At 44.5% G+C, this 70832-nt stretch overlaps 5 protein-coding genes, 1 non-coding gene and 2 pseudogenes across 7 annotated transcripts; 3 read left to right on the top strand and 5 right to left on the bottom strand.

Moving 5' to 3' along the window:
• Positions 1 to 19995: 19995 nt before the first annotated feature.
• On the bottom strand, positions 19996 to 25721 carry LOC133924231 (F-box protein 7-like; annotated as a pseudogene).
• A 412-nt stretch (positions 25722 to 26133) lies between these two features.
• LOC133924232 (uncharacterized) lies at positions 26134 to 28460 on the top strand (annotated as a pseudogene).
• A 1506-nt stretch (positions 28461 to 29966) lies between these two features.
• LOC133924230 (uncharacterized protein At4g26450-like) lies at positions 29967 to 34339 on the bottom strand. The gene is made up of 4 exons (XM_062369676.1): positions 32123 to 34339; positions 31301 to 31481; positions 31130 to 31178; positions 29967 to 30403 (listed from the first exon to the last, which is right to left on the bottom strand). Exons 1-4 carry the CDS (start codon positions 34045 to 34047, stop codon positions 30351 to 30353), a joined length of 2208 nt encoding a protein of 735 aa, XP_062225660.1. The 5' UTR covers positions 34048 to 34339; the 3' UTR covers positions 29967 to 30350.
• A 1492-nt stretch (positions 34340 to 35831) lies between these two features.
• LOC133925665 (small nucleolar RNA Z247) lies at positions 35832 to 35970 on the top strand. The gene has a single exon (XR_009910942.1). It is a non-coding gene; the product is annotated as a small nucleolar RNA Z247 (small nucleolar RNA).
• Positions 35971 to 39931: 3961 nt separating this feature from the next.
• Positions 39932 to 43922, bottom strand: LOC133924229 (putative magnesium transporter MRS2-D). Its single transcript, XM_062369675.1, has 6 exons — positions 42193 to 43922; positions 41951 to 42112; positions 41161 to 41289; positions 40900 to 41042; positions 40643 to 40790; positions 39932 to 40546 (listed from the first exon to the last, which is right to left on the bottom strand). Exons 1-6 carry the CDS (start codon positions 42553 to 42555, stop codon positions 40265 to 40267), a joined length of 1227 nt encoding a protein of 408 aa, XP_062225659.1. The 5' UTR covers positions 42556 to 43922; the 3' UTR covers positions 39932 to 40264.
• A 2521-nt stretch (positions 43923 to 46443) lies between these two features.
• On the top strand, positions 46444 to 48481 carry LOC133924228 (thioredoxin M3, chloroplastic-like). Its single transcript, XM_062369674.1, has 2 exons — positions 46444 to 46890; positions 47826 to 48481. Exons 1-2 carry the CDS (start codon positions 46629 to 46631, stop codon positions 48146 to 48148), a joined length of 585 nt encoding a protein of 194 aa, XP_062225658.1. The 5' UTR covers positions 46444 to 46628; the 3' UTR covers positions 48149 to 48481.
• Positions 48482 to 51579: 3098 nt separating this feature from the next.
• LOC133924227 (subtilisin-like protease SBT1.7) lies at positions 51580 to 54257 on the bottom strand. The gene has a single exon (XM_062369672.1). It carries the CDS (start codon positions 54115 to 54117, stop codon positions 51784 to 51786), a length of 2334 nt encoding a protein of 777 aa, XP_062225656.1. The 5' UTR covers positions 54118 to 54257; the 3' UTR covers positions 51580 to 51783.
• An 8188-nt stretch (positions 54258 to 62445) lies between these two features.
• Positions 62446 to 66193, bottom strand: LOC133924226 (uncharacterized). Of its 2 annotated transcripts, XR_009910787.1 has the most exons (3): positions 65287 to 66193; positions 63241 to 63658; positions 62446 to 63135 (listed from the first exon to the last, which is right to left on the bottom strand). XR_009910787.1 is itself a non-coding variant. In XM_062369671.1 (2 exons), the coding sequence occupies exons 1-2, from the start codon at positions 65959 to 65961 to the stop codon at positions 63332 to 63334; spliced, it is 1002 nt and encodes a 333-aa protein (XP_062225655.1). In that variant the 5' UTR covers positions 65962 to 66193; the 3' UTR covers positions 63137 to 63331. The 2 variants fall into 2 exon arrangements, 1 of the variants encoding a protein (XP_062225655.1); XM_062369671.1 differs by lacking the exon at positions 62446 to 63135 and having other exon boundaries at positions 63137 to 63658.
• Between the last annotated feature and the right edge of the window lie 4639 nt (positions 66194 to 70832).

Raw genomic sequence — 70832 nt, 5'->3', positions numbered from 1 at the left:
GGTTTGGTCTATCGCTTCTGCAACACTTGTTATAATATCCCTGGAGCCATGGTCCACTGCATTGAAGTCATCCTCCTCATCCAGAATGTCAAATATAGCCATTGTTGCATGGTCAAGTTTTAGCTCCTCTGCGATTTTCCTCTGCATCGTCCTTCTATTTTCCCACGCTGAGCAATCTATGTAGGTTATTCTATCATAGCGTTGTTCTGGACGAAGATCTTTCCTAGATAGAAGTACTTGTGCTACGGATCCAAGAACCGGGGCCGCCCCAAAGCCCCTCCAACCATCAAAATAGATGATCTTTTTGTCTCTGTAACGCCGAATATAATGAATTATGCCCGCTCTGGCGCCAACAACCGTTGACGCTGAGAAATTCTGAAAGGAATGTGAGACCAGATTAATTTGTTGCAGCACTACTATATAAAAAAATAATCACTGTCATTTTTGAAACCGATAATGAATAAACCACAGTAATACTAGCTGAGTATCACTGTCGGTTTTGGAACTGGTAGTGATAGTTATGAACCGGCAGTGATAATTAGTCTCAAATTTAATAACTTTTTAGGATTTTTTTTGCACTCGATGAATGAACCGTGCGGGTTTTCTGACATGTGACAACTCTCGTGGTTTCTATGGCAGTCAAACCCGTGATCTCACCCCTCGCGCAAAGCTTCCTTACCATCTCACCTTACTGTCTTACTTGATGACTATAGGGTAATTTGTCCTTTGACATTTCCTGCTTAAATTTTTGGACGATTATTTAGGCTTATAGATGGCTTTAAATGAAAAAGTTATCAACTACAAAATTGTACACCTTGTTGAAAGCTGTAATTTTTATATAAAGTTCATCCTCATCTGACTCCGTATGAAAAAGTTTATCTCTAATTCGTGCACTGTCCGGTAAAATAGTCATAACTTTTGTATACGGAGTCCGATTTTGACGTGTGACCTCTTCTTTTGAAGCTAATAAGGAGGCGCATCGGAAAAAAAAATCCATGTTTACACAAGCACCTTTCTTGACCTAAAAAGGCTCAGAAGACTCGACAAGACCTCTAAAATTTTTTATCAAAAATTGATCTTCTCCAATTTATCTGAAATTTTTTGGAGATATAGTGCTACATCTAAAAGACAGTACTGAGCAGCCGTTTTATCGGTTACCAAACTCTCAATAAAAAAATTTAAAGTTGCAGTTTTCAACTTTATGGCCATGTGGGTGTCTTTTTCAACCATTCCTAGAATTACACCAAATCCCGCAATTTACTTTGTAGTCCAGTACATGATTTTCCTTTGACAGTCTTTAGACAATTATTTAGATATCTATACGACTTCAAATAAAAAAGTTGTCAACTAAAGAGTTGTAGATATCGTCGAGTGCTATAATTTTCATATAAATCTTACCTCCATCCGACTGAAAAAGTTATGAATTTTTGAAGATGGGCTATATTTTATTGACACTGCCGGTTAATACAACAAACCGGCAGTGATAGTATTACTGTCAGTTTTTTAATTGAACCGGCTATGATACTTGATTATCACTGTTGGTTTTCATCAGATGGGCTATTGCTATTGGTTAATTCCGAACCGGCAGTAAAAATGAGGCACGAATGATTTTTTCTATAGCAATACACCTTCAATTAATCAGTTAATCTAATACAAATGAATGCTCTGACCGGGTGCATGAATCAATAAGTACTAGCGCATATATAAACCAGCTGCTAGAATTGCGCTGGTGTTTGAAAACTCCTTCGAACAAAAAGTACTCTGCTTACGAGTGAGATGAATTTACAAGTTGTAAGAATAGATAATTAAATGCGGGGTGGTATCTCTTTGGTCCACTCACTGTAAAGCCATTTCTTTTAGCTCATTTGTCCCTTGTATCTTCATTAGTCAAAATAAACAATGACAGCCATCCACAATAGCTCACTGAAAAGGAGGGGATACAAAATTGCTTAACTTCTCATCATTCCTCGCCTTACGAACCACTTGGATTAATTTCCTGGTCTTTTCTGTCCAACTTGCGAAAAAAACCAGCTGACCTCGCTTATTGCCAGTTGAATGGAGGTAGCTAAAAACAGCACCTTCAACATGCATGTGTTCCAAAATCCCACCTTATATACTTGGGCAGAGGTACTTGGCAGGGTTGAAAAATGCGTCGGTTACCGCTCGAAATGCACAGTAACCGACCCTCTCGGTCCGGCTCGGTTTTGTAATGCGACCGGTAACCGAATTTGAATTAAAAAATTCAAATCGATTTTGAAAAAACTCAAAAAATTCATAAAAAATTAGAGGTAGTTCCAAGAGTATCTGTGCAAAGAATTTTCAAAAATCATGTGTTTGCATCACCAAATAGCTGACCAAAGTGTGGTGGTCGGTTAAAAGGGCTGAAAAGCTTAAAAGGCCGAAACAGGCCGAATGCACAGTAAAATCAGCCCGTTTCTGCCCAGCTGAAAGGGATAAGGTTGCTCGGTGTTCTGGTCGGCTCTGTGCACAAAGAACTTTCCCCACGCTCCTCTCCACATCCAAAAGTGTAGAAACATCGCCCGGCCGGCCAAATCCGCGATACTCCGGAGGAAATCCGGCGACTGAGCGGCGATTCTCGAGCGAATAGGGTCGATAACCGACCACATCGCAGCGGTTACCGTCCGACTTTGAAGAGCAGCGCGAACTCCCTGATGCAGAGCGATTATCGAGGAATCCTGTTCGGTAACCGCGCTTTCCCTTGCGATTTCTCGTGTTATTCGATCGGTAATCGTGGTAAGGTGGGCGGTAGTTACATGTGCGGTCGATCCTGACGATGTAGTGCTTGATTCGCTCAGTTATCAACCATTTACTAGCGATTTTTCGTGTAATATGTTCGGTAATCGTTATTAGTAGGGCGACAGTTCATTGTGTGGTCGATTAGAAAGATTTAGTGGTTGATTCGCTCGGTTATCGATCCTATTGCGTCGGTTACCTTATACTGGCAAATGTTGTTAATATTCGTTCAAGTTAATCGACTATTTACTAGTGATTTTTCATGTAATGTGTTCGGTAATCGTTATTAGTAGGGTGGCAGTTTGTTGTGTGGTCAATTAGGATGATTTAGTCGTTGATTCGCTCGGTTATCAACCCTATTGCGTTGGTTACCTTGTACTGGCAAATGTTGTTAATATTCGTTCAAGTTAATTGTTTCTTGAGATATTTATGTATGACTAGCAACATGACAACACATGTTTATCAATTTAACATGCATGGATATAATTATTAGTAGGTTAACCATTGAGTTTTCTTCTTCCAACAGAGACAATACAAACTAATCGATGGCGGATAAAGATGTGGTGTGGCAGCATGGGGATAATTTGGCCTTGGGGTTTAGGTACAATTACTGCAATAAGGAAAAGAAAGGCGATGGTGCCACAAGGTTGAAAGAACATTTGGTAGGCCGCGGATCGAATGTTATACATTGTGATAGGGTGCCTCCAGATGTGTGTGATTATTTCATACGTGAGTTGGATAGGGCAAGAGATAAGAGAAAGGGAAAGGCTGAGGAGAGGTTTCGGAGGCAAGAGTCAGCAAGAGTTCAGGTAGATTTAACAAGTGATAATGAGGACACGGAAGAGGAACAGATGCAGCGTGTCATGGCTCAGTCGAGGGATGAGGAAGAGTTCAGGAGGAGGGCAGGTGAGTCCTACGAGCATGGAGGTGCCAGTGGTAGTGACAGAGGAGGCACTGTGTTAAAGAGGATGCTTAGGAGAGTATCTTCAACAAGAGAGCCACCACCAAGTGTCAGAGATTACAATTTTGCTGTAGAAAAAGCCCATATGCAGCCAAGGATTGACATCGGGTCATGGAGTGAGAAGGGAAAGAAAGTGAAGGAAGCTATTGGTTTGGCATGGTCCAAATTTTTCCACACTTTAGGCATTCCTGGTAGAAGGGCGGATGATGCATTTTTTGTTGCTGCAGTGAAAGAAATATAGAAATGGGGTGAGTGATTAAGTTTGTAATGAATTTATATTTCTTTCTTTTTAACTTATGACCATTTGTTCTGTAACAGGCGAGAGTGTACCATCTCCAACTGGCCGGGATATAGATGGTAAGTATATGGACGAGAACGAGAGTGCATTGAAGAAAATATTTGACAAGTGAAAGCTAGAATGGCCAGAGTATGGTGTGACCATCATGTGTGATTCGTGGACTGGACCGATGCACATGAGTATTATTAATTTCCTCTTATATTGCAATAGTCGTATGTTTTTTCACAAGTCCGTAGATGTGACTGTCTATAGTCAAGATGCAAAGTATTTGAACAAGATACATTATTTTGCTAAGTTGGTAACATAGTATTTCAATTGTTGCATATTTATTTGGTTGATTCTTTTATGCAAGAGATAAGAGCAGTGGTCATTGATTTGGGGTCACAAAATATTTTGCAGATCGTGACTGATAATGGGTCCAACTATAAGAAGGCCTGTCAGATTCTCATAAGGGAATATCCTACTATCGCGTGGCAGCCTTGTGTGGCTCATACGAGAAATTTAATGTTGAAATCAGTTGGTGAATTTAGAGAACACGACATGATCATTTAAAGTGCAAGGTCCATATCGCGATGGTTGTACAATCATTCAAAACTACATGAAATGATGAAGGATGCGATTGGTGGAGAGTTGGTGAGGTGGAATGCCACAAGATTTGGCACAAACTATCTATTTCTTAATAGTTTTCTACACCAAAAAGATAGGTTCATGCAATGGATGGCATTTAGTGAGCTCCAGCAGTCTCGCTACATTAGTTCTGATATTGGGAGATATGCACATAGTTGCCTATCCAGCTTACCATGATGGGACAATATTAAAATAGTTGTCGATTCCATTCAGCCATTGTATTCATTCCTCCGATTTGCTGATCAAGATAAGGTGCCAACATTGAGTGAGATGCTCCTGAGATACACTGTTGTCAAGCAGGAGTACAATTCGTTGTATCGTAATGGTAGGGATTCTTTTGAAAAGTACATGGCAATTATCGATCTTAGAATGCATGATCTAGCGAAGAGTACAATACAACCGAATTTAATCGCCCCCCAAGCTGGTGGTTCTAAAGGTGATGAAAATTTACCTTTTGCAACTACTTTTGTAACACCCTGAGTTTTAGCATTTTAGAAAATAGCAAAATTCACTCCAAATTAAAACTTTTTATAATTATTAAACTAGTATAAAATCAAGGAAATATATATTTGAATATGTATATACTTGTATGTGTGTATTCAAATATATTATTTTGGCTAAGTATTCCAAAGATCACTAAATTAATTTCTAAATTAATCGTTGCAATAAATTGAGCATATGCATTTTGGTTTAATTATTTTTATGGTTCTTTGTGTGGCGATTCGAATTTGAATGTCTCTCAGATTCGAATCCGTTTAAGTTACTTCGGTAACTTCCTTTTCCAAATCAATCCACGAAAATCAATCTTCCAATCCAACTCAAATCTATAAATTGATTATTCAGTTGAATTATCCCCATTTAATTTGTTCTACTCGAATTGAGTCTCTCTCCAATTTGAATCTAAATCTAGTTTCAATTCACCGACATTCTATCGACTTCAAATAATTCTTGTTGAATCAATCTCAAATCCAAATACTCTTAATTGGATTAATGCCAAATCCAAATTCAAATCCGAATTCAAATACTCCTATTTGAATTCAATCCTAAATATCTCAAATCCAGAATCATCAAATCATTGTCGATTTCATACCCGCATGCAATTCGAATCATTCGAATTATATTCCATTCATTTCAATATAATCATTTTGCAATTTCAATTCATTTGATTTGAATCCAAGTCATTCAGTGATTTACACAATTCAATTACATTCAAATCATTCGAATTGAATTGCTATAAATCCATTTCCAATTCAAATCCAGATTGAATTGCATATCCAATTCAATTCAAGTCATTTCAATTTCTAATTCAAACTCATTTGAATTATGCCAATTCGATTCAATTTAACCTATTCAAATTGAATCATTACAAACTCAAATACATCAATTGGTTACACAAATATCTCACAACTCATCTCTCTCTGATCTCTCTCTCTCTCTAGTCACTCTCTCTCTCTCTCATCTGCACCGGCCGTCTGCTTTCTCTTCTCTCTCTCTGATATTTCCTCGGGCAGCAGCAGACCATGCCTCCCACTCTCTGATCATTCCACCGGCCAACACCTCCCCTCCTCCCCATGCCTCCCTCTGATCTTTCACCCGAGCAATAGCCCATGCCCTGCTCCTCTCTCATCACAAACACAAACACACGAGCTCACCAGCAACGGCCAACACACCGCACCCATGCCTCTCCCTGATCTTTTCAACCAAGCAGGCAAAAGCAAATCGCCAAGCTCCCCGCTGATCTCTTCGCCTGCAAGCCATCCTCCACATTGAACAACTACATACATACATACATACCAGCCTACACAACACAGCAACAGCGGTAGCTCTCCTCTGCTTCTCCTCTCCCTGCATGCATACACACAAGCGCACAGCACAAGCACAGCAGCCGCTGCAGCAGCACCGCGCCGTTGCGCCGTCGACCCGCACGTAGCCGCTGGCCTGCACCGTCGCTCGCTAGCGCACCGTGCTCGGCCACGTCGCGCCCCGGCCGAGCTCCACCCGGTCTCGCGGCTCGGCCGTGCCCTGTGCCGTGTCGCCCAGCCGTGCGCTCTGCCGCCAGGCGCGCAGCCGTGCGCGCCACGCCGCCGCCACCGCCGTCGCGCGTTGCTTCTTCCTGGCTACTCGCGCCTCAAGCCGCTGCCGCCGTGCAAGTTGCCATCATGGCGCCGTGGCCGTTTGTCATGGTGAGCACTCCTCCTCCACTCCTTTCTCCCCCTCTCTATTCAGCCCCACGCCCCGAGCCGCAGTGCTGCACTGCTGGCCTGCACTGCCGTGTGCGCTGTTTCACCTCGGCCTCCCGCTGTCCTCGCCTCACGCCGCCAGGCCGAGCTCCCCAACGGTCTCCCATCACCGCCAGCGAGCCCGACTGGAACTCCGCCGCCAGTGAGCTCACCACCGGCGTAGTCTCCTCCCTCCGCCGAGCTCCCTTCTCTCTCCTCCGCTCCGGCCCATGCTGATCATCCCGCCGCTGGCAAACTCTGCCGAATTTGCCCCGACCGGCTCCTCCTTCTCTCCGGCCACCTCCTTCCACTCCGGCCTCCCTCTCATCTCCCCGGCGCCCTCCGGCTCTCACTCCCTCCGGTCCCCCTCTCCCTCTCTCTCTCTCTCTCTCTGTGCCGCACGCACGGGCGAAAAGGCCGGCCGGCCTTATCCTTTGGTGCCCCCCTCCTCACACAGACAGTTGGCCCCACAGGCTGGACCACCGGCATGGTCCATGGTGGACCACCCTCTCCACCGGCCGTGGTCCACGGTGGACTACACATCGAGCCGGCCTCGGTCCACAAAAGCCACAGACCGAGTCCACTAACTTCAGTCCACGGTGAACCCTCCTCACAGTCCTCTCCGGTTCACCAATTCCATGGACCGAATCCACATAACAGTAAACCATTTTCTTTTTCCAGATATTTCCAATTCTGGCAAATCTTCCGACATCCGTAACTCATCCGTTTCAACTCCGATTTCGGTGATTCTTTCGCCAATATTCCTCTAAAATCATAATCTATCTCCATACCAAGTCTTGTAAATTTTGGAGTTCGTTTATTTTCTTGTCCGATATTTATTTTCGTGCCACAACGTTTAAGCAAATAATTAGCTTCGCCTTTAGTATATAAAGTTGAGTTAGATAATTTGATAATTATATTTAGGTTATAATCATAGATTAGTTGCTTGTGTTAATTAATCTAGCTGAAGTGTAGATTAATCATCATGTGAATTAAAGGGTAGTTTTTAGATTAATCTTTTAATTAATATCGCAATATATTGTTTTAATTAAGGTGATAAGATTAACCAGTGTAGCGGTTAAATAAATAAATACCAGTCATTAGAATATGATAGAATAATTTAAACGTTAATAATTAATTAATTGAATACTCTTTTAATAATTAATTAATTAGATACAAATAATAGATTAACCTAATTAATTAATTACATGCATGCTTTTAACATAGCTATAGTATATAACTTAATTAGTATGGAAATTAGACAACACTAAGTAATTAAGATTAGTTGCTAAATAACCATATGTAGTGCTATAGATTAGAATATTTAATCCAACACTTAAACACATATAATCGTTTAGAGTTATACTTACGTATATATGTATACATGCTCACATACGTATAGACGTAAATATTACACATATATTCATGCCTGTACACGTGCACTCACCTACACATAGAATCTCCAGCTGTCGCCTTTCAGTAGTTAAACTAATAAACGCTCACCCAGTTGATCATGTTTGTTTAGGTTTTCCCTTAGGTTAATAAAACAACTAGGTTATCAACTTAATCTAGCTTCACTAGATGATTCCGCTATTCTATGTATATTAGCTTCGCATTGCTTAGAGTTGCCGATCGTCTTCTGCTAGGTTTAGCTTTCGTCTTTTTTCCTTAGTCGTTCTTCTTCCGCTTTGGCATTTCTTGGTTTTATTCTTGTGTTCATTTTCTTAGTCGTTGTGCGTTTTTCGTCGTTAATCTGCGTAGGCTCGAAGTCAAGGTTCTAAGCAAGAACGCGAGGAAGGAACTGAAGGTAAGGTCCAACGATGAAGAAGAACCCCGGATGACTCAAGCGACAAGACCAATCGTGAATTGACCCTTCAGGAAGGCAAGTCCTATTTCCCTGATTATATTGAACCTATGTTTTCAAATAATATACATGATCAACTAAAATCGGACTTATTATCGCATGTGCTATGTATTACGCTTTTACAGACTACTAGTAATAGTTAATTCTATCAAACACATGCCATGTCTTGAATATTATCATCCAGAATACATATCACCCTAGGATTACCTGTCGTTATCTATAATAACATCGGACGACGCCATGATATCTAACATGCTTAGGATTGAATACGTCTTCTCAGAGATCTCGCTTTTAAAACACATCTCCTCAGAGACAAGATTTACTATTATCAATGAATACTCATATACCATGAATCCTTGAAGGTTGTGAATTCCGTGATGGTTGTGAATTCCTTGATGTCATGTGGGATATGGAGGGTGATGTGTAAAAAAGGGTGAAAACTGTTTTGGCACGGGCAGGTAGAATGGTCATCCGGTGAGGATGCTCTTGGGGACTTGAGTTACATGATGGTATTCATTGCCCATGAAGATGTCTGGCTCGGCCATGCCTTAGAGACCCCGCGCAACCATACGTCCTGTATGGGCAGAACTTGACTTTTCCTTCATCGGACTGAGTTGTGCATCATACCAGGAGGCTGAGAACAACGAACAGCCAAGGGTCCATCTGTCCCGCTGTTTAGAGGTTTCAGGGACTGGCTTAGGCTTAAAAAGGGATGCTGACATTCGGAACATGCAGCTCTGGTACTTGGCGTGTCTTGTAGAAAAGCCAGGCAGGAAAGGTGTTTGGAGAGTCTCGGTATGATTCGCTCCTCCGCTTGCAACGATTGGAGGCTGAGCATATCGTGTGGGTAAAGCTATACAACCTCTGCAGAGTGTAAATCTATTCGAATAGCCATGTTCACGGTCATGGACTTGCGAAGGCAGAACCTTTATGACTAGACTCCGGCTGCGTGTGTCTTGATGAGTGAATATGTGGACTAGATGTCCGTGTGATGAGGTTCCTGGATCACTCCGCCAGAAGCTGTGTGGTACTAGAGGTACACTAGATGTGATAAAAGGGACTGCGGAATGAGGTGTAGCCCCTCCCAGGACAAAAAAACCCTCCAGATATAACTTGTTACCCTGATTCTGGTTTTAAAACCGTTTCAACAGCTTTGTTATCAGGTTACCTTCTCATACGTTGGGGATTTGAGGTGATACTCAGTACCAATGGAAGATGTCTGCAATTGTTACTTTTAAAACTATTTTCAAAAGCTTTGTTACATTTATTTAAAAAGGATAACAGTGGAGAATATAACTGGATACTTGCATAAAACCTGCTTTACGCTCAAAACTATGACATAAAGCCTTATCCTTGAAATATCCATTATGCATCTATCAACCCTCTTGAAGTAGTATAGGACTTGTTCAGTAGCTTTCGTACTCAGTCTTGTTGCTTTCAGATTGTTGAGTTGGAGATCAACCTCAACCCAGATGAAGTTAAAAAGAAGAAGTTTAAGGTCGCGTCTGCACCCGAGTTGCCTGTGGCATTGGGTTGCATCGTCGTTTCACTCCGTTGTGCTGTAGGCTCTTCTACCTGGCTGGTCTGCTGTAGATTCTTGTCCACCAGACCATTTTTTTGCTTTTCAGGTATTTATTTTGCTTTGTTTTATTCGAAGTATGTATTTGATATCATTCTGTTGAATTTTGTGCGTATCAGCTACTTGATCCAGGAACTGATATATGAGGCACAGGGGAATCCGGGTTCAGGGTCCTGACAACTTTATTTCCATACCATGATATTATATTTTTTTTTCATCTCGTAGGTTGCATGTGGCGTGTATACTAAGCATCGATCATCACTTTGGTAAGTACTGATGGATATCATGTGATTATGTTTCTAGCTTTAGTACGGACAATTCGACATATATTTATTAATTTGATGTGCTATATATGTAATGTATGTATATATTTAATGAAACAATTATATGTTCATGCTCGTATTGCTATTAGTATCTATTTGTTGCCTTGAAAACTTCCAAAATATAGAAAAGGTCATGCCAAAAAAAATTTGATTAAACAAAACATAGCAAATCTCATGCCATATTTGTTACTATTCTTTTCCTGATTTTTTGGTGATTTTTTGTGTTTTTTTTTATTTTCCTACAAAATCATTGATTACGAGTTCATCCGATCGGTTACCGCTTCAAATCGCTCGGTTTTTGATCAAATTCTCTGGGTAAATTAGTCTTCAGTTATCGTGTAAACCGCTCGATTAGTCGCCCAAACTGCTCGGTAACCGGTCTGATTCGACCGGTTACCGAAAGGCGATTCTGACAAATTTTTGACTAAATTTCAAATTTTAGCAAATGAATTTTGTACAAATTTCAGCCGAATTTTGAGTGGTTATCACGATAACCACGCATTTTCGGTTAACAGTCGGCCTCGGTAACCGAGCCTCAAACGGTAAGTCAAACCTTGGTACTGGGTCTATTACTGATGAAATAGTGGGGACGGTTAACTATGCCACACATATTGCAGCTATTTCATTTGTCACACTATTTTTGGGAGCCACAATTTTCCTAGCTCCGTTGTGGCAAATTTGCTATGAACTAAACAAGCTTAGTACATGACCTAGTGGATTTGTGATAGGATCTTTCTGACATATACACAACTCAAGAGTAACATGTGATTTGAATATGACTGTACAGTGAAATGATGAACGCATTACTATAGAACTAGCCTTATATATCGGCCCATCACTGCCGGTTCTTAATGGGCCGGCAGTGATGGGGCATTACTGTCAGTTCATAAGTCGCGCGGGAAGAATCAACCATCATGGCTTATGAACCGGCAGTGATAAGGGTCATCACTGCCGGTCGATGTATCTGCTGGGTGGTGGAGAACTGCTTCTTGTTCTCGCAATCGACACATGGATAGCACATGTATTGAGACTGTGTATTTGACTTGTGCGTCGCGGCTTGTACCAGGAAACAATCAATGATGTTCTTGTACTCTGCGCTCACACGGCTCGCGTCGTACATCCATCTTCTGTCCATCTACAATTATATCATTATTGTAAATCCAAATTCATAACATCTAGAACATTCTGCGATCACCAACAAATAAATTACCTCGTCATCTCCTACCGGCAATTGGCCCGGGTTGGAGGAGCCGCCTTTTGCATGCTTTCGTGTCCGCTTCCGATGAGTATTTGTTGGTGTCATCCCAAAAAATTTTCTTTATTATTCAACACCTTATCTATGACTCATTAAGGAAACATGAAAAATAAATACTCATACATAAATATAATTGTATCTTGCTACATACCTAAATATCATGACGAAATTTTCTAATTCATTAAAAATTAAAATAAATACGCTCATACCTAAATTTTCCATATTAGAAACATGCTAATTAATTAAAATAGAAAAAAAAAATAATTAGAGCTTTCTACATACCTAAATATTATAGCTAATTTTTCTAATTCACTAAAAATCAACTATAAATATGCTCATACCTAAAATTTCTATATTGGAGCTTGATAATTAATTAAAATATAAAAAATATAATTGGAGTTTTCTATATACCTTAATATCATGGCTAAATTTTCTAATTCATTAAAAACCAAAAATAAATATGCTCATACATATAGCTAATATAAATCAATAATAAAGACACTTTCCACCAGAATTGAAGCTTCCATATCATAAATGAGGTATAATTACATCTACATTGTCTCAAAACATCATGGACATAGGTTCATCTCCATCATTTTAAAATTTAGAGCAATTTAGCAAATAAAATTCAAATAGAAATGGATTGGAGAGGAAGTTACACACCTTGAAACAGCTAGGGCATGAGGATTCCTCAAAATTTTGAAGCCGCCAAGATCCTGGTGAGCAAAAATGGCTACCACCAAGCAAGAACAGAGCTCCTCTCTGTTGTGCTCGAGCTTGCAGAAGGAGAGAGCGACTTTTATATAGCCGAGACATCACTATCGACTCATTTAACCAGCTGACAGTGATGTTATGCTATCACTGCCGGTCGGTGGATTAAGCCGACAGTGATAAGGGAGCAGGGCATCACTGCCAGCTCAATCCATCGACCGGCAGTGATAACCCTTATCACTGCCGGTTCATAAGTCACGATGGCTGATTCTTCCCGCGTGGCTTACGAACGACAATAATGCCCCATCACTGCTTGCCCATTAGGAACCGACAGTGATAGACCGGCATATAAGGCCAGTTCTATAGTAGTGACTGTCAAAAAATAAATAGAAAAATACAAACCCCCAAAAGTCACTTTGATTTTGACTTTCATCCACATAAGTTGTTTTGTTGCAAAAAAAAAAACCCAAAAGGGTCGATTTTGTTGCAAAACCATCCCAAAAATTCAAAAAATAAAAACAAATCACAATTTTTTTAAAAAAAAAAACTAGAGACAATTTTAAGACCTTCTGTGAATTTAAAAAAAAATATCCTTTGCATCATATTTCATGGAGAGGAAGTTTAAAAAAAAAGAAAAACATGCGGCTCATTTATTAATTAGAGTTAAATGCATAGTTAATTATTCACTAATCCAAAAATCATGAAATCAATTTTTTTAGTATTCTTACATGATCCTCTATCTTCTAAAAATACATGAAATCTTGAAATAGTTATTATAACATGCAGGATTGAGTAAATGTGTTGCAGATAGATTAATTCATAACTACTCCATAACACCCAAAAATAGTCAAACCACTTTTATTAGTTTATTTAAATAATGATTTGTGTAGGAAAAATAATGGTAGACATGACAAAGTTAAAATAACATGAGTTAATAAATGAGCAGTACATTCTTTTTTTTCAAACTTCCTCTCGATGAAATATGATACAAAGGATATTATTTTTGAAAAAAAAAATTCGGTCCTACAATTGTCTCTAGTTTTATTTAGAATTATTTTTTATTTTTTTTATTTTGAGGGGTTTTGTAATAAAATCAAATTTTTGGAGGGTTTTTGCAACAAAGTCAAATTTTTTAAGGAGGAAAACTAAAATACAGGTAACTTTTAGAGAGGTTTTTGCATTTTTCCAAAAATAAAAGTGCAGGTTCCAAAGAACCCCCTGCTCGTTGTGTGTAAAACAGTTCATTTTGCCCACACACTAGCTTCTACAATTTCTGGGCCATGGGTCTCGTGCTAGTTGGGCCAAGCCCAGCAGATGCTTTCTTGGTGCGGATTCCTATACGTTGGGCAGGGGCGGGCACACGTGAGATCATGGGTGTACAGATGTACATCTAAATATCCTAAAAATTCATATTTTCAATCTCTTTTTTCTATAAGTTTAGACTTTCTAAAAGGCTCCAAAAAATCTACCAATTTTTGTGTAGGTTGTATAATCTATAAGCAACCCATTTTAACTGGTTGCACTTAAAAAGCTAGAACAGAATCCAAATTAAAATTCATTAAAGTTGATTGTTTTTGCACATTTCATGAATTTTTAGAGCTTTAAAAGAATTCCAAAAATAAGGAAAAAAAATCACCAATATTCATCTTAATTAATGGGCTAATTTCTAAAATTATCCCCCGATCTAAGTTATATAGTGAAATTTCAAGTTTCTTCATATAACCTCACTTTTCATGAATTTAATCAATTCCAATTAAATGCAAATGCATGCAACAATTGTTAAAAAATGATCAAAGATGATGCTCATGTTGTATATGTATGTCAATTGTTGTTACTGAAAAAAAAATATTTCCAGAGAGAATCTAAAACCAAAATATTTTTGAGAGAATCCAAACGCTAAGCGGGGCGCGATGACGGCGCGGGCATGAGCGAGGTGCGGCGCACACGGCTGCACGCGGGCACGATCACGATGAGTATGTACACCCAAATTGAAAATGTTAGGCCCGTCACTGCTTGGGGCCTCAGTCCGGTCAACATTAAGATGCATGCAAAAGGGAACTAAATATCAAGCTTTTTTATTTTTATATTTTTTCAATTAAAAAATTAAATGAATAGACTTCTGATAAAACAAATTAAAAAATAGGCACCTACCGTCCTCTCAATAAGTGGTAAGAGCCTTACCGCCGCTCGGTAAGCATTCCCAAAAGCCACCTACCGCTCTTAGGACATCAACAGTAATTCGCGATGAACAGTGCTGTGAAATTTTTCCTCCTACCTTCTCTATTCAAAACAGTAATGTTCTGTTGCTCCAAAAATTCTAAAAAAATTTGTACATGTTCCATAATTTATGTGCAACCCATTTTAATTGAATTCACCAAAAAATCCTGTTTAGAATTTAAACTAAAATTCTCCAAAAAAGGCTACTTTGCTCAAATAAATTTTTAAAAATCTGGTAAAATTCACTAATATTCTTCTTGGATGATTTGATAATAACTGTTGATGTCCGCTCTTACCGCCCCTCAGAGGGTTGTAAGCCTACCCGCCCCCTGAAAGGGTGGTAAGAGACTTTGGTAATGCTTACTGCCCTCTCAGGGGGCGGTAAGGCCCTTACCGTCCACTGAGAGTGCGGTAGGCGTCTAGTTTTGCAATTTGTTTTATCAGGAGTCTATTTATTTAATTTTTTAATTAAAAAAATATTAAAAAAAACTCCAACTAAATATCTATGATGGCTCCTCTCCTTCTCTTTCCTCAAAATATGTTGTCGCCTCCTGAGCCTTCCCGAGTGCCTCTGGTTACCTCGCCCCTCCCCCGCCGCCCGGTAAAGTTAGGGAAAGGGTTCGGAGCTAGAAATAATCAAATAATAAAATAAATATTGGAAAAAACAAGAAAGAACAACGATAAAAAAATCACCAAGATTTCTTAAGATAGTAGGATGATGGTGTTAAAATTTCTCAATTTTTTTGCAACAATTCAAACTAATTTTGCCAAATTTCACAAATTCTCAAGAACTTTAAGACAAAAATGAGTGAAGGAAACAAGGGAGGAAATGATGTTGCTGGTGTGAAATGGAATGGCAGTGTGGTGCTCTATTTATAGGTGAAAAATGATGATTTTTGAAAAAAAAATCAAATTTTTTGGACCCCAACGGTCACAAAATAGCTACAAAATTTAAAAAAACTGGGTTAACAAGTTAAACGGGTCAGACGTAGCCCATTCAACCCGTTAACCGGGCATGCCCTCACGTGCTTTGTGTGCCGCCCATGCCACCCGTGCTCTGGCCGTGCTAGCCCTACGCCCAACGGCTAGCGCTAGGTCACTGGCGTGCCGCCGTGTGGCACGTCGCCTGTTGGCTGCCGTGCTGGGTCGGGCCAGCCATGCCGCCGCGTGCCTAGTTGGGCTAGCCATGTCGCACGGGCCACTGTCGTGTCAGGCCACGCCGTGCCTAGCCAGGCCGATCGTGCCGCACAGGTCATGCCCGATTGGGCCATGCTGAGCCGACCTGTACTGGCCCAGCGTGCCACGTGTTCAACCCAGGCATGGCCCATTGCACCGTGATGTGTCTAGATCGTGCCTACAGTGACGAGTAGGTACGACCTTTTTGGTCAGGTCTGCTACCGAGTATCACTGTTGCTTAATCACTGCAGCTTCCAAAACCGACGGTGATAACCTTTTATATAGTAGTGTAGAGCGACCTAGTGGCTGGGGCATCTAGGATGGAAAGGTTAGGGGTGGCGGGGAGGAGGCGGCGATGATGACGAAGGATCGTGGGTTTCATTATTTAGAGCCTTCGAAGGTAAAGCGGTCTTCCATGTAATCTGCTTGTGTAATTCAACCAACCGACTCCCTGCATGTTTAGCTCCCTGAGGTTGGTCATGAGACCTATCGTTTCTTCAGTTAAGATCTTATCCTAGTTTGTGTAACATACGTCAAGCATCCATAGACCATTACGTGGTCCAAATGTCCAAACTATTACGTGGTCGCGATACTCAGGACTAAGGCCAAATCCACTCACATCAACCTCATCATCACTTCCATTAAGGGAAATCAGCATACAATTTCTAGACCCCATGCTCTGGGCAATCACTTCTGAAACATTTCGTATCACATCCCTAGAGCTATGGTCCACATCATTCAAGTGATCCTCCTCATCGTGCTTGTAACATGGCCATTGTTTCATGGTCAAGTTATAGCTCTACGATTTTCCTCTAACTTACCCTTCTATTTTTCCACGCTGAGCAATCTATGTAAATTATTTTGTATAATTTTGAAGGGGCTTTCTTAGCTTTGATTGATAGAAGTGCTTGTGCTATGGATCTAAGGACCAGTGCCGCCCCCAAAGACATTCCAAAACCATCAAAATAGATGACCTTTTTGTCTCTGTAACGCCTAATATAATTAAATATCCCCTCTCTCTGGTGCCATCAACATATGTTCCCTCCGTTCCCTGAAGTAGAGTAAGCAGGAACCGAAGTGAGGCCACTTTAATTTGTTGCCGCTTCAGTTAAACCAGTTAGTCCAATACGAATGCATGCTCTGATAGGGTGTACGAATCAACAAATACTGGCGCATACATGAACCAGCTAGTAGTGCTATGGTGTATGAAAACTTCTTTGAATCAAAAGTTCCGATGCTTATTAGGGTCACATGGGTTACACTAATACCTGTTTTTTCATGATGAAATCCCCCTGAAACAAGAGTAAGTAGTATGGAAAGTGAGGAACACCACCTTAATTTGTTGCAGCTTCCATTAATCAGTTAATAAATAAAAACTCCAACCAGTGAATTAACCAATAAACAAGAGGTACCAATGATTATACCTTGAGATGTACTTAAAAAAAATTATACCTCAGGTGCCAAATTTTGTACATCAGGTGCCAAACTCAACTTATAAATTTTGTATCTCTTGATGCCTTTCCAAGGACCATATAAAAAACTCAATAAATATTGGCGCGCATATAAACCAGCCAGTAGAACCCTGGTGTCTGAAAACTTGTTTGAATTAAAAGTACCAACCAATGCTTACGGTCCCTCACATGAATTACAGCAGTATTTGGCTTGGTGCTTTGCTTCTCGCCGAACTTATCTCTTTTCCAAAGCATGAAATTATCAACCTCGCTTTGCTTTTCTTTTTTTCTTTTTTGCCCCAAAGATTGTTAGGAGTAGCTGTGATGGATTTGCGTTAAAGACGATCATGCATGGCCCGGTAAAGAGTAGCAGCTCTTTCTCCTTTGTTTAAAGGGATTGATAATCTTTTTCTTTTTTCTTTGAGTGAGTGAAAGAAATTGGTTATCTGTGGGAAATAATAAAGCAAGAGAAAATTGCAAAACCCACCTGCAAATTTGATTATTTGCCAAAAACACCCACAACTTCATTTCCGTCAGTAATCCACCTATAACTTTTTTTATAGCAAATGCCCCCTATGGCCACACATAGCATAGCCCTTCTGTGGCTTCAAGGGTGGCGTAGTGACTTTTAACATTGTTGCTAACATATCTATGACCATCTAATCCAATTTAACAATCCATTTAACATATCTATGACCATCTAATCCAATTTAAAAATCCATTTAGTGCACTCTCGACTTGTAGGTTTTCGTGGTCATAGAAATGTTGTAAACCATGCCATAAGTCACCATGCCACACCACAAACTACTAAAGCGCTATAACATGCGGTCAATAATATTTAGGAGGGTACTTGACAACCGAGAAGAGTTGTGAGCTTAATACTTGACAACATTTAGCCACGCGTCTCTGCCTTCGCGACTTTGCCCACGTGCGGGGCCACGGCATGCACGTCGTCCCCACATGCTCTAGGTCTCCATACGCGACGCAATCCCCTCTTCATCTCTTCTCAGAGAGGTCAGAGGTCACGGCAATCGATAAGTACAGCCAAAGGGAAAATCGATTCACTATTACAAAACTATGTTAGAGACGGGTGGTAATCCATTTACAGAGGCGTTTAGTCACCCGTCTCTGGTCGAAGGTTCGTGGAAATTGACGATTTTTATAGGCAAAAAAACCACCTGTGCGTACCATATTTTCATAAGTGGTTCCTTAAGCAGAACTCCTCTGATAATCGGTTTCCACAATCGATAATTTTTTCCAAAAAAAAATTATTTTTGCACTCGAGGAACCCCGCTGTGCTTTTTTTTTCAAAGATGGTTAGGAGAAGCTGTGATCCATTTGCGTTAAAGAAAATTATGCATGTCCCCGTAAAGAGTAGCGGCTCTTTCTCCTTTGTTTAAAGGGATTGATAATCTTCTTTTTCTTTTTTCTTTGAGCGAGTCAAAGAGATTGGTAATCTGTGGGAAATAATAAAGCAAGAGAAAATTGCAAAACCCACCTGCAAATTTGGTTGTTTGCCAAAATCACCCCCACAAACTTCATTTTCGTCAGTAATCCACCTATAACTTTTTTTTATGGCAAATGCCCCCTATGGCCACACATAGCATAGTGCGCGTTGCTTCAAGGGTGGTTTAGTGACTTTTAACATGGTTGCTAACATCTAATCCAATTTAACAATCCATTTGGTGCACTCTCGACTTGCAGATTTTAGTGGTACGATCATAGAAAGTCACCATGCCACACCACAAACTATGAAAGCGCTATAGCAAGAGATCAATAATATGTAGGAGGGTACTTGACAACAAAGAAGAGTTGTGAACGTAATACTCGACAACATGGGCGGGGCCGCGGTATGCGCGCATGCTCCTACGTCTCCATACGCTATGCAATCCTCTCTCCAGCTTCTCTCGGATAAGGGAAGATCGATTATTGATGATTCATGTCCTAATGGACTAAATTATCTGGCAAGATGAGATCTCGGTTAACAAATGTTCTTCAACTACTGAGCTTGTGACCTTATCATTAAGCAAATCTAATCATTCTAGATTGAATTTTCGCTCACCAAACCTTTTATTGTACTGTCTCCTGCGCTGCAGGACACGTACCTTCCTCCATGTGGCGTGGAATTACCTCGTGTATAAGGAGGAAGACCCCAAACCCAAACCCAGCAGCATGTAGAAGAAGCACCCACTACACTCAGTCAATCGAAGGTGCCAGCTACCACCAAATAACCAGATATCCAGCTGATCGAAGGGCGTGTGATTCGACGATGCCTCTTGCAAGTCCTCTCGCGCATCTCAGAACCATTTGGTTTCCAGAACGACTTGAAATGCATGCAACTTTTTTGCCAACCAGTGGGTAGCTAACGGTATATGTTAATTAGGTTTACAATGAACTTCTCGAGATTTGATCATTTGCTATCTCTAACCCTTGAGGAAAAATAATTACATATGTGTTTCCCATTCAGCAAACGAATGCATCAGTAGACCACAACATATCTATGACTCGAGCGGTTCATGTATCCAAGATGCAAAGGATTTCCAGCGATTAGAAAGAAATGTACAGAGCAAAGCATATTTCATTAAACATTACCCGTTGATTATTCAGCAATCAAGCAACTAGAAGCAAATGTTTTACTGACCAATCCCAAAATACATGTTCCATTATTCGCCTAGACCACCACACCGTTATCCAGATTCAGGAGTTTACAACGATAGACAATGCTTGCTTATATGGTACAGAACCATGTAGGAGGGCGATTTTCCACTCGTTTCTGAACAAAGCTTATTTTTCTGCTTGCCCCGTTTTCAAGCATCAACAAACATAGCCTATTATTATATTTCATAAACAACAGCATGCAAGCAACCTGAATAAGAAATAACAATCATCACCATCTTAGCCTGCAATAGGGCCATCAATCATCTCCATCTTAGCCTGCAATAGGGCCACCAATCATCTCCATTCTCCGTCGTCTTTGTAATCATGAGGAACTCACCCAGGGACAAAGTAATCCATCTTCTCCACTGGGAGGTTTAGCACCGAAGTATCAGCCTGGACAATTTATGCAAAATGCTCGGTCAATCATACTATGTAGAGAATACTATGCTTGAAGTTAGAAATTAGACTGCAAGCTGCAGTTGGCCCCTTCCTCCAATGGCATTCTTATCACATGAAATAGTACAACATTCACCTAACCGCCATACCTCCTCAAATGGAACAAACAGAAAGGGAGCCAAACCCCTGCTGTGGGAAACAGCAGGCACATCTGGGTCATGCGTCTCACCCTCCTCCCAGCCCTCTACGAGTTCAAGTATGCTGCCTTTCCAGTTTTTCAGTTCACTTGCATTCACTCCGGTAGTTAGAATTTAATACATCCAACCTGTTATTTGCACCAATTGTAGTGCCTCTAAGCCTGCAGAACGTTGGTGCAAATTTCAAAGACTAGGAACTGACGATAATCATCAAAACCTACGCAAAATCTTTTTTTTTTCTCGAACGCGCAGGAGAGCTGCGTGTCATTATATTAAGAAAAGAGAAGGGTCTCAAACAAGTTTAAAGCCGTACCGACGGCCGGGTTAGAGTTAGATTACAGAGTACATACGCACCTGGGAACTAAGAGACGACCGAGAAACCTAAAAGACTCAACCCAATAAGGAGCGCAATGGAGACATTCCTCCGAGGCACCAAAGACGCGCCTCCTCGTTGATCTCACGAAACAGGCCTACGACCGAAGGGCGCTCTCCATCGAACACGCACCGATTGCGATGCTTCCAAATGGACTAACACACCAGGACGACCCAAGAATTCAGCCCCTTACGGATCTCCTTGGAGACTCTACGCTGCGTTCCGCGCCACCACTCTTGGAAGATTGAGTCAGAGGGTCCCGGAGTTAGGGCGTGCAGCCCAACACGAAGGAGTGCCTTAAACCACACCTCCCTCGTGAAGACACAGTCCATAAGGATATGTTGAATCGACTCCTCCGCCTGATCGCATAGCAGGCACTTCTCCGGATGCTGCAAGCCCCGGCGCGCGAGGCGGTCCGCCGTCCAACATCTATTCAACGTGGCCAGCCAAATGAAGAACTTAGCCCGCATCGGAGCCTTTGTCTTCCAGATCCTCTTGTAGGGCTCAAAGCCGATAGAACCCGTGAAGAATCGGCGGTAAGCGGAGCTAGAGGAAAACATGCCCGAGGCCGAAGGAGTCCACACATGCTTAGCAGAGCGCCCAGGGTCCAGAACCATGCCCCCCACCGCGTCCACGACCAGGAGGAACTCCAACGCGAGCACAAAATCTTACACAAAATCTTAATAGAAAATACCTAAGGTGCATCCTAACAAGTGTGTACCGATGCCCCGGATACAGGAGTGCCAATTCCATCTGCATGCCCGAAAAAGTAGCTCGTATTAGGAAGAACATGATGGATAGAGCTGAAAAAAGCATAAACAAGGTCCAAAATTTTCACCTGCCCATCCTCTGACAGTATGTAGTCGCCTGTAAATACACAATCACTTTTTGATGCTCGAAAATGCATGCACTTGACGGCATCTTTAATTTTCTATGGGGAAATCTGCTCTTCACGGGAAAGTAAAACATCAATGTTACAAGTGAGAAACATGCTGTTAGGTGAAAAATGACAACAGAAGGAGTTCTAATAGGGGACCTTATAGAGGAACTTCCTGCTTGGGAAAAATCTCAAATAACGGTAGTAGCAAACCTGAAGATGAAAGGGATGTACTATCATTAATACTAACAACTTGGGAATACTAAGAACATGAAATCAATATGAAAAATAATCATAATATAGCCATAATGATCAGTGTTTGTAAAGGTGAGTATCTTGAAATCTAGAAAGAGTTCTAAAAAATAAACAAATAGTGCCACCATACCACATTGACAGTTTTCTTGAATTGCCACTCTGTAACTCCAGTATGAATGAATATATGTGTTCCTACTGACATAGAGACCTGACGAAGCAACAAGTATCAAAGTCAATGCAAATATAATACACCCACAATACTGAAGGCTCTAACAATTAGACAGCAATAACAACAGAAAAATCAGGAAATTAAATCAACAACTTTCAGCTTGTTTTCAAAGAAAAAAAATCTATCAGAATAGTACCATCTGTGCGAATTGCAATAGGCCGAGTTTGCACCGAAAACCAAAACTAACACTTAACAGCACAATATGCCTTGATTTAAACTCAAAAGTGAATCCAAAGAGCATGGTCACTGCAGGTCATACTAACAGACAACAGATCAATATTGTATAAAAAACAACCATGATGCCTCAGATCTCATGTGCAAACTAAAGTGGGCACACTAGACAAAATGACAGTCGAAGTTATGTATATCTACTTAGCACTCTGTATGAGATTTTGGTTTATGGCACAGATACACTCAGGTATACATCTTAAAGCAACTTCCATTAATCATTTACTAGTTGTCATGGTGACCGCTTCATCGATGAAATCGTAGTAATCAGATAATCCCAGGCAGCACTTGGTCAGGTTGAACTCAAAGCACTCTATCTATTTGGAGAAATATGCTTTAGTAATGCACCATATTATATGATCCACTGCTTCTTGAATATTTACCATCACTTCGGAGTCTTGATCTCTGCAGCCACATGCTCCTCCAAGAAGAATCATACAACGACTGAACCATCCCGTAGTTTGCCTCCATTCCACTCCTCTTAATATTATAAATTTGGATGCTTGTGAAAAATGTAAGAGCATGAAAACCGAATAAAAACGAATAAGTACACTAACCTGCCAAGTTTTCAGGCATGAAGTACGCCACAAAGTAGGATTCCGTGCAGTATATTTCCACTTGCGGCAGACACATGCAGCCCTCCCTAAAGTATATGGGCTCATTCTTGTGAAAATCTGTTGAAAAAAATAGCCATAAAACAGTTTAAGGAAAGTAGTATTGCATTGATTATTGATGTCAATGATGCTTGCTTCTTTTCATGCCAATTCTATGATAGGATGAGGTACATGGAGATACTTATGGTGTGTTTGGTTGCCTGCATATGGCTCAGCCAGGCCCATGGGATGCAGGCAGCAGGTGTTTGGTTGCTTGCATGCCACCCTGAGCCTGGCTATGCAAATGCATGCACTCAGCCTGGCTCTACAGAATTTGGGCGTTTCTACAGAGCATGGCTCGCTGGATGCAGGCTGGTGCCCATCTAATGATGCTATTTGTGTGCATTAAGTGGCATTAATGTATTTCGTAGAATATCAAGGCTTAACAAGGTAAATTAAGGATTATAAGAGTGCAATGACGTAAAATAAATATCATGGTAACACTTGGTTGTCCATTTTTATCTCATGCAACATGTCTTCGTGCGAGCAACCAAACACCATCTCTTCTCAGCCATACCGAACAGATGCAAGCAACCAAACAAATTGCTACCGCATGCACTCAACCTGGCTGAGGTGAGCTTGGCTCACAGATACGGGCCTCAAGCATGCGAGCAACCAAACGCACCCTTATCTACTTAGCAGGAAATAGATTATGGATCAATCAAGTATATTAGCTCCTTCTCATGATGATTCCATGATATAATGAGATATATAGAGATACTTAGCAGGAAATACACATGGAACGGACATAAGTGGAGAACAATTTAGTTAAGTGTTTTCAATTCCTGCATTAAGAGGATGAAAATAAATGCTCCTCAGTTCGTATAATCATCACCTTGAAAAGTAGTTCATCAGGTAAGCAACGATGAATTGAGTGCCGGATCAGGTTTACAGCTCAATCTTGTGAATGGTGGTACAGGCGGAACTCTTATTCCATATAATTCTGTTAAGGAATTAGATGCCAAAAGACAAAAAACTGGCTAATCCCCCATAGCGCTAAAGAAGCTAATGCTCAGCTGTCATCTTGTGAATGGTGGTACAGGCTGAACTCTTATTCCATATAATTCTGTTAAGGAATTAGATGCCAAAAGACAAAAAAACTGGCTAATCCCCCATAGCGCTAAAGAAGCTAATGCTCAGCTGTCATTCTTCAGTTAAAATGAAAAAAGTGGCAGACAACCAGTTCAGCTTCATGTTATACTTACTCAGCCAGGGTCTATCTGTTGCAATGTATCTCATGCTTGGTAAATGATCAAACGCGTTAAAGTCAGGCTGAATATCAACAGAGATACCTGCACAAGAAGACAATATCATATCACGTAAGTGTGTCAAATTGAATGCTAAGAATAGATCCAAAATTCAGCCACAGAAACACAATGTCCTGTAGATATGCTAATTCTTGAATTTTATACAAAACATTCCTAAGCCATAATTAAACAACAAGCGGTAAAGAATTGGTTTTTTTATCTCACCCTGCAGACAAGAAAAAGTTCAATGAGAATACCAATCTTGTTAAACTGCATACCCCACAGCAACACAACACAATCCTAAATGATGAGGTCAAATAACAATTTAACTCCAAAACTCGATAAGTAACAGCACTAAAAAGTAGCCCTAATTAAGTATACTTACACCTTTTCAAACTAATATCCCAGGCAACATGCTTTCCATTGACATTAAGCACCTGATTCAGGTGATTTCCTTATGATTATAATCCTTGTCTCCTTGATACAGGATAACCGCTTCCAACAACTCATGATGACCTCGGTATACCTTATTATATGTACATTGTAATCACAATCCTTTGAATATTTCAATAACGAGCACTACAATATCACATGGACAGTTTGAGGATAAAACATATATCCTAGGCCATTAGCTACCGAGATCATTTTCTCGATTTTACTCGTTTCTCAACAGACCTGATACAAACTTCAAGTGTTTGCTGCCTCTCGTTAATAGATATAAGCATAGATAACTAGGCCCTTGAAAATAGCTGTATTTCCCTTTTTCCATGTGATTTGACAATCAGGACTTATACTTGGTTCAGAAATATCTTCGTAGTTTTTACTTATTTGAACCTATAAGGAACAACAAAGCGTGAACAGAAAAAGATCCTGACAAAATCGCACTATTACTCAATCTCCTAACTCCTAAGCGATTGACGCATCACGCGATACCAATAATTACATCCACAGGTAGACCCGACGACAAATCAATGAGATAGAAAAAAAACGGAGAATTTCTCCGATGAATCCCACAAGTTCGCGTGGAGGAATACCTGAGGAGGCCATCAGGAGCCGGAGATTTGAAGGCTCTGCAACGAATTGAAGCGGGAACGGTACGCGCCTGCGCGCGAGGCGAAGAAGCCCGTGGCCTCTTGAGAGTTAGTTTCCGCTCCGCTTCTCCGACGCTTTCGCGGCCGCCAAATCAAGCGACGCAAATCCGGGCGCACCAACCAAGGCTCGCCGGCACGAATCGAGGCTCGGCGGTCCCGAGTCAACCCCGCGCCCCCGGCACGCCGCGACGAGATAAGCCCAGGCCGCCGCCCGGCCTCGCGCCGCGCCGGTCGGCGCGCTACGGGACCTCCGCCAAAAGCCGCGCGGCGCGGCGGAGCACGTCACGTCACGTCGGGACCGAGACGTGGCTGTGGACTACGCCAGCAGGGCCAGGGCGCGCGCTCGAGATGTGGCTGCGGAGCGACCGAGCGAGCCAAAGCGAGGGAAGGAGGACACGAGATGGTTCGAGGCGGCCGCGACTTGCCGGCGTTGCCTTGCCGTCTTGCCCGCCTCCAGCAAGGGGAGCTTCGTGATCTGACGGCCGAGATGGCGGGCCCACGCCAACGGACGGCATCCAGAGGAGTTCGAGGGGTTAGCGAACGCCATTTCCCATCAGAATTATTTTTTTCCTTTTTTTGGGTACTTTCCGGACAGTAGGTAAGCAAGACGATAGGGCGCTAGCAGGATGGCGGCAAGCTTCTGCGCCGGCCCCGCCGCCTCCGCGGCAACAAACCCTAGCTCCGCCGGGCACGGCCTACAGACCCTAGCTCCGGCCGCCGCGCTGCCTGCTCGATGGAGGCCCAGCCGGCCGAGTTCCGCCTTGCCCTCCCTCCGGCGCCACAATGCCGAGCTGTGGCCGCTCCGCGTCGCCGCCGGCGCTGACCCGAAGGTGAGACATTCGGGACCTCTTTCTTGCCTTTCGTGGTTACAAAGTTTGGGTGTGAGGCACCAGCAGAGTAGTTAGGTCGTGGAAAATTTCGCCCCTTTGGGCCTCTTTGTGGATGGAGGACAAGAGAGATTTGCAACAGGAGTATTACAGTGAGTGAATGGAGAACTAAACTGTTTGTGTTAAGGTTCCATTGATCATTTGCGATAAGTACGCATCTTTAATGTACATTCAGTATGCCCAGGATTAAAAGATCATGCAGTGTTGGTCTATATTTGTTGGATAAATTTAGAAGATAAGCTAAAATTGGAACGCTTTAATATTATTCTGGCAACACTCGTGTATCTGGAGAGCATGGGAGATACTTTTTGGTTCCTATGCTAAATTGAATAGTTTGAACAGTGTGATATACTGAGAAGAGAGCTATAGGATTTAAGGCGTAGTTGTAATATTGTGTTTTAAGCTACTGTTAAAACGTGTAATGAGATAAATTAATGAAATATTTATGTAACTGGGATAAATGTAACCAGACGAGAAACAAAACTATTAAGAAGTGCTCATATTCTTTGTTGGAGCTTCTTCTTCATGTATTTCATTTTGACCAAGTGTGATTCATCGAGTTTAACTAAAATGAGTATTTCTCTGTAGACTGTCAACGGGGAAGATTTGCCTCCTATGAAAGACCTAATTCAACTATACAAGACAGCTTTTCTAGACGGAAACGACGAGGTTCTTGATGTAGTCGAGAAGGCAATCACTGCTGTGGAAAAAGAGAAGAGTAGGGTAGCATCTCAATTTGAAAGTATTACAGCCGAAATAACTTCTGGGAAGGAAAAGTTTCTTCGCTTAAATGCCGATCTGGAGAATTTCCGGAAGCAGACTGAAAAGGAGTATGCAAAGTTTACATCAAATATACAAGTGGAAGTTGTTGAAAGTCTGTTGCCTCTGGTTGATAGTTTTGAGAAGTTTAATTTAGAGATCACCCCAGGGACTGAGAAGGAGCAGACGATTAGCACAAGCTATCAAGGGATATACAAGCAATTAGTTGAAACGTTAAGATATTTGGGTGTTGGAGTTGTCGAAACAGTTGGCAAGCCATTTGATCCTTTGGTAAGTATAATTTACTTTTTCTGTCATCCATTTTATTCACATTGTCAGTGGCTGCCTCCCTAACAGCTTGGATACACAACACTTACAAATCTTGTGAACATGCATAAAAATTTATGTTCTGGTATCAATAAGTGCATAATGATGTCTAGGTTTTCTTATGGCCTGGTTCATAATGGATGTACATCATATATTACCCTACCGAGTTGAACTTAGCTTTCACACAATATCAGTATGCACTTCGGAGAACTTTGGGGTAGTAGGAATAATGCTTACAAGTAACATCCAGACTAAATTGCAGTGTAGTTCTTGATCCATATAATCATATAAAAATGTAATTTTTCAGATACTTACAGTGCTTGCATGTTGCATCTGGAAGTGAAGATATGCATGAGAAATGTTACTTTTCTTTTCGCCATATATGTGTTATTATGAGAGCTCATACCTTGTCTTTTCTTATGAAGGTACATGAGGCCATCGCACGAGAAGAATCTGTGCAATTCAAGGCAGGGATTGTCTCCCATGAAGTCCGCCGAGGGTTCCTTCTGAAGGAGCGGCTGCTAAGGCCTGCCACTGTGAAAGTCTTACTGGTTCTGGCAAACAAAGTGCAAGCTCGGTCAAGGAGGCCAAAGATGCTGCTGTTTGAATCTGGTTGAAACGATCAGCGGCAACTGATAGCAAAGCATCGTTCTTTTTGAGCTGGTTCTTTTTTATTTTAACATGGCGGAGGCATTCGATTTCAAATGAGAGGGTCTCGTATGTATACACTCTGGTGTTACAAACTTACACCAGCTTTAAGTTTTGCTGTTAGAGCAACTTCAATAGAACATTGATAATACATCATCCATATCCTTATATGGGTTGCCATATATAAAGATTTTCTTCCATATTACTTCCTCACTTTAACAACATATTCATATTTCACTCTTTATATTCTCTTTTATTTTTTAATAGTATTCTATAACTAACAATATATTTGTGGATTCACATATAATTCTCTCGTTCTCTCTCGCCCTCTCCTTCCCGTCCTCGCCAGAGCAAGGCAGCAGACGAGTAGCACCGTCGAGCCACCCCGACTCCCCTCCTTGCTGTTTGCCACCGAGATCCCCGATGAGTTGTGCTGTGAGCTCGTCCACCACCTCCTCGACATGCCTCACCAATCGAGCTCTACCACCCGCGTCCCCTTTCTTCTTCCTCGCTAGCCACCGACCTTCACTCATAGGCCTCCACGCTGACCCGTCTCCTCGAGCTACTTCCGCCTGAATCGAGCCCACGGTGAGCTTCACCGTAGCCCCAGGAACCTCTCACCGGCCCATTCCCCTTCCCACTTCCTCTGGATCAAGTCGCTGCCGCCGACCTACCTCGCCAGCGTGCATGTCTTCGCCACCACCCAAAACGGGTTCCCCTCAACGCGCTGGTCACGATGGTACCACTCCCCGGCTGGACCTCACCATCGTTCGCTGCCGATGAGCGGTCAAAATCCAACCAAATCCGATCAAAATCCAATAAAATCCAACCAACAGAGCCAAAATTCAAGAAGAGGAGGGACACTTGGGTGCGGCACGGCTCGATGCGAACGCGGCTGGGGCGATGCACTCGGGTGGCTTCGGGACAAGGAGCAGAGCACAACCGAGTGGGAGAGGAGGGGTGGCCCTGCCTATAGCGGTGCAGCTTAGAGATGTGCTCAGGGAGAAGAAAGATGAACAGAGGCGATGCTCCTCCCTTGGGCTGGCCGCGGGGACAGGAGCAGTAGCACGAGGGTGACCAGACATTAGAGGATGGTGTGGGAGAGAGACACATGTACCGGAGGAGGCGGATGACGAAGCCGTCAAAATGGCGTGCCCATTGGAGGCTCCCTTGGAGATGGAAAATGGCTCGTTTTGGCAATCGGCACGGATGGAGGGTGGGATAGCTACTCGTTGGAGATACTCTTACTTGGTGTAATTTGCTGGAATTTTTCCCACAAAAACAGTGGACCAATGGACACAACCATATGACACCTTACTGACTTCTTGCCTTCGCCATTTACGTGTCGTAAAGCACTTCAGGCAACAAGCTTTGCCATCTGGATTAGATTTTGCTTAAACTCAGCATACCATTCCACGAATTCCATCAATCTCCCTAGCTCTTCTCCCTTCTTGCTACGACACCTTTCACACATTCACATCTTGATGGAAAGGCCTCAACCCATTGCAGGACCACCAAGCTTGTTTGCATAGGTAGGTAGGGCTTGCTCTACAAGCAGAATACAAGCCAAATGCAAAATCCCCTCAAATTAACGAGGAAATTAGTTCATATCCTCTGCCCGATTGAAGAGATTTGGCTTAATTTTGATACCTATCCAAACAAACCACAAATAACACACAAGTTACAGCACTACAGGAACACAGACATAACTGATAAACAATTATTTTGCAAAATATCAAACTGTTTACAAACGAAGAATTCTTTCGGATGAGTACTCTATCGGCCTGGGGTCAATCCCTCGAATTATATGACAGACAGCTATATGATAACTATTAACACTAGTGTGTTGGGCAAGGCAGGGAGAGTGAACAATTCTACTCTACTATTTGAGCTAACAGATGCAGACCCTGGTCCCACGAAAGCGCCAATATGGCCTGGAACATGCAAGTGTGTGAGATGCTGCTGCCGTACAAGCATATGGGATTCTATGTGTGAGGCACAATCTACTGCTTTATTTCCGCCAATACTATATAGCTCGTATTTATCTGTCAGACTCCTGAACAGTTTCGGCAACACGAGTTGGTACCAGATCAGAAGAACTTTTCATAGTCTTGAGGTGGCTGGTCCCAGACCTCCATAAAACCTGAAACCATAAGAGTAAAATGTTACATCTCAGTGTTGGGGAAATAGGGCAAAACTGCAAAATGCCTCGCAAGGATCTTAGGACAGGATGCATTCCAACAAAATAAGAGTTCCAGACTTTCAGTGAACTAGACAGAAAAGGCTTTGGTGCTGATGAATTGTGCAAAAATGTCAGCCACGTTTCTGGCAAATGACAACGCTTTGCAACTTCACTGTTGTGCAAAAGACACAACTCAAAGTATGAGCACATCATACAATAAGATGACCCTTTTTCAGATTTCCCGTTTGACATATAGCACAGGAAGTTATGCAGGCTATAGACTGCTATACTTTTCCTAATAACGATGGCAAAAGCCACCTATATATTGCATTTCCGGAACTATCTGTCTGCATTGGACAAAAAAATATGCTGCTAAACTTGAGCAATTTCAATATATCTATATTGCATGGATTTGTGGAGACTGAAGAATGTTACAACCACATATACATCTCCTGTGCTTGTCATCCTTGTTTTCTCAATTCGAAAATTCAGAAATTAAAGCTTAGGCATATCTTTTGTGGTCTTTTAAGTTTTCAACAGCTTTTGAAAGTAAAAAAGGAAAATGAGAGAATGTCAGCAAAGCCACATATTGAGGCATACAAATATGCACTACACAGGTATCAACAAAACGACAATATAAAGCACATAGTCATAGAAAGACTAAAAGTGAAGAAGCAGAAAAGTTACCAATGTCGCTAAGAGAACTATATATTGTATCATCCATGACAGTTGTGCCCTGCAAGAGCAAAAAAAAAATGTAAGTACTCCATTACAGATGAAAGAAATGAGGCAAGATCTGACTCTGAAATTTTTATCATAAGCATCTATTTGATGACTAAAAATAGCAGGAAACCTCACCTCTGAACCGTTTAGGCCCATCCCAGCTTGAAGGTCTGTTTGTATTGATTGGTAGCATGGCATATCAGCACCAAGGTAATCGGAAATGGCAAGACTATAACCATCTTGGATACCATGAAGAACGTCAGTGTTCACGGGTGGGTTCATCATGTTCTCCATGCTAGAATATACCATCTCACTTCTGATTAACAGTAGATTGTATTAGTAGACAAAAATGCAACAGAGTTCAAGTAGGTGGCCAGCAGCCAGAGTCTATAAATAAACATATCCAGTAAAATTAGTAAACAGCAGTTGACTGAAGCATAGACTGACATGGCCAGAGATGGCTGCCCCATGTTACCAGTGATGGGCCCTATATAATTAGATTGAAAGATGGTGACCAAAATACAAGCTAACCAGAAATCTGTAACAAGTCTGATCAATGTTCTTAGGGGTTAAAAATTGATTGCACTATAGCCCAAATTAATTCATGTTCCAGCAGTTATGCATGGGTTCCATGTTTTTCTTGACTGGAAATAAATGTGAAAATGGATATCTTGCTGTTGACTATTTGACATAATGGCAAGAATTACAAGGAATCAGCCATGAACAGCAGGACAGCTGCCGGCCTTGTTTACCAACAGCAGTGTATTTAGCAATAACTACCACTAATAATTGTCTGCAAAAAGATGGTCACCTAAAGGTAACTAGTCAGGGACAAGTTTCTTAAAGGGCTCTGATTCCCTGTATCATCAACCCATAATATCGGAAATAAAAACGAGACATTTGCTCTATGACTATGTATCTTTCACCAGAATGAAACAGCAGAAAAGAATAACTCACTTTGCTTTTGAAGTGTCACAAGCATCAGCTTCAATTGGTGAGTCATCTTCGATATCAATAACTTGAACTGCCTTATTTCCTAATAGAAATGGGCCATATGTGTCAGCATTACTTGGATTGTTACCAACAGTTTTTCCAAAGTCAACTTGTTGCTTATCTTGTATCTCCATTGAACATCCAGCAGTGGAGCATTGGCCTAAACGAGTATCAGTTCGCATCTCAGCAACCTCTGGACTACCAACCAGGTTGAGGTCACGTATTTTAAATGAGCTAGACTGACCCAGCTTTTCCTCTTCCATTGTGACAACAGCTTCTGCTCTGATATTAGGTGATAACTCCGCACCAACTGTTTTCCCTTTATCCGATGAATCAATCAGCTCTTCATCTTGTGGTGGTGTATCTATATTATAAATTTGTATTCCATTCTCAACTTGCAACCTCAAGTTCTGACGAGAAGCCAATGCAGGAGACAGCTCATTGTGCTCCTTATTATCCTGAACTCCGTAATGTTGAGGGATATTATTACGTTCTTCCATTTCTTCAGTTTTGCCTTGTGTTTCCTTTTCATGGAATGTCACTGATTCTACCACTTGATTGCAAGCAGTGCTTAGGTCAGCATGTTCTTGGCAGACCAGATCATCTTTACTGTCTGCCTGGATGCTACTTAAGGAGTTGGCATTTGTTCCCCCATCAAGTGCCATCTGTGAAACATCTTCAGAGGAAACTGGATCAACCTGCTCAGCTACAGCAATTTCTCTTTGGGCTGGTCCTGCATTCCTGTGTGCAAGCACTGATCGTGGTCTTGTTGGAATTCTTGCAAAACTACAGCAGTTCAGCAAATGTCTAGAATCATTACAGGAAGTGGTATCCATAATCAAGACCTCATCATCTTCTTCAGCCTTCTCATCCAAAGTCTTATCATCTTCAGTCTTCTCATTCAATACACTACTATCTTCAGGCCTCCCATCTGAAACCTTTTCATCTGAGGACACTGGCAAATGTTTTGTCTCTGCCTCTTGGACAACACCAGAAGAAGCATTGTTACTATTACCCTCACCATTCAATTCTTGCTCCACTACCTCTGAATTAGACACCAGACTATCCTCCTGCATTTTATTTGCCTCACTCTCATCTTCCACCTCTTGCAGAGCATCAGCGTTATGCCGGATATTGTTGTTAGAACTAACCTTTGACCCAGTATCCTCCAGCTCCGACTCCCCCATCGCCTCCACCTTCGATGCTGGCCCCTCCCCAGCCACCCCTGACACACTACTCCCAGCCTCATCAATCGCAGCTCTGCCTCGCAGCTCCCTCCTAAAGCCAGGAGCCCCATCCTCATCCTCCTCATCATAACTCCGGTTATCCGAATACCCCCTGCTCCTCCCCCGATCCCTCCCCCAATCCGAATACCTATTGTCAGCCCCAAACTTCCTCTTCCCCCTTCCATTGTAGTTACTACTGTTGCTGCTATTGTAATCACCACCACGGTTCCGCCGCGAGCGGGCGTTAGGATTACTATACTCGTCATCAACCCGCCGCCGGCCACTCCTGGCGTCGAAGTGAACGGGGGCTTCCTGCGCCGCCGGCAGCGGTGGCGGAGGCGGCAGCTGGCCCCATCCCCCAGCGCCGACTGCGCCGCCGCGCTGCAGGGAGGCCGGCGGGAGCACGCCCTTCGCCACCAGGTACTCGGCGGCGAGGCGGCCGGCCTCCATGAGCACCTCGTACTTGTTCTGCGGCGGTGGAGGCAGCGAGGCCACCGGAAGCGGAGGCGGCGGCGGGTAGAACTGCTTCTGGCCGCGGCTGTAGGCGCCGCCGCGCGCGAACGGCGGCATGCGGCTGCGGCTGCCGCCGTGCTGGTACTGCATCCGGGCGTGGTCGGATCGCGGCGGCGGCAAGCTCACGCCTTGCTGCTGCGCCCAATCCATCCGCAGGGACAGAAGCAACGAGCAAATCGCACGAACGAATGTAGAGACGAGAAGGAAAAAGAAATAGAGGGTGGAAGAAAACTTTTGCGTGGAACCCTAGGCCGGGCGGGGACTCACGGGTGGACTGCGGTGGCGGCAGCGACGGCGGCGGCGGCGACCATCGGAGCCGCGTCAAATCGAGTCAGGGCTGGCGTCTCCGAATTATAAATTCCGTTCTTTTGTGACGAAATGCAAAAAATGGAGGAAAATATGAAAGTGATTTGTGAATTGTGAGATACTAGTTTGATATTTCGTAGCAAAGAAGTTTGTTTCCTTTTTGCTTTTCTGGTCGGTTGGAGAGGCGTGCACACGTGGTTTCTCATCTCCGTGCTGGAGGGCTGGTTGTTGAGTGACAGACAGGTGGGCCAGGAAATCGTTTGGGTCGGTATGTCAGTGAGAGATGAGGTCATTCATGTGCAGATTGTGCTACGGATCAGGGTTAGGTTGGACGCGTTTAGACTGGCCTGGTGAGTCACGTTCTATTTGGACGAGTTGATTGCTCCAGAAACTTTTGAATTTTATTCAAATTTAAATTGAGCTCTAGAAATTTGGAGGACTCTTCCTATTGAAACAAGCTCTTGGAGTGCTGATACGTTGGGCTAGACGGTGTTTTGGTCGGTGTTAGGCTTAGGGTCGGGTTGTTTGAGTTTTTTAAGTTGTTGTTTCTCTAAAATCTTGGAGTTAGTAGAAATCAATAAAAGTCTGCTTTTAATTTCTGTACTTTTGTAGTAGTAAATAATATTTTTGTTTCTCAGAAACCGCAGTCACATGATACGAACAGTTGGGTGGTGTTGAAAGAAGGAGGCATAACGACAACCCGACGAAATCAGGTCAGCTTTGCAATGGGCAGCGAGCACGGATCTAGCGCACGTCAAGAAATGGGAGGAGGCATGTTAGAAAGTATAGGCTAGTGCGTGCGTATATTGTGGTGATCATGTCCACGTTCTGTGGCGTGCGTATCTGAACTAAATGAGAGGGTCAGAGGGTGAGTGAATCTTCAGGAAACGAGATCGTCATCCCGCAGAGCTAGGCATGCCATGTAAATCGGATCACGATGTGATGTAATCCAGCTATATAAGGAATTGATCAACCGCCTCTGTGAGGCGCGAGTTCTGCCATACATTCTTCAAAACTACCTTAATTTTTTCATGGTACCAGAGCCACGATCCAACTCTGATCAATTCCTGCCATGGGAACTCCCCGGTCTTCCATCTCTACAACTTCCATCAATTCCACTGCTTCCGCCCACGACCAATTTGGTCCAATGCCCACACCATCCTTTAGCCATATGATCAGTGTAAAACTGAATCAAGACAACTACCTGCTGTGGAAGACGCAGGTCATCCCCTATCTAAGGAGCCAAGATCTCCTGGGGTATGTTGATGGATCAACAGCGCACCCAAGCCAGACCATCGCCGTGCCGCAAGAAGAAGACGGCAACAACGGCAACCGCACTCGACGGGTGATGGTCAACCCGGAGTTTGTCACCTGGTACCAACAGGACCAGCTTATCCTCAGCTCCATCCTCTCCTCAGTGACGGAGGGGGTACTGAGCCTTCTCGTCGGCGCATCAACGTCGCGGGAGGCGTGGTGCATCCTCGAGAATCAGTTTGCGTCAAGCTCGCATGCGCACATCATGCAGATACGCATGCAACTCGTCACGATCCAGAAGGGAGACTCCAGCATTGCTGACTACTTTTCGCAAGGTGAAGAATCTCAGCGACACCCTCGCAGCCATCGGTAAACCTCTAGCTGATGAAGAACTGATCTCTTATCTCCTTCGAGGCCTAGGATCTGATTTTGATCCATTGGTGACAAGCATCACCACTCGCACTGATGCGTACACTGTCAATGATGTCTATGCACATATGCTTGATTTTGAGAGCCGCCAAGAGCACAACAGTACTCTTGTGCAAATTTCGTCCGCTAATCATGTCAGCAGGAACTTCCATCGCGGCAACGGCAATGGAGGCCGTTGTGGTCGTGGTGGAGGGCGGCCCCCTGCAAATCGCAACCCTCGTCAGAATCAAAGGGGGGCGTCAAGTAACAGAGGAGATCGCAATGATCTGCCCTGTCAGGTGTGTGGCAAGATTGGCCATGATGCGCTCAGGTGCTGGCACAGGTTCGACTACAACTATCAGGCCGACGACACCAACAAGGTTGCAGCAGCAGTGACCAACAGCTACGCAGTTGATTCAAACTGGTACGCTGATACAGGCGCCACAGATCACATCACCAATGATCTGGACCGCCTGACGATGAAGGAGCGCTACATCGGCAATGATCGTGTTCAAGTCGCCAACAGTGCAGGTTTGTCCATAAATCACGTAGGAAATTCTTTCATTGCTGCTGTTCCTCAACCTTTACTACTGAAAAATGTTCTGCATGTTCCTAAGATAAATAGGCATCTCCTGTCAATTCATAGACTTACAGTTGATAACAATGCTTATGTTGAGTTTCATCCAAACCATTTTCTTGTTAAGGATCAAACAACGAAGAACACTCTTCTCAGAGGCAAGTGTGAAGGTGGACTCTATTACCTGCCAAATAATCTTCTCAGCCGGGCCTTCTTTTCAGCCAGAGTCTCCAGAGAGCTATGGCATCGCCGGCTGGGACATCCTACTCCTTCAGTAGTCCATAGAATCTTAGAGAAGAATAATCTTGCTGTAATCCCAAACAAAGATCATTCAGTCTGTGATGCTTGTCAGCAAGCAAAAATTCATCAACTCCCCTTTAGTCCCTCTTTGCATGTTTCATCTAGTCCTTTAGAGCTGATCCACACTGATGTTTGGGGACCTGCCAGGGTCTCAATCAATGGATTCAAATATTATGTAAGCTTTGTGGATGATTACAGCAGATATACTTGTGTATTTTTTTTGAAACACAAGTCTGAAGTTGAATCCATTTTCTTGCAATTTCAGAAACAAGTCGAGAATCTGACAGGAAAGAAAATTCTTGCTGTCCAGTCAGATTGGGGGGGTGAATATCAACGCTTGCATTGTTATTTCAATCGTGTAGGGATCACACACCACATCTCCTGCCCACACACACATCAACAAAATGGACTAGTTGAAAGAAAACACAGACACTTGGTTGAAACAGGGATTGCTCTGTTAGCCCAAGCACACATGCCTGTTAGGTTTTGGGATGAAGCTTTCCACTTTGCTTGCTATTTGATAAATAGAATGCCTAGAAGAGTGATTAATCTTGACACACCTATATTTCAATTGCTAAGAGTTAAACCTGATTACAAGTCTCTGAGAGTCTATGGTTGTGCATGTTGGCCCAACTTGAGAGACTATAATTCTAGAAAACTAGATTTCAGGACAAAGCAATGTGTGTTCGTTGGTTACAACTCACATCATAAGGGATACAAGTGTCTTGATAGGCAGACAGGTAGAATTTATATATCCCGTGATGTTGTGTTTGATGAGAACTGTTTTCCCTTTGCCTCACAATCAGTAATGTCCATCGATCCAAGAATCACCAGCCAACAACCTACTGCCTTGCCTTCTATAACACCCACACACCATTACAGTGAACGATTTCTCACTGACTTAAATCCGACAACAGAATCAGAACACTCACCCAGATCTGTCCCTACTCCTAACAGCATTGCAATGAATGAGTTTTCTACTGATATTGGACTAACTAGTGCCATTGACACTGAATTGCCTGTGTCTAGTGAATCTAATATTGCAGATCCCCAAGATGTGGCCGCTGCTTCAGCAGAAACAGAAGAAACAGAACAAGTTGAAGTGGTTCAACGTCAACATCCAATGGTCACTAGACTCAGGAATAATATAGTGAAGCCCAAGAAGTTCACAGATGGAACCATCAGATATGCTGCTCAGGCCACAGTACAGGGTCAGACAACAATACCTGCAGAGCCAACTTCACATGTTCAGGCCATGCAACAGAAGGAGTGGAGACAAGCCATGGAAGAAGAATATTCAGCACTGCTAAAAAATAACACATGGACTCTTGTGCCACCAAGAAAAGGAGTAAATCTTATTGACAGTAAGTGGGTGTTCAAGCTGAAAAGAAAAGCAGATGGTTCAGTAGAAAGATTCAAAGCCAGACTAGTTGCAAAAGGATACAAGCAAAGGTTTGGTATTGATTATCTAGACACCTACAGCCCAATTGTTAAACCCACAACAGTGAGGATTGTTTTATCACTAGCTGTGTCTAGAGGGTGGAAAATGAGGCAGATTGACATCCAGAATGCATTCTTACATGGTGTATTAGAAGAAGAGGTATTCATGCGCCAACCACCAGGTTTTGAAGATCAACAAGTTCCCTCCAACTATATCTGCAAACTCAGTAAGGCACTATATGGGCTCAAACAAGCCCCAAGAGCCTAGCATTCAAGACTGACCTCTAAACTACAGGAGATGGGTTTTGTTTCCTCAAAGGCTGATGCATCACTTTTTGTCTACAACAAAGATGATCTCACAATGTACATGTTAATCTATGTGGATGACATTATCATAGTGAGTTCAAGGCAAGATGCTACTGACAAGCTGATCAAAAGTCTGACAAAAGAGTTTGCAGTCAAGGATTTGGGAGAACTTTGATACTTCTTGGGTATTGAAGTCAAGCCAGAGAAAGATGAAATTCTGCTGTCACAAAGTAGATATGCCCAGGATTTACTCAAGAGAGCAAATATGGATAAGTGCAAGCCTATTTCCACACCCATGACATCAGATTAAAAGTTGTCCAAGCACCAAGGGAACCCATTGACTGAAGATGCTCAATTTCAGTACAGAAGCTTGGCCGGAGGATTGCAGTATCTTACAATTACCAGGCCAGATATATCCTTTGCTGTCAACCGAATCTGTCAGTTCATCCAAGGCCCAACAGATGTGCACTGGGCAGCAATTAAGAGAGTTCTTCGGTTTGTTAAGGGAACCATTAACCAAGGCCTGAAAATTCAGAGAACAACACTTCTCAGTGCATTCTCTGACGCTGATTGGGCAGGGTGCCCTAATGATCGCAGGTCTACAAGTAGCTTTGCAGTACTGTTAGGGAAGAACCTGGTCTCTTGGAGCTCAAGGAAGCAAGCAACTGTCTCAAGGTCCAGTACTGAAGTCGAATATAAGGCGATTGCAAATGTAGCTGCTGAACTCGTCTGGATTCAGTCATTGCTGAAAGAACTTTAAGTGTTTCAGGCAAGAGCACCAATATTGTGGTGTGATAATCTCGGAGCAACTTATCTCACTGCAAATCCCATGTTCCACGCAAGAACCAAACACATTGAAGTTGATTTCCATTTTGTTCGTGAGCAGGTTGCGCGGAAGGCACTTGAAGTCAGGTTCATTTCCTCCAAAGATCAACTAGCAGACATGTTCACCAAAGCACTGTCAAGAGCTCCGTTCAGCAAAAATTGTTACAATCTCAACCTAACATGAGAAGGTTGTGATTGAGGGAGGCTGTTAGAAAGTATAGGCTAGTGCGTGCGTATATTGTGGTGATCATGTCCACGTTCTGTGGCGTGCGTATCTGAACTGAATGAGAGGGTCAGAGGGTGAGCGAATCTTCAGGAAACGAGATCGTCATCCCGCAGAGCTAGGCATGCCATGTAAATCGGATCACGATGTGCTGTAATCCAGCTATATAAGGAATTGATCAACCGCCTCTGTGAGGCGCGAGTTCTGCCATACATTCTTCAGAACTACCTTAATTTTTCAAGGCAGTCAGGCGGGCAAGGCTGGGGAGCTAGTCGACGCGACATGCGGGAGAGTGTTGTGAAAGAGAAAAAGGATCGGGAGGTGGAAGACATCCTTTGATCATCGGATCGTCATCAGATGGCCCACATACATCGACTTTAAAAAAAAAAAAAAAAGAACAGTCGACTGATCCATAGTTCCTCCCGAAAATGATATGTCTAGACAACCTGATAATTGCCCCAAATAAGTTTCAACCGTGAGACATTCTTCGGAGAAACGAAAACACCTCTTTCTTCAACCTGAGATGGTCAGCAAAAGCAAGAACCAAACAACTGCGACATAGTATTTGGCAAAATTTGACAAAATGTGGCAGTGAACCGAACATGCCCACCGCAGCGCCTCTTCCTCTCACCATTTGCATCCCGCGTCCCAACTAAAGAGTGTCATACATCAAGCTGCACAGGATATCCACCCCCCGTGTCCCACGACCGCCAGCACGAGCAACACGGTCACTGCAGTATGCCGCTCCTCCGGTAGCAGAGCAGCGTGACGAGGTAGATGGCGGCGCTGGCGCCGACGATGCCGCCGGTGACCTGCCAGAAGACGCCGGTGGTGGCGGCGTGGTAGAGCGGGATGCCGATGTTCATGCCGAACACGCCCGTGGCCGCGATGGCGCAGCTGAGCACCAGCGTGCCCGTGGAAAGCATGATCCCGATCTGCAGCAGCTGGTTCTGCTTGTCGTCCAGCATGATGTTGATGTAGTCCTCCGTGTCGTCCACGTACTCGCGCAGCTTCAACGTGACCCATCAGCTGGATTTCAGTTCACAATGCCAAGAAACGCTTCTTCTTCTTTTTTTTTTTGTTCATCGAGGGATCGATCAACTTACAGTGGAGAGCTTGTTCAGGGTGCCTTCGATCTGCACGAAGTACGCCTCCAGCAGGATCTCCAGCTCGTCGATTTTGGGAGTGAACCCCAAAGAGGTCTCGTTGCCGCTGCCGCCGTCGGATGATCCGCCGCCTTCCTCCACTCCATCCCTGCCCATGCATTCAGGCAACCATGATCGGATGCGGCCCATTGGCTCATTGATGCGTCCGTACTCCAAAACAGAACTCTGTTCTAGCCTGGGGTGATCAGCATTCAAACCTCTCTTCGTCGAAATCGCTCGGTTCTTTCTCGATATCAAATCTCGATGAGTGGCCAGCTGCTTGGTACGCGAGCTTCTCCGACAGGTGCATGGCGACCATGTCCATGTCGTCGTCGAGCAAGTGTTCTAATTCATCCCTAACCTGTCGAAAGGTACGTGGGAATGGCACTACAGTCCTTCAGTGGTACATAGCAGTCACACGCCCAAATGTTCGAGTCCTATCAATGGGATTTTGTGCAGCCAGTGGTCGAGCAACTTACCTTATGAACTCTCCCGGAAATGGCAACCAATCGACTCTTTATTTGCCTTACACGCTCGAGATTGAGAGTGCTGACTTTGGAGGTGAGTTCATCTAAAGCTGGGTATGCCTCTTTCTCCAATGTGGATGTCTGATGAAGTGTGGGGCATTTTGAATGAGAATGCATACAAAATCTTCATAAACGTTGATTGTTCAGAGTAGTCAAGAAGATATATTTAACAGGATATAAAGCCAAAACATATAGGATAGATATTCAAAGTTTCAGACCAGCATATTGATACTAGACATCTATCTGAATGTTAACAGAAAACAATGTGTCAAGCCCAGAAATAAATAATTTGAAGCAACCACAAAACCATTATCCAGGTAAGATCCTAGAGGTGGCCTTATGTTTGGCGATCAGAGTTGCAAGAATACAGTGAACTGAGAAGGAAGTCCTACAAAAACATTGAGAAGAAAACTCCCAAAATGCACAACAAAATTTACATTTGTCAAATCCTCAATTTTCCCTTGATTGATATTGGTAGTTTGATACCAAGGCTTTAAAGCATCAAAGCATGACTCGTATAATTAACAATGGTTGCTAATTTTAGTCTACATGGCGGTAACACACCCTCTACAGTTCGTTCATCGCTGTGAGTCTTGATTTTAGTGTGAAAATGACCAATTGACCACAGTTGGAAAACATTTAGGTCCCGTTTGCGCAGATAGGGATTTGACCCACAGGTGAATTAGTTCGTTTTCCGTTTCAATCCATGGGGCTCACTTCTCAAACAGCAAGAATTCCGCACCTCGTGCTCAAGGGACTTGCAGGCGAACTCGAGGCACACCTCGAGCGCCCTGAACTCAAACGGCAGGACCTTGTCGCTTCTCCACGCTTGCCCATCCTTGTCGACGGCTCCACCACCGGGGCTCGCCGGCGAGACACCCCTGTTGTTTCCCGCCTCGTCCTCCTTCCACCAAAAAGACCAAACCTTGCATAAGCGAGCGGTCCAAGAAAGCCGTGCAAGACAAGAGTCGGGCCGGGACAGACTGGGGCGGGGGCGGGGGCGGAGGCGATCAGGCGCGCGCGGAGCTCGCGGACGAGCGGCGCGACGGCGGGGTCCCGCGGGCCCGGGACGAGCACCTCGGTGGCGGTGATGACGGCGCGGACGCGCTCCAGGTTGACGACGACGGCGCGGTCCCGGCCCATGATGCTGGACGGGTACGACAGCGCCGGGTCCAGGGCGCGGAGGTCGCGCGCCGGCAGCCCCGTCCGCCGCATCAGCTGGTGCTTGCCGACCTCCTCCACCCGCCACGCACCCGCGCCGGTCACCGCCACCCACTCCTCCGCCGTGGCCCCCGCCGCCGCGTGCCTCCGTCGTAACGCCGTGGCCGTGGTCGCGGACGACGACATGGTCAGCTGGGAGCGGGGAGGAGGGCGTCTCGTCCTGGCGCGGTTGGCAACCGGGCGGGGCGGCCGCGGCTAAGTATGCACTACTGTGCGTACGTACGCGCGTGTCGCGTGGCGTGGCTGCCCGAGGCAGGGCGGCGGCATGCGGGGGAGTGGCGACACGGGCGAGGGAGCAGCAACCCACGCGGGCGGCGGGAGAGGACAGCCAAGAAACAAACTGCGGTGGCGGAGCCGAGGTGCAGCCAACGAAATCCTGGTGCCGCCGCTGCCATGTGGGACCCGCCGCCCTTCGCCTCGGCTCTGACTGCGTCCTGCAGGCTTGTTTCCGGCGTGGGCGTCCCCCTCCGCTGTTGCGTAGCGGTTGGTCGATGCCCACGGCCACGGCGATGCAGACAAGGAACCAAGCGTCCCCTCGCCTGAAACTGATCAACCTGATACACACTCGGACGCTGCAACATGGGCTGCTGCAAACTGACTCACCGACCTGAAAAGCTTTGGTCTTTCGTCATTTTCTACCTTACCTGCAAGATCAAGGGGATTCTTGGGTACGGTTGTTGGTCTCTCATTTCTTTTTTTTTCCTTTTTTTTTGGCGAAAGGGAAGGACTTTATATAAAAGTGAGAGTACAGTACATCCCTTTTTGCGAACAGGACCCTGAAGAAACTGGAGATTACAACCAAGTCCTTGTAACCTTCTTCTCCCTCTCCGATGACCCGCGCCGACGGAACAGCGACAAATCCGGAGCCAATCGGAACCAAGTCCCACCATCCCATCGACGAGAAGCTCCAAACATTGGACATACTGCATCAACCATCGCCTCTGGACACCCCCGTGACGAATCTGCACCCACTGAAAGCACATCGGCGTTTTCTCGTCGACGAAGATGAGGGAAACACGCAATAGCTGGTGCCAACAGCCACGACCGGCGTGGATGGTGGTCTAGAGAGCAGGTCTGCCATCGGTAACACGAAGGATACCGACACGAAAACCGCATCCACCAAAGGGGAATCAAAATCTCCTTCCCTTCCTCAAGGAGGAGATGAAACTAACCTCCCGATTGCATCGCTGGTGACCCCGACGATATTTACATCAGCACGGGAGATGCAACGGAGGATAAAAACTTCACCGGACGCCGGAATAGCAAGGCCATACCGGACCGGAGCAAGAACACCAAAGCAAATCTAACCAAACTAGCTAGCTAAAGGACCTAGTAATATCTACATCAACATCCCCGGTCGACCACCCTCCGTCTCCGATAGCCAAGAGGCCGTCGACGGCGAGAGGCCACCCCGAGACTGTGATCCAAAGAGAAACACCTTTTCACCGCATCTGTACTGTAGAAGAGAAAGGGAGGGGACTCAAGAGACTTCTCGTTGGTCTCTCATTTCTACTCTACCTAGAACAGCTGAATTTCATGGGAATCCGTGTTGCTTGTTTGAATAGTGATATTTCACCCTTTTAGACATTCACAAAATCATGTATTTAAGGTTGGATGTGGAACGGTACACTCTAGTTTAATTTAATTAACCAATTAGTCATTTTAACCTAGAATAGATTTGCGGATATCTATTAATCACTCCACGTCCATCCCTATATATATTCAGTTCTAAATTGGGCTGCAATGAATGGCCACAAACCACGGGAGACTTGCTTAGTAAACCATATAACTGAGTACCCCTCTGATTTCAAAATATAAGGAAACTTAGCTTTGACCATGTCAAATTATTTGTCGGTTTAAAGTCAGAAGACTGAATTTTGAAATGAGCGCACGCCTTATCAAAAGAAACGGAGCGAGCTTTTTATGTTGTGTGATCAAGAAAGAAACTTGCATACTGGTCTTGGAAAAAATTGAAATGTGGGTACAAATGCTCAATGCATAGGGGCAACTCTGAAAAACTGTACCCCATCTTATTTGGTTTCCTCCGGTTTCTTGGAAGGCATGAAAATGACAACGCAGACACAACAACAACAATGAGGAACAACAGTAGCAGCAACAACTAATTAGAAAGCAAAAGGCCATTTTTTACACAGCTTCTAATTGTGCAGAATCCAGCGTATGGGAGAAGTCTTCTTAAACAAGGCCATACAGTCTTGGATTCTGCATTTTGGTAAGTCAATAATCCATCTTCATCGATTACTTGGCAGAACTCTTCTAGTGTTTGCTACTTAGTGTTGTTACCCAAAAATGAAGTGCAAACCTCTTTATTCACGAGTAATACAAACCATGAGGAAATTAGTCAGTTATACATGAGGGATACCGAAATCACCAGAAACATGACAAAAGGTAGTCCAAAAAACACGAAGTAAAACTTTTAAAATTTTGACAATCAATATCTTTTAGATATATTATCTTAATAAAACAAAATTAAAAGGAGTCACTACGTTTGCTCTCAAAAGCTAGAAATTGCCACATTAATAAAAAAAAGAATTTGCACCATTGATTGTTATGATCATCTAATGGTCTAGATTAAACCAAAGAGTTTATATCAAAGACAATTAATAAATAGCTAAAGTCAGAATTAAAATTAAAAAATAGTAGTTTTATTTCCATACGCAAAATACCGAAATAAAGTTCATGTAAAACACAATTAATCAATAGCAAAAATTCGAATAAAAATTAATAAAAAAACATTAGTAGTTCGATTTCCATATGTAATTTTCGTTCATTTCACAACAGAGTCATGTGACTGTTATGGTGACCACTTGAGAGAGGTTAGAGAGGAGATGCCAGTCGACATGGAGCAAAAACAGCTAGATCTATTTACATCTCAGAAGACGAGCCAATGTTCATGGGTCACATGATAAAGAACCGGAGCCAATTTTTCTTTGTCGATGGTTCGGAAGGCACATGGAAGATATACATGTACAAGGCGTTGCTTGCTAAAGTGTGTTCACTGATCCTAATAGTCATTGTCACTGCAACATCTAACATTATAGCGTTGATCATGCCTGGTGGACGCACCACTCAGCACTCTAGGTTTGAAATTCTGATTAAGCTTACTAACAATAACACATGCAATTTCACCAAGCAAAATGATATTGTAGAGTTGCTTCGTACGCCATCATTGAGAATATAAGATGAAATTGCCATGACAAAGCATCAAGTGGTTGCGACACTTGATAGGTCACTACAAGATATTACGAGATATGCTTTGCCGTTTGAGGGAAAGATTATGATGTTTGGTAGAGATTTTTGGCAAGCCCATCTCGTGGTGACATGTGTTATAAGAGCACAGATCACTAATGCTTCCCTATCTCCTCCTTCTAGGCATCGGTGGTTGCACCACCCTCTCCCTTCTAGAAGATTACATGAGTTCCTCTACGGTCCTTTCGGACGAAAGCTAGGGCTTCGGCCTCTCGATCTTGTGGCATCCAATTTTGACTATCTGACAAGTGTGTTACTCTTCTTCATGTTATTCACTTGCCTTTTCTCTATCTCCGTGGCATGAACGATAAGGGCAATGTATCGACATAGGACGGGTTATTCGTCGCCGCTAACCATCACCCAACACTCATAAGCCCCAATTCCATTTTTTTGGAAGTTTAGGTGATTTAATTTGAAAGTTCCTTAATCCAATCCGAAAAGTTCGTGAATTATTTGTTTATATTAAAAAGCTTTCATCCGATCGGGAAAAATGTGATTTATTCAGAGTTTTTCATCCGATCCGGCATGTTCAACTGAGTTATTCACAAGTTTTAAAATTCGATCAGGTGATCAGGTGCACAATTTCTTGTTTGATTGGAAAGTTCCCTGGATCTGTTGTGTTGTCTCCCGTGCTTGGATGCGAGGAAAAAAGCAACGCGAGCGGTTCCCGTTCGCTGGACAGAACAGAGTCAACTAGAAAGGCTCTACCACACATAGCAATGGAGAGCGTGCGATGCTCGAAGCAACGGCCACAAAGCGCCGAACGGCAGGACTGGAGGAGTCCAACACTCCGGGCACTCGCACGTTTTCGCCGTGCGTCAGCGTCGCTGTCTTTGAGCTAGTGTAGGATCGGCAGTGTGCGGCCGTCTCGTGAATTTTCCACCTACCGCGTTTCTCCGCCACGACTCGAGCCCCAGCTCACGAAATCAAACATGGCCGCCGCCTCCGCCGCTTCCTGCGCCGCGCCGCCGCGCCGGCTCTGCTCTGCCACGGCGCTACCGGCTCCCTCCGCCGTCGCCGCCGCCGCGGCGCCCGGCCGCCGAAGGGTCGTCGGCTATGGTTCTTCCTCCTCCGCCCGCCGGTGGCCGTGCCGCCGCTGGGCCCACCGGCCGGAACCTGCCGCGTCCCGGATCCGCCGGCCGCCGCTGCGGCGCCCGGCGGCGGCGAGGGTGAGCTGCGCCTATTCCACCGGCGGTAAGGGCCTGGTTGGTTGATCCCCGTGAATCTTTATTCTGCTCGTTGGCTTGCCTAAATATGTTCCATTTCTTAGTTTCTTGTATACCATGCGTTGATTTCTTGTACGATTGCTCGCTGCAACATGTGGCATTATCCTGCCTTAAATGCGTAGTGTTGTTGCTTATTGTCCAACTTACTAGTTACTTGCTTGGAAGTGTCTAGTACTCTAAGGGTGCGGCCTGGAAGCTGTGGCAATTGGCAAAGGAAACTTCTTTGAAGCTAGAATGTAATAAGCTGACTCTTTCAATCCAGGTTCTAACAAGCTGAGTGTGAAGAAAGTTGAGCCTTGGCACATGCTGAAATTAATTCCTTGCTGGCAAATTGAGCTTAGTTGGGGCTGTATTACAATATTCTAAAGCTGCTGCTGTTGCCATGTAATGAAATGTCACAAGTAGATGGATTTTGACGTGTTCGTGTCAGTTAGTTACTACTCGTGAAGGCAAACACATCATAAATCTCAACTCCTTGATTACCCGTTGAACAGATAAAAGATATTGAAGTTTAGGCATTGCATGTCTGTCCTTATCTTGTTACTTGGCTGCACTACATACATTTTAGCTAGTTTGACTTAGCACCTTTCCATTTTCATCATAATATGGCATATGCTCCTCTTCCTACAGTTTGCATGATTGAGTAGATTTCATGCCTGGTTTATTCGTCCTCTTCATGTATTAGGTAGCCCATCAACTTAGTTCATCTTTATGATCCACTCAAGTAAATACTTTCAGCTACATGATATACTTCTTGAGGTTTTCAATTTTCCTAATCCTGCTACATGAGCATGAAAAACTTCTGTTATCTTTGACATCATTTTTTTTACATTTTTATCTGTGCATGTTATCTAGATGTATTTAGAAAGATGTCTAACAGCAATGTTCTGTCCATTTGTACAGCTGAAACAATAACCGCGTGCTCTTGGAACGAATATGTGATATGCAGTGATGTACCTGTGCTTATTGAGTTTTGGGCCTCGTGGTGTGGACCTTGCAGAATGGTCACCCGAATTGTCGATGAGATAGCACAAGAATATACTGGAAGGATAAAATGTTATAAGCTTGACACTGATGATTACCCGCAGATTGCAACATCTTACAGTATCGAGAGGATTCCAACTGTTTTACTCTTCAAGGATGGAGAGAAAATACATAGTATTACTGGGACTCTGCCAAAAGCTGTTTATGTGAGAGCCATTGAGAAATCTATCACAGAACAATGATCCGTTTGATTAGAGAACATGATAGTATTCTTTGGTCCAGATTTATATCACGCATACTTGGTATTAATACCAGATACTGCAGAGAGCACTGAAGGTAAATTTGGAGTTTACAACATGAGCATCTTACCTATAAGTTTGGGACTGCTGGTGATCCTTTTGCTATGCCATAGCAGTGTAAATATAGATGTAATTCTGAAAAGCCAGATTGTTATTTTTTTATTTTTACTTCAAAGGCTGTAATGTACAATTGTTGTCATTGATGTGACACCGGGCAGCATATTTGAGCCCTTCAGAAACATCTTATTAAATGAAGTCAAGTTAAGATTGTCCTCATATTTTACTGTTTTCTTTGTCATCTATGGTTTTGCCTTGTTTTTTTTTTTTTGCATTACCTTATCTGTTTCTTTCTTTTTGCTTTTCCAAGGCAAGTATAAATCTTGCATTATTTTATGTCATAATTCTTATAACCACAAAACTTAACACTTCTTATCATACCTATATATGGGAAGGAGCTAACCAATTGAATTATTATTCTCAAAAGGTGTGTCACTGCTATGCGAGTACAAGTATTTTACTGCTTTGACCGAGCTAATTCTCTCAGCAATCTCTTCAAGGTATGCTCTGCTAACCTTGTAAATCTAAACTGCGGTGTGTTCAGCAATCTCTTCAAGTATAAATCTTTATTCTGTTTAACCTGTGATATGTCTAGAATCAACTGAGTAAACTGTGGTTATCACGTGTTAGTAGGGACGGATCGCTCCACGCCCATCCCTGTTAGGCAGATTATTTTATATTCCCTTTTAGCTTGTCTAGGAGGTAATTATATGCCTTCTTCCGGAAAAAGAAAGAGAGGACTATATATGTTAACGAGGGATAATAGCATTGTAGAAATGGACTTAACTGTAGCAAGAATGAAATTGGAATCCTGAGCGACATTTTTTTCTGTCCGAACCTATATATCTGCTGCTTCTGTTAAGGTCACATTTTTTTCTAATCAACCTTTGTGCTTCTAAAAATACTGTTTCCTTCATCCCTGTTTGGTTGGTCACATAAATAGTGTAATTGGACATAGAGCAAGCGATTTTGGCCAAGATCCTATCGAGTACTGTAGAATTATATGGTCTTTGTCGAGAATGATCATGAAAGGTAATTTAGATCAAGATTGGCTCCAGTGGAGTTGGTGTTGGATCTCCTAGTCATTGCTGCTATCAGAAAGGTTTTATGGAGACCACACAAATCGTTGATGAATATGGAACATGTGCATAACAGACAAAGCTTGAGTCGCAGTTTTAGTCTGACACAGCTAATACCAAAACATGGCAGGATTGTGCCTACTCTGCATGCTGTTAATCCTGTTATTGGTATTATTGACGACATGTGCTGTTGTCATGGCAGACTCGATGGTTGTTGCACTCCAGTCTTCATGCATCACATGCAGCGTAGGGCGCACTATGGTTTTCTGTAACGATTTTGTGGTTATACATAGAGGAAGGCACATGATCAGCTTGGTGCTACCAATCTCCACACCTTTGTTCAGCCTGGTGTTCGTTTCAGTCTCAAATCGGTGTGATAAATTATATGTTGATCTTTGGTGCACTTGTTGTAGCTATATAATTCGTGATGTATCCTCCATTGGAGAACCTGACAGACACCTTAGCACGAGGAAATTACTTGATTCCCAGAGTACTTGCATGCTGTTTTCCACAATGACTTCGTCATGGCTGCAATTGATCTGTACTTTAACTTATCTTCTTGTCTCATGTCATCATAAGACAAATTTATGAACTTCTCTGCGATCGGCGTTAAGATTAGCAGCATTGGTGATAAATGGTGATTTATCAGTGCGCCGATTGGTCTTTAACATTTGTAGTCAGTAACCTTAGGAGCATTGCCAGCTGAACGGGCCATAAAGATCACCTTCACAATGGGTATGAGACTGACCTCCAGTTGTAATCGGAGACGTGAGGCGCTGTTAAACATTCCCAATTATCAAGTGGATGTTACCGGGCATTGTCTGATCCATGGCAGCAACCCTGCAAGTCTGTTTGTGACTACCAATAAAAAAAGGCATGTGCTAAGAATTTAACAGAGTGCATGGCTGCACTTTCTGTGGTGGTAATGGCTGGTGACAAATCCTAATAACAGCTGAAACAACGTACCAATGTGACAGTCCCAGTAGATGAAATGTGCGATTGATGACCATTGTAGTCCCTGGGTGCATTGTAATTGTTATCATGGGATGTACGAGTTGTTGGTGTTTAAGACTCTTTAAGAAAACTCCCAGGTGCCTTTGGGTGCAGAGTGAGGCATCACCTGCTGATACCATATCAGACTTATACTTCCCCCTCTGCCTCGACAGTACAAGAGGTACGCCAGTGTCACACAAGGCAATGGGATTTTGGAAGCCACATAGCTACCGGTCGGTCAGTCAGGCAACTCAATAGCTCATATATGTTTGATTTGCTTCAGTGTTCGTGTACCTCCTTGCTACAGTATTCAATAACAGCATGGAGGAGAACCTAACTGTGTGTAGCAAAGGGTATTGATGTGATATGGAACTATGGATAATCATTTGCACGTTTTGTTTAAAATGAGTAGGATTTTAGACTAGTTGTAGGAATGGTGGTGAGTACTGCCGACCCACAATGATCTGCTAGCAGCAAGATGGCCATGAATTCTGAAGATTTCTATTATGACACTACTGCATAGCATGTGATCTGAGTGGTGCCAAGGACACAATATTATCCAATTGGATTCATTGTTGATGTCACCCATTTTCCTTGGACAACAGTACTGCCACTCCAGCCGCTCCTTCAGTCATACTGTTGGTTAGCGGCTACGTGTATGTAGTTTCAGATTTCAAAGTTTGAACCATGCATATTTCGCAATAGCCTGTTGACTGTTGAGATGGCGTCAGCACAATAATATGCAGGAATAATTGCTTGGAACTGCCAATATTCACCCGCTGATTGCCCTATCCTACATAATTTTGCAGATCCAATTGGTTATGGAGAGATACCGGAGATCGTTTCCTGCTCAATTTGGAGAGCTGTTTTTTCCCCAACAATGCTGCATTTGGAGCTTGAAAGTTGTCTTTGCTCCTGATGTATCACCGCTCGTAGCTATAATGGTACAGGAGTGAAGATTATCAGGTTACGACGTATCGGATGCTAACTCATTGTATGGAACTTTTAATCTACTCCTTTTCGAATTTCTCTTTGTATCTGACTGGTTCCTTACTCATCACTGGCGTATCTGTGACCCGTTGGTGCTTTATGCTGCTCTTGATGAAGAACAGAGCAGCCATCTGAGCCTGAGGTTCCCAGAGAGGTGGTATTGTGCTTTTAATTTAAACCATTCTGCATTTGTATGCTTCTTTTGAAGCAAGCCAGAACATGGTAAATTGTTCATTTGGAGCAGAATCGAAATGCTGAGAAAAGCTTTGATAAATCTATAATTTAAATATAGGGTATAGATACACTTGTCAACAGTAGTAATTGGGTGTCTGGTGGGATCCCCCCCCCCTCCCCCACCTTTCTTCAGGGTATGTTTCTTTCTGATCAGGGTTATTTATGTTTAGTGTCTTCTATGGTCATGCTTTTATTTTTGCTCCAGCTGTGCTAACAGTTTCTTCCTCATTGGGCAAATGCTGATACTATTGGACTCCTGACAACATGCTTCCCTCCAACTTCATTCCAGCTCAAGAACCCATAATTCCCAATGTAGCTGTCGTCATCTGAGCCTCTTTTCACCTGGCTGACCTGCACCGTGACTGTGAACGCCTGCTTGCTGCCTTTGCTGCCGAAGGACAGCGCCGGCGGCGCCACCGTGACCTTCATCCCCGCCGGTGCGGTTACCGACACGCTGTACTTCGTGGGCGAGCCCGCGACGTTGGTCAGTACCCTCTTGAACGTCCGGGTGGCCGAGTTGGTCGTGTTGAGGATGACCATGAAGGACGGGTAGTTCAGGTCAAGGTTTGCTCCGGCGCAACTGGGGTTTCGCCGGCCGGTGAGGGCTGCTATCTGACGGCTGCTGTAGCGGAGGCCACATAGGAATCTGATGTAGTCGTCGGCTGCCACGTCGTACACGAGCCCAGGGTCCATTGCCTGGTCGGGGCTGACGTGGCCGCTGCCGAAGTCCAGTGGCGTTGCCGGTGATCCACTCGGCATGCTGACGATGACGTTGTTGGCGTTGTCCTTCACGTAGGCCGTCGTCATCATGGCGGACCGGATGGCCGCCGGGCTCCAGTCCGGGTGCACCGACCGCAGCAGGGCGGCCACGCCGGCGACGTGCGGTGACGACATGGACGTGCCGGAGACGAGCATGTACTTGGCGAAGAGCTTCTGCTTGCCGAGCTCCATGATCTCTTTGTTGGGCACCCACGCTGCGAGGATGTCCACCCCCGGCGCGACGACGTCGGGCTTCAGGATCGCCGGGCTGATCTGGCTCGGCCCGCGGGCGGAGAAGTACGCCACGGTCGGCGCCGGCTTGACGCCGAGCTCCGTCAGGACGAAACGGGTGCTCACCTTAGGCGCCCCTCTTGTCGCCGCCGCCGTCACGTACTTCGCGATGGCCGCGCCGTCCGACAGAGTGACCAGCACCAGCGGCATGGTGTACTCCGTCGGCTGAAGGAACTCCTTCATGTCGCTTGCGATGATGGCGCCGCGACCGCCGTTGCTCTGCACCTCGTCCATCTGCTGCCGGACGCTCTCGCCGGCGGTGCAGAAGACGTACCTGCCACTCACGTCCTTGCGACTGAGGCTGGAGTACTCACACTTCTGCTTGCTCTTGTTGCCGTGGCCGTAGTAGAGGTTTGCGCCGGCGACCGCTGTGCTCTGTGGGTACACCGACTTACCCTGGATCCTCCTCGCACCGCTACCGCTGCCGAGCGTGACGGTCGCGGTGAAGTCCCTGTCGATGCTCGACGCGCCGACGGTTGTGATCCAGGGCGCGCCGTTCATGATGGTGTACCCGTCGGAACCGTCGTTCCCAGCGGAGCACGTCACGAAAATGCCCTTCTGCATGGCGGAGAAGGCTCCAATGGCGATCACATTGGTGTCATAGGACGTCTCTGGGAATCCCAGGGACAGCGACATCACGTCGACGCCGTCGGCAATGGCTCGGTCCATGGCTGCCAGCACGTCGGTGGACGCAGACTCCAGTGTGTCGGCCGAGAACACGGCCTTGTACATGGCCACCCTGGCCATCGGAGCGATGCCGGTGGCCGTGCCATTGGCGTAGCCGAAGTAGCTGGCGCCCTTGACGGCGGAGCCGGCCGCCGTGGACGACGTGTGCGAGCCGTGGCCGTAGTAGTCCCTCGGCGAGTCGTAGTCGCCACGCGAGATCGTGAGGCCGCTCTTCTTCAGGCCCTTGCTGAAGGACCGCGCCCCGATGAGCTTCCGGTTGCACATGGAGGCCTTGAACGCCGCGCCGGCCTCGCACGCGCCCTTCCACCTCGACGGGACGGGCCTCTGGATGCCAGCATCACTGAAGCTCTCGCTCTCCGGCCAGACGCCCGTGTCCACGATCCCGATGATCACGTCGTCTCCGTACTTGGACGCCGGCCAGACGCCCGCGCCGCCGCTCAGCCCGAGGAACTCCGGCGTGCGCGTGGTGTGGAGCCGAGCGTACGTCTCCGGGAACGCGGCCACATGCCCCTCCGTCCTTCTCAGCTCCTCCAGCTGCCGCGCGGTGAGCACCGTGCTGAACCCGTGCATGGCGTGCGTGTACGTGTACAGGTGCTCCGGCGCGCCCTCGCCCGTCGCGGCCGCCAGCGACGACAGCACCGACATGTACCACCCCTCGTGCTCCACGAACGGCGATGGCATCGCCGACGCGTCCATCTGGACGATGTACGACCTCCTGTCGCCGCCGTCCACGGCCGACGCCGCGCACGCCAGCAAGAGGCCGACCACACCGAACAGCACGGCCCGAAACATCGTCGCGTCAGACGCAGCAGCAGCTAGCATCAACAGACTGACAGAGAGTGGATGGAAGCAGCTGAGCAGAGGCGATTCAGCTCAAAGCTGCTGCTTGTTATGCATCCATCAGCAGCAGAGCACCACACTCGCCAGCTGAGTGAGTGGACGCCACGAGTGGAGAGCACTTACAGGTGAAGTGGTGCCACTCTACCAGATGCATTATATACATAATGGATTCCATGGCGGCCAAGGGATTGATCAAAAGTCCCAAAAAAAAGAGAGCCAAGAAGCTAGCTCACTCTGCGATTTGCGATGGGTGGCATGCATGTCCGTCGATGTTACAATCATTGCACAGTGCCATAGCTTGGCATAAAAGTATGGCCGTTTGGTGCGCTTCCATGTCACTGAACTTGCTTTCCTCTCACGACAGCGGTTCTCATTTGCATCTGTACGGGCTGATTAGCGTCCTGTAATCCTCCTGGCCGCTGCTTTTACAGGGAAAAGGGTCCTATTAAAATATATTTGTGATTTTATTAATTAATGATAATATAGTCAATAAAATTAACATGTTTGTTAAGAATATATGATAGGTCTTACAGATGCAATACATAAAGAAACTATCTAAGTAGGGATAAAATTTGATTGAATTGGAGAAGTTCCAGGAGTTTTTATTCTCACCTGATGGTCCGATGTTGAATGTGTTGCACACACCAGATAATGAACAGTGCATATAGACAGAGACAGTTTTGCCTCACCGGATGGTCCAGTATCAAATGGACAGAAGCATCGAAGTAATTTTAACAGAGCCAGTTTCAAGAATTAAAGTTGAAGATCAACTGACTAGATGATCCGGTGTTCGACAAGCAATACACATCAGAGCATTCGGTTTTGGATTGAAGATTTTGAAGGCATCAGATAGTCCAGTAATGAAGCAAGAGTACAACGGACAAATACATCAGATAATGAACAGTACAAAGAGACAGGTGAAGCTCAATCCATCGTATAGTCCCGTGATGAAGTTATGTGTACACCAGAGTATATTTTCCAGAGAGGGTTACTTTTAGCTCAGATGGCTGAGGATTGCTCACCGGATAGTCTAGTGATGAATTGATAAGCATCGGAGAAGGCATCAGAGCAATTTACGCAGTGCTTGAGTGGGGTTCCAACAGCTAGTTTGTGAGAGTGTACTCACCAGATGATCTAGTGTTAGTACTACTGTTCTCACCAGATCATCCGGTGTTAATAACTTTTTAGAGCTGTTGGGTTAACGGCTAGTGCGCGGGTTTGAAGCTATAAATACTCATCCACTCAGTCTTTTGAAGGTGTGGCGTACAGCTGAAGTCTAGAGAAGTTCATATACACATCCAAGCCACCAAATTGCTTAAAGTAATCATTTAAGGCAATTAAGCACAAGATTAGAGAGTGATTAGTACTTATAGGCCTAGAGAGTGTGTTGCTAGGTGATTGTTGCCTATAGAGTGGATCAAGGAGTGATCCAAACTTGTACCTCTTGGTATACCGACATCTTAGAGTCTTGATGACTCGCTGGTAACTTGAGAGTGATTAGTGCTTATAGACCTAGAGAGTGTGTTGCTAGGTGATTGCTGCCTAGAGAGTGGATCAAGGAGTGATCCAAGCTTGTATCTCTTGATACGTTGGTACCTTGGAGTCTTGGTGACTCACCGGTAATTTGAGCCGGAGTTGCTCATGCTAGTTGACTCTCCGACTTGGTGTGGAGCGGCGACGAGAAACGTGTATAGGGACATGGAGATCCTTGCCTTGGTGGCTCAAGCTCCGAAGTGATTACATCGGCGAGGAACCGGAAGAGAGGCTAGTGGTGAGATCTTACTTTGATGGCTTGGTGACTCATCCGGGTAGAGGTCTTATCTTTGTGACTTGGTACCTCAAGAGTCGTGATCGGGTGCCGATCCGAAGCATATCCTTTGTGGAGCTTCAACGCAGATTAGAGATAGTATTCATGCCATTGATACCATGGGAAAAAAAAATCCTTGTAACGAGTTTGCTCTCTCTACCTTATTTACGTTTTCGTATTTACTTACTTGCAATTTACCTTCTTAGATAGGTTGCAAGCGTTTTGATCGGTAGAGTAGACATATTATATCAAACTAGATTACATTTAGATAGAAATTGATATAGGTTTATATCGTGTTGTTTTTGGAGTCAAAATAGTTCTAAGTGTCCTAATTCATCCCTCTCTTAGGACGTCACCGATCCCTACACCATGACACTTTGTTTATGCGGTTAATCAGTTCGTTACATGGTGCTTTCAAGCCAAGCTACGGCACTTGGCGCTAGCGTTGTGGATATGAAAGAAATTCTGGAAAAAGAAAGGCATGATTTGGCGATAGATATGTTATGTGTGGTTGTTGATATGTCGCATGAAATTGATGTAGAAACACAAAAGTACAGTGCAGTGTTCTGTTGTGGGTGCTGCATTCAGGCTACCATTCCATTTCGACTTTCCAGAGATAGTCTCTGTGGGTGTGATTGGTTGTCTATATACACCGTATATGTAGGTTGAATAGAGTAATATTTGTTGAAAAGAAAATTGTTTGGTTGGTTGTATCTGTATGGATAGCCTGAGCTAAGTTTCTGTTTAGTTGATCGAATCTGATATCGTATGAGCGGATGTAAGAGTTGAGACTGTGGTTGGTTGCTCGTATGAAAATAATTTTATGACACTGACAAATAAATCCTCCTATATGAGTGGATACAAGAATCTGCATCTACCGAGCTAGACTGAAACAACGTATGCGAGTACCAAACATGTTTCTTTGTGGGATTATACACATCCACCGAATTGGATTGCTCGGCGACCAATCAGACTATGTGTGTGTGCTTGGTTGCCTTACCCATTCATGCACCCCTTTTCCTTTTTTTCTTTTTTTTTTTGCGAAAGGGAATGGTTTAGATTAAATAAGTAGAGTGCATCCCTTCTTCTTCAGGCCCGGCAACATCCGTTTCTCCCCATTGCGCCATGCTAGCCAAAGAAGAGCACCAGATCCTGAACTTAAGGCTCCAAACCACACCAGCAGAGGAGTCCACTCATGTAGAAGTCGTAGAAGATGCATACAAATGAGCTCAGAGTCGCCGCCACTGAAATACTCCTGCACACACAAAGATCGTTGAAAGAACATCGGCTAACTCCTCTCCGTACATGGTTGAATAGAAAAACAGACGCCAACACCCACAGATTCACCAAAGACGCCAGGTCGGAAGGAAACTCCACTGCCACCCGCAAACACACCAACGGCCTGGAAGAAACGACCACACAGTGGGATGGTCACTAACTCCAATCCTTTCAAAAAAGACTAAATATACTAACCGTACCCTGATCTCGCCAAAGAGATGCCGATTTCATCATCGCCATCATCGCCGGAGAGATCGGAGAATGATAAAATCCACATGCTCTTCACACCAGGGAATAACATGGGAAACAAAAATCCCTGTTGGAACCGTTCTGTTTGGGACCCTAGCTACAGCGACACTGTCGAAAATTGCACCTCCTAGAGATTCGTCACCGAAGAGGGACTAGAAGACACAGAAGGCCCAAAACGACCGCATCGCCCAGGCCAAACTACAACCTAGATCTAACAAACTAGGCCTAGGTATATACACCGGCCACCCGAACCCTTGTGCTCCGCGGCCGGCTGCCTTCTCATGGCTGCCTTCGGTTGCGGCGCCGAGCAATCCGTCGACTGAAAGCCTGGAACGGACAGTGAAGCCATGAAAGTGACTGAAACCGGTTAAGAGGGAGGGGGGAAATTTACAGGTGAAAGAGTGCAGCACGGTTGCATTCTTCATTCAATTCTGAGTTCTCGCTTAACGGGTTCTAATTCCTGGACTGCATCCTTCATTCAATTCTGAGTTCTCGCGTATCGGGTTCTAATTCCTGGCGACGACGATGGCTGAAAGTGATCTGGAATCCCTGTCAGGCTGCAGTTTGGCACTGCTCGAATCCTAAGGTTTCCAAAGAGAAGCAGTGGACAGGGTGTGGCATCGTCAATCTAGGTTTGTTGTGAGCTCCGAATCAAATATTTATATGAACTGAAACTTCGAGACTTTGAGTACACTCCAACAGTCCAACTGACATTCCACTGTTCAATTCAGTTCAGTGGAGTACTCCATCTGATAACCTTTGCAACTCAAATTAAACTCAAAAGCTTAATTTGCTTCTTCTTTTTTTCTTTGATTTTTTTTTAAAAAAAACTTTGCTTGTAAATTCATTGCACAACCTGGATGATCCCTATCTATCAAACTCCATGAATGCAACTGGGCAGGAGTACAAGGGAAAAGAAAAGATCCATACTTGATAGCAGCAGTGGTTGCAAAAAAAAAAAAAGGCTTGGAAGGTGGCGTTGTCCTAGCAAAAGCCTTTTCAATGGTGATTATTAATAATTGGCACTATGAAGCAAGAGGCATGCAGCATGATGCAAAGGTAATCGACGGCGATGATGCTTTCCTGGGGTTGATTGCTCTTGTAGCGGTTGGTGTGGTGTGCCGAGCGTGCGGCTTTTTGCTTGTTGTGGAGACAAGAATACGGAGGAGAAAAGCGAGGGATGATCACTTTGTTTTAGGACATTATTATCTAAAGCTTATTAAAGCTCCACCAAGATCTTATCAAATTATGCTCGATGCGTATGTGTTCCAAAAAAAAGTTTGATGTGTAGTGAGTGCGAGTCGCCTTCCAACTCTCAGTGTTATCTTGTCCAGGACAAATCTTACAGCAATAAAAAATTTGGAAAAGATAAAAGGACAGAAAAGGAGGTGATAGGCCGGCCCGGCCCAATGCTTGTTGTCTCTCCTTGTAAGGGCCCAATTTAACTAACATCACTTCCAAACTGTACAATCTCTTCATTTCCTAAAAAAAAGATCTATCTCTTAAACTGAAACATTGTTATAAAAACTGTACTATATATATTTTTTTAAATAAAATAAAACAACCATACGGTGTGTACCATAGTTCTCATCGTCACCAGATAAGGGGAGGATTTCAATTCATGCTCCTAGGCGGCAGAATAAGGAAAGATGCTTACTCTTCCTTGTTGAAGGGGAATATAGGGGAAAAGGTGTGTATTATTGAACAATATGCACCATAATTCTCATCATGAAAAGGGAAAACGGGTGTTCGAATTCCTGACATAGGACACAGCATAGGAAAAGATGTTTATTCTTCCTTGATAGAGGGAAAAGTTAGGGGAAAATAATGTTTATTTCTATTCCTGCCCTTGAAACATACGAATATGACTGCACAATCCTATCTGATACTCATTCTATGTTGACCGTGATTGATCCATCCACTTATACAAGATAATAGATGCTACATTGCTAAGGTCGTGATCCATTGCAATATGATATTAGCATGAATAATTTTAAATTTGTTGAGAAATGGTAATGCCGCGGAACTTTATTGTTGCAACGTTCATGTACTGCAAGTCTGCAACGGTGGCCAGTACCGAAGCAAAGATAAGAATGCACAGAGAAATCAATCATGCATAGTATATACTTTTATATCTATACTCCTATAAAATACATGAGCTATAGCAGAATTTAACGATTTTTATTGTCCACTTAAGTTGATCAAACAATTATCGTACAAAGATTCTCCCCGATGCTTTTTTCAAAAATATATTTAATCTCGTATTAATTGACTTTCATATCCAAATATACAATATTTACCTTCCATACATTCTAAAAATACATTCAGTCTCTTATTATTTATCTTTCATATCTAGATATTCAATATTTAATTTTTATATATTACTATATACTATATTAGTTTCACATGTGTTTTGTAATTGCTAGTTTGAATAGCAATAGACGTGATTGACCTAACCGAAGAATGCCGAATTTAAGCGAGCACAAAAGCCTAATTAGACATGCCTTCAAGAGAAGGCCTGAGGTCCATGACGATACAGAATGGACCGTCAAGCGAATTGGGCCAGTTGTAGCCTTCATGTCCCAATGGGCCTTCTAGAGGAGGAGCACTTTTATAGGGTGCAATATCTATTCAGTTTAGATGTGCCAAAGTTTTATCCAGAAACAACAAATGTGCCAAAGTTCTGGCCTGGTGCTACAGTTGTTTCTGTTTTTTAACTTTTAAATATTGTCTAAGTCTCTCTTTCTCTCTCTTTTTCTTCTTCCCATTTTCTTCAAGGACCTATCTGTGTATGAGTTCTGAACTTCCGAATTTTGACCGCAGGTTCGAAATGACCTGGTATAATGGCCATATCAAATTTATCATGGCATTAGAAAACGGTAGGCAATACTGCACATACATATTTTCCAAGGGCCTAACTCTCACCCTTGCGTCGCTCCAGGGGGGCGACTCGGGCGGCCACCATATCTGCCACGCCACTGCCCCTTCCTTCTACGTCCCTGCCTTGCCACTGCCTGAGTGCGCTGTCGGAAGTCCGTGCGGCCGTAAAGACAGTGGCAGCGGGGCTGTTTTCCGCCCGCACCGTTGTCCTCTCCCTCTTGGCTTCTTGAGGGACGGCGACCGGGGCATCCATGGCGGCCAGGGCTTCCGTAGCGGCCGGATCCGGTGTCCATGCTCATAGATTCGTTTGGATCTAGCATCATCGCACCTGGGCCGGTCGATTTCTAGCTAGGCCTGGGAGCTGTCGGGCGGAGGCGGTGGCGCTGGCTCTTGCTGCAGTGCGCTCTCCGCGTGGTGAGGCGACGACAAGCTATCAACTGGGGGTTGTGGCGGCGGTAATAGAGTGTGCGGTTGGCTCCCTGAGCTTCTTGGGGTAGGGTCCTGTGCAACGGGCTCTGGGTGGCGATGCAGGGCGTGGAGAGGTGTCGTATGCCTCTGTGTCGCTCTTTCCTGTGTTATTGTCGTGGTTGTGCAGCTACGTGAGGTGCTCATAGCTGCCGAGATGTTGTAGGGGGTGGGAAGGATACGGGCGAGAGCCTAGCCTGGCTATTCACCGGTGCCGGCAGTGGCGATGCCTTCGGGCGCCACTCTCCCTCGTTGGGGCACTATCGTGGTGCCTCCCCCACTCTTACTATAGTTTCTCTCCGGGTGAAAACCCTGTCCATTTTTTGGACGACGATGGGGATGTCTTTGACGTCTCTTCCTTCCTAAAGGCATTGCCTTGGAGATCCTGTATCGCTTTTGGTGGCTGGGCTGTCACAGGGTTGGGGCGTTTGGCGAGGTCTCTGCCCACTCGCAGCAGGAGGCGGTGATCCGTTCGGATCACATGATGAGATTTTTGTCTCCTTGGAGCTGCACTCCATGACGGGTCACGACGGACAACCGTGCTTAGGGGAAGTCGAAGCTGCTGAATCGTGGGCGCGCGATGAGCTTGGCAACGATGACACAATGCAGCTTTGTTTTTTAGGGATCTTGCGCGTGAGGTGAAACGATATCGAGGCAAAGGCTGAGACCCACCGTGGTGAAGTCGGAGCTGTTTTGTCGTATGGTGACGAGCTTGGCAAACATAACACGCGATGGGCTCTGTCTTTAGCAGAGCAGTGTTTGGTATTTAGTTTAGTTTAGATGGTCCCGGTAAGCCTCCTCGTCTGTGGTGTTATCCTTTGTTTCGTTTCTTGCCGATTCTTGCCGACTTTATTCCTTCTCCTGATAATAAATAAGCAGCTTCATGCTCTTTCTTAAAAAAAGAAAAAAAGAAAACGGTAGGCGATAACTGTTCCAGCTACGCCTGCCTTTGACTTGTAACGGATCAGATTGCTTTTTAAAAAACCGCCAAGCAACCTGCTGAATTATTTTTCTTTTTCAGAACAACAACATGCTCAACCTCTGGACGCATTTCGCCGCCTCTATAAACAATTCGCACCTCTCTAAACATAGTTTAATTCGCCTCCAGAGTAAACTAATCCCGTAAGTCAATGAAGCTTCAGCTGTAACGAAGGCCAGTACAATACTGATGCGTGGTCAGTACATACACAAATTCATGGCGAAAACTGAATTCCATCTCTCTTTTGTTTGTCTTGAGAACTAGTATAAAAATTCCAATCTCTGACTGTCTGACAGCGTCCATCTGAGCTGCTCCTGCCTTGACGCATTCACCGAACCCAGGCTACTTCGATGCACTAGGATTAAGATATCACTACGACAGTTCAGTGCTGCAGCTGATTGATGTATCACTCGCATCTCCTATCTAGTCCTGCTTTGCAACAGTGATGTGGCTGTGCTCCTTATTATCGGATCCGGATCCATGAAGTCAGGAGATGAAGTCACGAGTGAACAGTAATTTGTGAGTAGATGAATAGTTTTATAACGTTAATTTACTGTACCAGTACATCTGATCCATCCATCCATGATCCAACGGTCTACAGACGTTTGAAGTCATCTGACTTCACCCAAGTGAGAGGATCCGATTCCCTTATTATCATCAGGATCCTTCATTGATGGTGATTTATTTTTTAACCTTCGTTGTTATATTGTTAGAACAAGATTTCACATGAAGAACACGCCATCGAGCTAGTATTTGCAGAAGCTCCTTGACGCAAATCAAAGCACTGCATTCACACGCCTGAATGATTGTTATTGCATGGGTGTCAGTAGCACTCTGGACTTGGTTAACAGTCACTCTGATTTGGGCTTTTATCGATACGAAATCATATGGCTTCTGAAACCTGACAAGCTTCCTACTGAATCTTCATTGAAACCTTACTACACTCACAACTACAGATACTGAGGATCCAAACAAGAACGTACTAGATGTTACTCCCTCTGTTTACAAATAATTGACAAGTTTAACTTTACTATTTAAAATATAATCATCGATTTTTTCAAAAATACACGAGCATACATTTATAATTGCATGGGGTTATGGAAGTGCTTTTAGCATATCAAGTGATAATTATATTATATCAATCAACCAAATATTTGAAAAACTAGAGTTAATTAAAATGTGAATAATAAAAGTCGAAGTTGTCAAATATTCGTAAATGGAGGAGCGCCAAAATTGGAAGCAACAATGGCCTCATGGCCACCACCACCACGCCTCCGCCGCCGCCATCACCACCGGCGCCATTTCACGTCTCAGAACCCGCACCACACCATTCGGAAAAACGCTGCAAGAAACGAGTGATTCTTAGTCCATCCCAATCGCGCGCCAAAATTTCTCTGTACACGATAAATCAACCAACAATTCCTCCGTCCAAATATCAAGCACGCACGCAAGATATCGATCGAGAATTCAACAACAACGACGACGACAAAGAAGAAGATGACGACGACGACGAACGACGACGACGACGACGCGGCTCGCTAGTGGCCGTAGGTGCATGCCTTCTTGAGGGAGACGGCCTTGCCGAGCCTGGTCTGGTCCAGCGTCACGCTGCACCGCGCCTCGGTGTAGAACTTGGGTTTCACCAGCCTCCCCAGCACGAATGCCCGCGACCGCACCCGCACCGCCAGCTGCAGCGGCACCGGCGGCGGCGGCACCACCACCGGCGGCGCGCGCTTCTTCGCCGGCGGCAGCGTCGTCGGGGTGCTGCTGAGCCCCGACCCGCCGCCGTACAGGGGCACCTTGTCGCCGACCACCGCCACCGTCAGGCTCCGCTGGCTCTTCCGCGCCTGGTAGAAGTACTTCAGCTGCACGCCATCCGCACGCCGTCGTTGTCAGGTTAATTTTGCAAGGAAAGATCTTTCCAAAAAAGAAAAAAAAGGAATTGCCATTTGCCAAGGAATGTCAAGTTTGTTTTTTTCCAGATCAGAATGAATGCGATGCAACCATGCAAGAACGGATCAGAATGAATGGCAAGTTTGTTTTTTTCCGGATCAGAAGGAATGCGATGCAACCATGCAAGAACGCGACGTGAATGAACTGGATGACAGCTAGTTCTGGTGTGAGAAGCTGAAAAGGATGGGCTGTGCTTGCTCGAGTTTCCACGGCATGGACCCGTGACTGCGATTCCGTGTCCACCGCAACTGCTACGGCGTGCAGTGTTACCTGACACTCTTCTATAATTTTTTTTCACAATCGCCTTAATTTGTGTCGGATTTTGAATTGTATTTCACGTATCTAATTTTTTTTTACCAAATCAAATATCCGAATCCGAATTCGGATGTCCGTGTCATGTAACATTGACGGCGTGTTGTTTGGGTCAATATACATCCGTAGTCCACTGATCATATCTACAACCATCCCTTAAAAAAAATCTACCGCTAAATTTGATGCCAATTTTATTGACAAAAGGTATCTGAGTGCCAAAAAGAAAGAATTGTCATTTGAGAGGAAGACTGAAAGCGGAGGTGCAAAGAGCACGGTGATAAGGGTCAAGGTGAGCCGAACCGGCGAGGATTCGATTCCCGCACTTATGGTCTCCTGAAGACCGTCCTGACAGGGTAGCGCCAAAAAAAAAAAAGGAAAGGCTGAAAATTTGGTGCATTCATAGACTACTAGTCTAGGCGATTTTTATTGACAAAATCTGAGGTTCAACTGCGCCTACCATCTTGGTTTTAACAGAGAAATCTTGCAAACATGTCCTGAAATTTTCAGGCTTGGGCTTGGGCTGAGTTCGTATGGCTGTAAGCTTGGGCGCGAACGTGTTTGCCTCACTGGTGGTTTGAGGTAGTAATTGCAAATCGCTGTAGAAAGTCGGAGCTGCAATTGTGCTTGGCAATGATAAACTACGGCGGACTCCGTCAGTTACAGTGTACATGTGGTCGTTGATGCATCATGTACAGTTATATGATTTTCAGGTTCAGTTTTCCTCATAAACTGAATCAACTATCTCTTTTTAATATAAAATCGGCAATGCTTATGCAATCGTTTCGAAAACAAAATTTGAGGCTTTCTCTCATGGCACTCAAGAAACTGGTGCCATAACGACTCTGCTTACTGCTTAGTTCAGTTCGTTAGCTTTCTATTTTTTTTAACGATGGGGTCTATTTTCACAGTTTATATTGAAGACAGGGTCGAACGGGTCGCTCCGTAAGAACCTGCCGAAAATCGAGAAAATCCCGTGCATACCGGGCCAGCGCAGCTGGCTCAGTACTGGAGCTCCGTGCTTCCTCGGTCATTGCCAACCGAGCTACGGCTCGGATGCAAATTCCTTAGCTTTTTAACACCATCAAAGTGACAAATTCTCCGTTATTCTAAAATTATAGGACCTGAAGGATCTAAATTTCAACTCAATCGATCACAAACGATTCTAAATTTCAAGTAGTAGAGATAAGAACGTAAGGAAGCGCGCGGAAGGTGAGGCAGGGTGGCTTACGTTGCCGGAGGCCATGAGGAGCTGGGAGTAGTAGAGCGTGACGGGCTGCGCGGTGACGTGCACGCCGAAGAAGGTCCCCGTGTTGCGGAACGTGAGCCTCACCGTGGCGTTGAGGGTCGACATCTCCGTCGGCACCAGCGAAGCGTCCGTCCCGGCCTGGATCACGAAGTTGTGGAACGTGATGCTCTGCATGGTGACGACGGGCCTCTGGTTGCGGCTGGCGCCCCAGAGGATGAGCGCGAAGAAGAAGAAGAGCGCGAAGAAGGCGCCGGCGAAGCCCAGCGCGTAGCGCCACCGCCTCGGGAGCCCCCCGCCGGCGCCGTTTCCGCCGGCGTCGTCGTCGTCCATGAGGAGGCCCTCCTCCTCGATGGCCGCCTCCTTCATCCACGGGCTGCCCCGGCGCCCGCCGCCGGGCTCGCCGCCGCGGGAGGAGGCGGCGGCGGAGGGCCCCTTGCTGGCGGAGAAGCGGGAGGAGGAGGTGTCCCTGGAGGCCCGCCCCAGCGAGCGAGGCGGGGACGCGGCCGGTGAGGAGTGGAAGGAGGAGACCGCGGTCTTGTTCTCCCCGTCGTCGTGGCTGGGCGACTGCACGTAGTAGGGCGGCCGCGGCGGCGACGACGCCGCCATGCTCGACGTCACCTCCGAGTCCGTCTTCGCGTGGCGGTGCGGCTGCTGCATTGCCGCCGCGGCCGGGGTCTCTCGCGTTCTCGGTGTGGTCGTCGCCTCCGGCCTTGGCGTGGCGTGGCAACGTTGGTGTGTGTGTGCAGGTAGGAGCCGGGTGGTGGCAGTAGAAGTAGAGTCGCACGCCGCGCAGTGGTGCGCGCCCACTACTCTGCCAGTCGCTGTGATCTCCGGGAACGGGCACGCGCGTGGCGTGGCGACAGGCGTGTAGACGTGTCCACGGAGCGGGTCACCATCATTCATCCGCTAATTTTTTTATTTATATTTAATTTTTTTATCTATATAATATAAATCTTAATATAAATAAACAGTTATGATAAATCATATGAAATTTCTTTTTTGATCATTCCATTGACAGGTAGGGTAAGTAATCTTTTTTTTAGAACCGACTGCAGGATTTATACCGGATTTTATTGGATAAGGAGTAAAAAGGTAAAAAAAAAAAAAGATAACAGTCAGATGCAGATAACTACTACATGATGGCTTGGTCATTGCACTGCACTGAGTTGCAACCCAATATCCTATCACAACGAACAACAACATACAACGAAATCAGAAAATAGAGGTTATGGCTTTATAGAATTCGTGTGTATGATCTCTAGTAATCTGCTCGAAACATGACCGGCTCACAGTGCCACGCAAACGAGGCCTTCGAAAACCGTCTGCTCTGGCTAACAATTTCGATCCAGCCGTCTTCGAAGAACGGGTAGGACAAACGATGTGTCGCAGAAGAGCACAGACGTGCAGCCCTAGCTCGCAATTTCGATCCAGCCGTCGCAGGAGATGGCGACCCCGCACCTAACAGCAAGTGATGAACCGTTTTTTGGGTCACGAGTCTTGGAATGCTCTTGGAACACAACAGGGTGCACGGCACGCCAACGGATGGATCCAGCACGGTTTCCGGCGGCCATTTCAACGGTGGGGCGACCTTGCGAGGCTGCGTGCGGTGCATAGTAAGGTGTGAAGATAGCATTGACTTGGCTTCTGCCGATGCCGACACCACCGGCCCCGATCCCTAAACAAATGGCCGCCGCGTTCAACTCTGCTGACGATCGATCGAGGTCGCAGAGAGGACGTACAGCTAGCAGGGGAAGGAAAACAAACGATGACTTGGTTTCGTGATCTCTATCTGCTTCACTTGCCGGATGATCGACCTAGAATCACATGGTCGCGATCTAGCAACCGTTCGCTCATTTTGATCTGGGCGTTGTATTTTACTGCAAATAAACAACTCACGGGAAATTTGAGAAAATAAGAGGAGAAGTACGTTCGTTTACCTGTGGGTATTGATAACAGTTAATGTATTTTAAACTTATTTAGTATATGTTTGTGAACGTTTGTTTTTGTTTATTATCTAACTTGAGTTGGCGGTGTTCGAAATTAGCGATTTTTTCTCCGTACGTAAAAAAATTACACACCAAAAGTTCTGGTGTCCACTGTAAGTTTTGGTGTGGACAGTGCGTACTCATCAGACTATTTCTTGTAGAGAGTAATTTTTCGGACGAAATTAGATATCAATGCACCGAAAGATCCAGTGAGTATGATGGCTACACCAGAAAGTATCATCGGAGCATTTTCAGTGCTGACGTAGAAATGAAAGTAAACACTGGATGATTCGGTGATGGACTTTAAGAGCGTCGGACTATTTCTTGCAGAGAGGAGATTTTTAGCGCCAAGTTTGATTATGTACTCCGGATACTCCGATGTTGAGATTGTGAATACCGGAGAATGTACCAGACCTTTTTTTGCAGAGAGATTGTAGAAGGTGGTTTGGTGGATTGTCATACACCGAATTATTCGATGATGGACATGAGATCACCAGACTTTTTCTTGCAAAGAGCAATTTTTTTCTGGAACATATAGTGTTACACTCACCGGATAGTCTAGTGTTCAGAGCAGAACACACCGAAATATTCGATGTTCATGTTTTCTACAGGATGTGCTCTGAGTTAAAGTTTTTAATTTTGTACTAACCTGGAGATGTTTTGAAATGTATAGAAATGTGTTTGTTTGTTTCAATATGTGCAGGTGACGGATGCAACTTGGCGGTCGATGACGGATGATCGGGGCTAAGCGGGTGCTTGGTGCCAGACGATCAAGGAAGGTCCAACGGAGTCATGGGTGATCCTAGCTGTATACATGCAAGTCAAGCAAAATATGAAATAAATGATGAAAATGATATATTGATAAAGTCAAGCAAAGGAGATACAGGTGCAAGTGACAAGGCGACACTAGGGATCGAGAGTGGGAGAGACTTGCCGACGGTTAAGATCGCTAGATGAAGGACACGTGTCATCATTGGAGCGCTTGCTTTAGGTGGAAGCAAGTGATGACTAGTCATGTTTTGAGAAGCATGCTAGGGTTTCACGGTTTGACCTAAAAACCGTAAAAGGACTGGAGGAGTACGTTGCACCATCACAAAGCTTGCATCGAGGTAAAATTAAGTCGTAAAGACGCCACAACCGTCCGATGAATGGAGAAAAAAAGACTAAAATATTCTCGATAATAGGTAGAAATGTACTATAAGAGAGGGATATTTTAGAAAAAAAAGCTAGGAAATCAAGTTTTCTAGACCTAAAAATAGAGAGGTAGGGCTATGGAAGAGGTAGAACTGGCCATTTAAGCCCCTTGTACCACCCATATGAGAGCATTGTACTAGGGTTTTAGTGGAGAGGATGATAAGTACTTAGCCTATGAATACGTGAGAGTTTTGAGAGGAAAATCTTTGTAATCCGCCTAAAATAAGGCTTATCTATTTGAGTAATGAAATTTATTTTGTTTCATATGTTTGAATTTCCCTCCTTCTAGTTTATTTCTCTTGGTTCCCTTATTTTGTGTGCAAGTTTTTGCATTTTAGTTTTGATTTTGGTTTTGGTTTTTGGATTGAAATTTCAACACCTTATGATGTCATTCTTCTTGTTGCTAGAGGCATAAAATTCGTATACACACGATTATATGATGGGGTCTTGAATTTTCTTGCCTTTAGACAGTCAACTTGGAGAGTTTCGTTGCTCGGTGTTCATCTTTACTGGTTTTTTTTGCTAGTTATGATCTTTTGAGTGCTAAAATATGGATTGGTCTTAAATGGAACCTATGGTTGATATACCATTTGTGGAGTCGTATTACCTCGATTTTCTCTTATTAAAACTTATATTGATTTTTGCTTTCGCTTGAGTTTTGATGTGCGATAGGTGATCCAAATAGGAGAAGGTCATCGATTTCGCAAAAAAATTGTCGAGGCACCTATTTACCTCACTCTAGTCGTCAATCTAGTTCCTACAATTGGTATCATAGCCGGTTTGATCACTTATTGACCTTAACCAGCTTTGTGGATTTCGTTGTTTGATAGTCGTGATTTTTTATACCGAAAGGTGCGTATGTAGGCTTATCTTCTAAGCCAAGGAAGTGCAATATAGGAAATAGTTGATTCTAACTATGAGATCTCTGCTGCTCGCACAACTCAGGTTCAAATCAAACAGTATGAGGCCAACAACAAGCTCAAAAATATTTTGCTCACTAGCCTGAGTCGGAATGAGTTTGATAGGGTCCAACACCTCCGTACTGCCCGAGAGATCTAGAATACTCCGAGTGTCTTTCATGAATGTAGCAATCAGATTAAAGTTAGACGCAAAAGTACATACAAAAAAGAATACAAAATATTTGTGCAAGGTCCCGGAGAGTTTTTGGATGCGATGTTTGCTCGCTTTGATGGGATTGGAAGCAATCTTCGATCAACCAGTGTTTTGCCCTATTCTGACCACGAGAGAGAGATCAAGCTTCTCTATGCGATTGACTGTAGCATATGAGAAGTGAAGATCTTGAACATTGAATAGTCTCTAAGTTACGACATGCTGACTTATGATGAGCTCTTCAGCAAGCTCAAATCTACCGAGATAGCCAAGGCGTCTCGGATCGGTCTCAAAAATCTCTTATCTCAGAACATGGCGTTGATTTCCAGACCTGATGGTGGCAATCTGTCTGCAGCTGGCTTTTCTTGTGCTAACACATTATCGAGTGGATTTGTTTTGTCTTCCTTGGTTTCTGTCACAGAGGAGCAGGTGAACACACTAGATAATGAGGACCTAGCGCTGATCGTGAAGAAGTTCACCTGCTTCTACAACAATCACTGAGACCAGAGAAGGGGTGGTTCTCGTGCCTGCTTTGAGTGCGGTGACACTATCCATTTCAAGGCGGACTGCCCAAGCTCAAGAAGAGGGAGGACAGAGACCATGACTATAACAAGTACAAGAAGAAGAACAAGAAACCCTTCTTTAAAAAGAACCGTGACAAGATGGCTTCTAGGGCGTTCGTGGCAGCTCTCAGCAATATCGACACTTATTCCAGCGATGTGGAGAGCTCGGAGGAGGATGAACCGTAAGCAAAGACCAACAAGAAGGCCAATAACGTCACATGCCTCTACTTCATGGCAAACGACAACAACGATGACAACGACCCTAAACTAGATCCTTCCGAGGTATTGTCTTCTTACGACCAACTTTCTATCCAAGTTGATATCTTAAATGATGCTCTTGTTAGTCAATATAGGTTACTTAATAAAATTGTGCATGAGTTGAAGGATCTTAGACCTAACTATGAGTCTATCTTTATTGAACTTGCATTGCTTAGGTCTAGACCCGTTGTTAAGGAGTGTGAAAGTTGTCTGATTTTCATGGCTGAACTTGCCGAGCTTCGCAATGTGCATGCTCAAGTCGCCAGTCAGCTTGAGAGTGTCGAGAAGAAGCTCCTTGAGTAGGAGTCTAGGTCTACTCTCTTAGGTACTTGTAAGAATTAACCTTTGCTTGCAAAGGATGTTGAATTGAAAGACAAGCGTCTAAAGGAGCTAGAGTCTAGATTAGAGAGTGCTGAGA

Source organism: Phragmites australis, chromosome 7, assembly GCF_958298935.1.
Source record: "Phragmites australis chromosome 7, lpPhrAust1.1, whole genome shotgun sequence".
Taxonomy (NCBI): domain Eukaryota; kingdom Viridiplantae; phylum Streptophyta; class Magnoliopsida; order Poales; family Poaceae; genus Phragmites; species Phragmites australis.
Note: the sequence above shows the minus strand (reverse complement) of the source record. Positions and strands in the feature narration are given on the sequence as shown.

Coding starts and splice junctions, on each gene's coding strand:
- LOC133924230 (XM_062369676.1), bottom strand. CDS start 34,047: ATGGATTGGGCGCAGCAGCAAGGCGTGAGCTTGCCGCCGCCGCGATCC. Junction 31,482..32,122: donor TGTGACACTTCAAAAGCAAA/GTGAGTTATTCT, acceptor ACTGTTAATCAG/AAGTGAGATGGTATATTCTA. Junction 31,179..31,300: donor TGGGCCTAAACGGTTCAGAG/GTGAGGTTTCCT, acceptor TTGCTCTTGCAG/GGCACAACTGTCATGGATGA.
- LOC133924229 (XM_062369675.1), bottom strand. CDS start 42,555: ATGTCGTCGTCCGCGACCACGGCCACGGCGTTACGACGGAGGCACGCG. Junction 42,113..42,192: donor CCGCCCCCGCCCCCGCCCCA/GTCTGTCCCGGC, acceptor TTTTGGTGGAAG/GAGGACGAGGCGGGAAACAA. Junction 41,043..41,160: donor TTTCCGGGAGAGTTCATAAG/GTAAGTTGCTCG, acceptor ACCTTTCGACAG/GTTAGGGATGAATTAGAACA.
- LOC133924228 (XM_062369674.1), top strand. CDS start 46,629: ATGGCCGCCGCCTCCGCCGCTTCCTGCGCCGCGCCGCCGCGCCGGCTC. Junction 46,891..47,825: donor CTGCGCCTATTCCACCGGCG/GTAAGGGCCTGG, acceptor CCATTTGTACAG/CTGAAACAATAACCGCGTGC.
- LOC133924227 (XM_062369672.1), bottom strand. CDS start 54,117: ATGCTAGCTGCTGCTGCGTCTGACGCGACGATGTTTCGGGCCGTGCTG.
- LOC133924226 (XM_062369671.1), bottom strand. CDS start 65,961: ATGCAGCAGCCGCACCGCCACGCGAAGACGGACTCGGAGGTGACGTCG. Junction 63,659..65,286: donor TCCTCATGGCCTCCGGCAAC/GTAAGCCACCCT, acceptor GATGGCGTGCAG/CTGAAGTACTTCTACCAGGC.